Below are 70,917 nucleotides of genomic sequence, written 5' to 3'. Positions count from 1 at the left end.
TGGATACATGAACAGAAAGGGTTTAGAGGGATATGGCCCAAATGCTGGAAAATGGGACTAGATTAATTTCAGATATCTGGTCGGCATGGATAAGTTGGACCAAAGGATCTGCTTCTGTGCTGTACATCTCTATGATTCTACATCAAGTGTTGGATTCTGACACTCCTGTGAATTGCATCTAGGACTGGGGACATGAATAGGAAGAGTTTAGAGGGATAGGGGCCAAATGCTGGCAAATAGGACTAGATTAGGTTAGGGTATCTGGTTGGACCAAAGGGGCTGTTTCTGGGCTGTCCATCTCAAGCTGTTGATCAACCTGGGCGCTAGGACCCGCCCACGCCCCTGACGTCATCGCGCCAGCCACGCCTGCGCGCTGCTCCCTGCGATCCAAGATGGCGGCGGCTGGCCAGAGCCGTCTCCCGGGTGACGGCCGCCGGGCCGCAAAAATCGGTGCCCGCAGGTCGTCGACCGAGGTTTGAAGCGTCTCATGAGTGATTGCGAACCTTCGCGGTCCACTCCCGCTCCCGACCCCGGCCCCGGCGCTCCCCCTTCGGCCCCACGGCCTCGCCGCCCGCAGACTGAGACCAGCGTCCCTGCCACCACCCGTCGCTGCGCATGCTCCAGAGCCTTGGGGGGGAGGGGGGCCGCGCCGCGCCTGCGCACTGCATTCTCGAGACCTGAATGGGGGGCGTGCCACCAGCGCCGCATGGGGTGATGGGTAAAGAGCCAACCAATTGCACATTGGTCCCTTTGTGGAACATGGCAGTGTGGGGCAAGCAATAATTTAGGAGAAAAATTAGAGTGTGAGCGTAAAGGACAGAACTGAGTGCATTCTGGCTAAGTTTGCAGACGACACAAAGATGGGTAGAGGGAAAGGTAGCTTTCAGGAGGCTGCAAAGGATTTGGACAAGTCAGGAGAGTGGGCAAATGGGTGGCAGATGGAGTACAACACGGGACAGTGTGTGGTCATGCACCTTGGTAGGAAGAATAGAGTCTAAATGGGGAGAAAATTCAGAAGTTCAAAATGCTGAGAGACTCGGGAGTTCTAGTCCAGGATTCGCTCGAGGTTGAGTCGTTAATCAGGGATGCAAATGCACTGATGGAACTTATTTTGAGAGGACTTGCATATAAAAGCATGGATGTACTTCTGAGGCTATATAAGCCTCTGGTCAGACCACATTTGGAGTATTGTGTGCAGTTTTGAGCCCTGTCTGTCAGGAAGGATGTACTGGCCCTGGAGTATGTTCAGGCGGAGGTTCACAAGAATAGTCCCAGGACTGAAAAGCTATGAGGAAGGTTTGAGGACTCTGGGTCTATACTCAATGGAGTTTAGAGGGATGAGGGAGGATATAATTGAAACATACAGAATACCGAATGGCCTGGACAGAGTAGATTTTGGGAACATGTTTCCATTGGTAGAAGAGACTCGGACCCGAGGGCATAGCCTCAGAGTAAAGGGAGGACCTTTTAGAGTGTAGATAAAGGAGAGACCCTTTAAGCCAGAGAGTGGTGAACCTATGGAATTCATTGCCACAGAAGGCTGTGGGGACCAGGTCATTGAATATATTTAAGACTGAGTTAGATGGGTTCTTTAGTATCAAGGAGATCAAGGGTTCCAGGGAGAGTGGGGTTGAGAAACTTATCAGCCATGATTGAATGGCAGAGCAGACTCAATGGGCTGAATGGCCTAATTTCTGCTCCTATGTCTTATAGACAATGAAGTGCAAGAGTTCAAAAGGGGCCTGATGGTGTTATTCCTGGACTGTTAATCCAGAGACCCTGGCTATGATCTGGGGAATGGGTTCGAAGGCAGATGTTGGAATTTGAATTCGATAAATGTCTGGAATTGAGAGTTAAATGGTGACCATTAATCCATTGTGGATTGTCCCGAAAAACCTATCTGGTTCACTAATGTCCTTCAGGGAAGGAAACTGCTATCTTTATCTAGTCTGGCCCCATACGTGACTCCACACCCACAGCAATATGATTGACTCTTAACCGCCCCCTGGACAATTAGGGATGGGCAATAAAAGCTGGACTAGCCAGTGACACCTTCATGCTGTGAATTAATTTTTCAAAAAAATTTAAAATGAGATTGAAAATTGTCGAGGCACCAACCATAAGCTTTCAGGAAATACTGAGGTGGTGCTAGAGGTTGAGACAATGGCAGACGCTATAAGCTTGTTCAAAAAAGTGTGTAAAGCTAAGCGCAGTGACTATAGATTATCTTTAGTTTTCAGTTTAACTTCAATAGGGGGAAAACTTTTGGAAACACTAATTCAGGGCTAAATTAATAGACAGAAGTATAAATACAGATGAATCACTGAAAGCCATCTTAGATCTCTCAAAGGGAAATCGTGGGTCATAATTTATTGGAAGTTACCAGAGAGCATTGATGTGAGGAATTCTGTTGAGGTAGTGCAGGTGGATTTCCAATAGGCAGGTCATACAGTTTCGCACAACTGACTTGTGAGAAAACTTAACAGCTCATGAACTTAAAGGGTTTGGAGCAACTTGAATTCTGAGTTGCCTGAGTGACAGGACACAAAAAGTGTTGTGTTAACTAGTCGGTCCAAAGATAGTGGATGTTATAGAGTTATAGACATATACAGCATGGAAACAGACCCTTCGGTCCAACCCGTCCATGCCGACCAGATATCCCAACCCAATCTAGTCCCAGCTGGCCCTTATCCCTCCAAACCCTTCCTATTCATATACCCATCCAAATGCCTCTTAAATATTGCAATTGTACCAGCCTCCACCACTTCCTCTGGCAGCTCATTCCATGCCCGTACCACCCTCTGTGTGAAAAGGTTGCCCCTTCGGTCCCTTTTATATCTTTCCCCTCTCACCCTAAACCTATGCCCTCTAGTTCTGGACTCCTTGACCCCAGGGAAAAGACTTTGCCTATTTACCCTATCCATGACCCTCATGATTTTGCAAACCTCTATAAGGTCACCCCTCAGATTCCGACGTTCCAGGGAAAACAGCCCCAGCCTGTTCAACCTCTCCCTATAGCTCAAATCCTCTAACCCTGGCAACATCCTTGCAAATCTTTTCTGAACCCTTTCAAGTTTCACAACATCTTTTCGATAGAAAGGAGACCAGAATTGCACGCGATATTCCAACAGTAGCCTAACCAATGTCCTGTACAGACGCAACATGACCTCCCAACTCCTGTACTCAGTGCTCTGACCAATAAAAGAAAGCATACCAAACACCGCCTTCACTATCCTATCTACCTGTGAATCCACTTTCAAGGAGCTATGAACCTGCACCCCAAGGTCTCTTTGTTCAGCAACACTCCCCAGGAACTTACCATAAAGTGTAAAAGTCCTGATAAGATTTACTTTCCCAAAATGCAGCACCTCACATTTATCTGAATTAAACTCCATCTGCCACTTCTCAGCCCATTGGCCTATCTGGTCAAGGTCCTGTTGTAATCTGAGGTAACCCTCTTCGCTCTCCACTACACCTCCAATTTTGGTGTCATCTGCAAACTTAATATCTGTACCTCTTATGCTCGCATCCAAATCATTTATGTAAATGACAAAAATTAGTGGACCCAGTGCCGATCCTTGTGGCACTCCACTGGTCACAGGCTTCCAGTCTGAAAAACAACCCTCCACCACCATCCTCTGTCTTTTACCTTTGAACCAGTTCTGTATCCAAATGGCTAGTTCTCCCTGTATTCCATGAGATCTAACCTTGCTAATCAGTCTCCAATGGGGAACCTTGTCGAATACCTTACTAAAGTCCATTTGGATCACATCTACCACTCTGCCCTCATCAGTCGTCTTTGTTACTTCTTCAAAAAACTCAATCAAGTTTGTGAGACATAATTTCCCAACCACAAAGTCATGTTGACTACCCCTAATCAGTCCTTGTCTTTCCAAACACTTGTACATCCTGTCCCTCAGGATTCCCTCCAACAACTTGCCCACCACTGAGGTCAGGCTCACTGGTGTATAGTTCCCTGGCTTGTCGTTACCACCCTTCTTAAACTGTGGCACCACATTTGCCAACCTCCAGTCTTCCAGCACCTCACCTGTGACTATCGATGATACAAATATCTCAGCAAGAGGCCCAGCAATCACTTCTCTAGCTTCCCACAGAGTTCTTGGGTACACCTGATCAGGTCCTGGGGATTTATCCACCTTTACCCATTTCAAGACATCCAGCTCTTCCTCCTCTGTAATCTGGACATTTTGCAAGATGTCACCATCTATTTCCCTACAGTCTATATCTTCCATATCCTTTTCCACAGTAAATACTGATGCAAAATACTCAATTATCTCCCCCATTTTCTGCGGCTCCACACAAAGGTTGCCTTGCTGATCTTTGAGGGGCCCTATTCTCTCCCTAGTTACCCTTTTGTCCTTATGTAATTGTAAAAACCCTTTGGATTCTCCTTAATTCTGTTTGCCAAAGCTATCTCATGTCCCCTTTTTGCCCTCCTGATTTCCCTCTTAAGTATACTCATACTTCCTTTATACTCTTCTAAGGATTCACTCGATCTATCCTGTCTATACTTGACATATGCTTCGTTCTTTTTCTTAACCAAACACTCAATTTCTTTAGTCATCCAGCATTCCCTATACCTACCAGCCTTTCCTTTCATCCTGACAGGAATATACTTTCTCTGGATTCTCGTTATCTCATTTCTGAAGGCATCCCATTTTCCAGCCGTCCCTTTACCTGTGAACATCTGCCCCCGATCAGCTTTCAAAAGTTCTTGCCTAATACTATCAAAACTGGCCTTTCTCCAATTTAGAGCTTCAACTTTTAGATCTGGTCTATTCTTTTCCATCAGTATTTTAAATCTAATAGAATTATGGTCACTGGCCCCAACTTGCTCCCCCACTGACACCTCAGTCACCTGCCCTGCCTTATTTCCCAAGAGTAGGTCAAGTTTTGCACCGTCTCTAGTAGGTAAATTCACACATACTGAATCAGAAAATGGTCTTGTACTCACTTAACAAATTCCTCTCCATCTAAACCTTTAACATTATGGCAGACCCAGTCTATGTTTGGAAAGTTAAAATCCACGACCATAACCACCCTATTATTCTTACAGATCGCTGAGATCGCCTTACAAGTTTGTTTCTCAGTTTCCCTCTGACTATTAGAGGGTCTATAATACAATCCCAATACGGTGATCATCCCTTTCTTATTTCTCAGTTCCAACCAAATAACTTCCCTGGATGTATTTCCGGGAATATCCTCCCTGAGCACAGCTGTAATACTGTCCCTTTCTTCAGGCTGGAGGAAGACTTATAGTGGAGATACCCAGGGGTCAGTGTGTAGATGCTTGTATTTCCTGATATAAGTTGATGGCTGAGACCTTAGTTGTTGGGGTCACCATTTCAAAGCTTGTAGACAAAACAAATCAGGGTGAGCTGGCAAGATGGATACAGAACTGGCTTAGTCATTGGAGACAGAGGGGAGCGGTGGAAGGATGCTTTTCAGAATGGAGGGCCGTGATTAATGGTGGTTGCATAGGGATCAGTGCTGGGACCTCCGCTGTTCGTGAGCTGCATCAGTGATTTGGAGGAAAATGTAGCCGGTCGAATTTGTAAGTTTGCGGAAGACTCAAAGGTTCGTGGAGTTGCAGGTAGTGAGGAGGATTGTCAGCAGGTACAGCAGGATGGGCACCTTGGGCGGCACGGTGGCACAGTGGTTAGCATTGCTGCCTCACAGCGCCAGAGATCCGGGTTCATTTCCCGCCTCAGGCGACTGACTGTGTGGAGTTTGCACGTTCTCCCCGTGTCTGCGTGTTTCTCCCCGTGTTTCCTCCGGGTGCTCCGGTTTCCTCCCACAGTCCAAAGATGTGCAGGTCAGGTGAATTGGCCGTGCTAAATTGCCCCTAGTGTTAGGTAAGGGGTAAATGTAGGGGTATGGGTGGGTTGCGCTTCGGCGGGTCGGTGTAGACTTGTTGGGCTGAAAGGGCCTGTTTCCACACTGTAAGTAATCTAATCAGGATATGGATTACTTGGAGGCATGGGCAGAACAATGGCAGGTGGAGTTTAATCTGGACAAATGTGAGGTGATGGATTTTGGAAAGCCAAGTCCAGGTGGAGATTATACAGTGAATGGCAGAACCTTTCATTGATATGCGGAGGGATCTGGGTGTGCCGCTCCACAGATCACTGAAGGTGGTGGCACAAGCAGTAAGGTTGTAAAAAAGGCCTGTGGCATACTTATCTTCATTGGAAGGGGTATCGAGTAGAAGGATAGAGAAGTTACGCTGCAGCTTGATGGAACTTTAGCTCGGCCACACTTGGAATATCGCAGACAGTTCTGGCCTCATTACCAGAAGGATGTGGATGCTTTTGAAGAGGTATAAGAAAAGGTTTACCAGGACGTTGCCTGGTATGGGGGAGTTTAGCTATGAAGAAGGGTTGGCTGGACTGGGTTGGTTTTCACAGGAATGCAGAAGGTTGAGGGGTGTATGAAGTTTATAAGATTTTGAATGGCATTGATTGAGTGGAAGGGATGAGGCTTTTCTCCCCAGGGTGGAAGGGTCACTTACTAGCGGACAAGGATGCAAGGTGCGAGGGGAAGTTTAAAAGGGATGTGCGAGGCACGTGTTTCACACAAAGGGTGGTGAGTGCTTGGAACGCGTTGCCAGAGGAGGTGGAGGAAGCAGACGCGATTGCAATATTCAAGAAGCGTTCCGACGAATAAATGAAGAGGAAAGGAATGGAGGGACACGCATCCTGGAAGTGAGGTATGGGAGGGCAAAGTGTGTCAGCATGGGTTTGGAGGTCCGAAGGGCCTGTTCCTATGCTGTACTCTTTGTTCATTGATCTAAATCCTGGATGCTTCGTAAATTGTAAGGAAGATAGTGTTTAACTTCAAAAAGATGTAGACAAGGGTCGGAGTGAGTGGGTTCAAGGCAGATGATGTTCAGTGCAGAGAACTGTGAAGTATTTCATTTGGTAGGAAGAACATGCACTTAGCACGCTTGCCTTCCTTGCTCAGACCTTTGAGTATCGGCGTTGGAACGTTATTTTGAGGTTTTATAGGACATTGGTGAGGCCTCTTCTGAAGTACTGTGTCCAGTTCTGTTGCAGGAAGGATATTATTAATTTGGAGGGGGTACAGAAGAGATTTACCAGGATGTTGCCGGGAAGTTGAGTTACAGGGAGAGGCTGGAGTGGCTGGGACTTTCTTCACTGGAGTGTAGGAGGTTGAGAGGTCACCTTATGGAGGTTTATAAAATCACGAGGGGTATAAGTAAGGTGAATGGCAGGTATCTTTGGTCTGGGGTGGGGGGGGGTTTCAAGACTAGGAGGCATATTTCTAACAGTGAGAGGAGAAAGATTTAAAAAAGACATGAGGGGCATTTTCTTTTTACACAGTGAGTGGTGCGTGTGTGGAATGAACTTTCCGAGGAAGTGGTGGATGTGGGCACAGCTACAACGTTTAAAAGGCATTTGGATAAGCACATCAATAAGAGGTATTTGGACAGATATGAGCCAAGTGCAGGCAAGTGGGACCAGTTTAGTTTGGGATTATGGATTGGTGGACTGAACAGACTGTTTCTGTGCTTATGACTCGAAGACTAAGAAAATATAAGGTAAAGGGTCCAACTCTAAAGAGGGTGAAGGAGTGCGGCCTGGATTTTTGTGTGTGTAACTCATTGAAGGTGGCAGAAGTTATGGAAGGAGCAGTTATTAAAGGAACATATAGTGTCCTGGGCTTTATTAATGGGGGTGTAAAATAGGAGAGCTGAGAGGATATGTTGAAGTAATTCATGTTAGTAGTTAGGTCTCACCTGGAGTATTGTGTACAGTTCTTTAAGATAGATGTGAAGGCATTGATAAGGTAAATACCAAAGGTCTTTTTCCGAGGATGGGAGTGTTCAAATTTCATATTTTTGAGATAAGAGAAACAAGATTTAAAAGGGACCTGAGAGGTAACCTTTTCACACAGAGAGTGGTTCATGTGTTGAATGAACTGCCAGAGGAAGTGGTAGATGCAGGTACAGTTGCAACATTTCAAAGATGTTGGGATATGGGCCCAATGCAGGCATGTGGGACCAGTTCAGTTTGGTATTACGGACGAGTTGGACCGAAAGGTCTGTTTCCATGCTGTAAGACTCTCTGGTCTTTGTGAAGAGGTTAATGTGAATGGTTCCGGAGACGAGGACCTTCATTTGGAGAAGATCCTGCTGTTTCTCAAGGGGGAGTGCAGGCTGAGAGGCGACGTGATCACGGTGTTCGCAGTCATGAGGGGTCCTGACAAAGAAACTGTTCCCGCTTGTAAATGAATCAAGAAACGAGAAGACAGAGATTGAAAATAATCGGCAGGACAAGCAATATGAGACAAAACCTTTTCACGCAGCCAGGAGTGAATGTCCGAAAATGCATTGACCCAAGTGTGTGATGGGGCCAGGTAGAATTGAAGCATTCAGTAGGGAATTGAATGGTTATTTGAACAGGAGGAATGTTGAGCGTTAAGCAGAGGAGGTAGGAGAAAGGTTGTCGGGGAGATCGTCATCTAGAGGGCTGATGCAGACCCAGTGGCTGAAACTACCCCCTCCTATGTCGTAACAATTCTGAGATTCCGTGTACATTTGACACCCGAACCACACAAGGAGACGTCAAGAGTGGCGACTGATGGTCAAAGAGGCTGGTTTGTAGGAGTATCTTAAAGGCGGAAAGTGAGCGACAGAGTTGGGAGGAAATTCCAGCGCTTATTGTTTCACATGGCCAGCAACACCGGAGCAGTTCAAAACGGGGTGTTCCAGAGGGCAGGATTAGAGGAGCATGGAGACCTTGGAGGCTCATGGGACCAGAGGTTATTGTCGAGAGAGGGCGGGGCGTGGCCAAGGAGAGAGTTACAAAACAGGGTTGAAAACAAGGTGGTTGAGCGGTTAGTACTGCTGCCTCACGACGCCAGGGATCTGGGTTTGATCTCACCCTCAGGCAACTGTGAGCAAAAAGGGAACATGAATCGGCTTTGGCAAATAGGGCTAAGGAGAATCCAAAGGGATTTTATAAATACATTAAGGACAAAAGGGTAACGAGGGAGAGAATAGGACCCCTCAAAGATCAGCAAGGCAGCCGATGTGTGGAGCCACAGGAGATGGGGGAGATACTAAATGAGTATTTTGCATCTGTGTTTACTGTGGAGAAGGACATGGAAGATACAGAATGAGGGGAACTAGATGGTGACATCTTGAAAAATGTCCATATTACAGGGGAGTAGGTGTTGGATGTCTTAAAATGCATAAAGATGGATAAGTACCCACAACCTGATCAGGTGTAAACTAGAACTCTGTGGGAAGCTAGGCAAGTGATTGCTGGGCTTCTTACTGAGATACTTGGATCATCAATAGTCACAGGTGAGGTGCTGCAAGACTGGAGGTTGACCAACGTGGTACCACTGTTTAAGAAAGGTGGCTAGGAAAAGCCAGAGAACTATAGACCGGTGAGCCTGACATTGGTGGTGGGCAAGTTGTTGGAGGGAATCCTGAGGGACAGGATATACATACATTTGGAAAGGCAAGGCCCAATTAGGGGTGGTGAACATGGCTTTGTGCGTGGGAAATCATGTCTCACTAATTTGGTTGAGTGTTTTGAAGAAGTAACAAAGAGGTTTGATGAGGGCAGAGCAGTGGACGCGATCTATATGGACTTCAATAAGGCGTTCGCCCAAGGTTCCTCATGGTTGACTGCTTAGCAAGGTTAGATCTCATGGAATACAGGGAGAACTAGCCATTTGGATACAGAACTGGTCGAAGTTAGAAGACAGACAGTGGTGGTGGAGGATTGCTTTTCAGACTGGAGGCCTGTGACCAGTGGTGCTGGGTCCACTGCTTTTCGTAATTTATATAAATGATTTGGATATGAACATAGAAGGTATAGTTAGTAAGTTTGCAGATGATACCAAAATTGGAGGTGTAGTGGACAGCGAGGAAGGTTACCTCAGAGTACAATGGGATCTTGATCAGATGGGCCAATGGGCTGAGGAGTGGCAGATGGGGTTCAATTTACATAAATGTGAAGTGCTACATTTTGGAAAGGCAAATCAGGGCAGGACTTATACATTTAATGGTAAGGTCCTGGGGACTGATGCTGAACAAAGAGACCTTGGAGTGCAGGTTCATAGCTCCTTGAAAGTGGAGTCGCAGGTAGATAGGATAGCGAAGAAGGCGTTTGGTATGCTTTCCTTTATTGGTCAGAGCATTGAGTATAAGAGTTGGGAGGTCATGTTGTGGCTGTACAGGACATTGGTTAGGCCACTTTTGGAATATTCTATGTAATTCGGGTCTTCCTGCTATAGGAAGGATAGTCTGAAACTTGAAAGGGTTCAGAAAAGATTTGCAAGAATGTTGCCAGGGTTGGAGGGTTTGAGCTACAGGGAGAGGCTGAATAGGCTGGGGCTGTTTTCCCTGGAGCTTCAGAGGCTGAGGGGTATCACAAAGGTTTATAAAGTCATGAGGGGGCGTGGATATGGTAAATCGACAAAGTCTTTTACCTGGGGTGGGTGAGTCCAGAACTAGAGGTTTAGGGTGAGAGGAGAAAAATGTAAAAGGAACCCAAAGGGCAACTCTTTCATACAAAGGGTGGTGTGTGTGTGGAATGAGCTGCCAGAGGAAGTGGTGGAGGTGGGTACAATTACATTTACAAGGCATACGGGTGTGTTCATGAATAGGAAGGGTTTAGAGGGACATGGTGCAAACGCTGGCAAATGGGACTAGATTAATTTCGGATATCTAGTTGGCATGAAGTGTCTGTTTTCATGCCGTACATCTCTATGACTGTCTGTGTGTGGAGTTTGCATGTTTTCTGCTGTGTCTGCGTGGTTTTCCTTGAAGTGTTCTGGTTTCTTCCCACAGTCCGAAGATGTGTTAAATTGCCAATAGTGTCCAGGGATTTGCCGGCTGGGGTAGATTAGCCATGCAAATGCAGAGTTACTGCGATAGGATGGGATGGTCCTCGGAGGGTCGCTGTGGACTTGATGGACTGAATGGCCTGCTTCCCACGCTGCAGGGATTCTGTATTTTAAAATGGAGAATTGGACACAGGAGCAAGGGCTGAATGAGACTCTGTGAGAGTAAGGAGGCAGGCTTTCAGATGCGCTCAGATTTACAGGGTTGAGGGGAGGGGAGGGGTGGTTTGAATGTGGGAGTCTACACAGAAGGGCATCAGAACACCCAGATTTCGAGGTGACAAAGTTGAGCCTGAGCAAAAGCAGGCGGCGTCACTGAGGTGGAACTGACATGGGGTCAGAAGCTCAGCTGGAGGTGAAATACGACACTTGAGATCGTGACCAGTCTTCTGTGGCCTCAAAGACAAGCGGATGGAGTCCGAAACGAAGGAGCAGAGTTTCAGGCAAGGCCTGAAGACAATGGCTTTGGTCTTCTCTGTTTAAATAGAGGAGGTTTCTGCTTCTCCGGTCGGGGCTGGGCCGTCAGGCAGGCAAAGGGAATCGGTGCGGGAACGGGCCTTTAATCCCCCCCAAAGCCTGGTCCACGACTCAACCAGATTGCCCCAGGTCTCACCTTCTCCTTGTGTCAGCTGTTCCCAGTCCAAAGCTTCCCAGTATTTCAAAGATCCATCCACCTCTCCCTTGATCCCGCGCCTCTAAGATTCCCTGGGGGAGAGAGTTCTAGACATTCCTGAAATCTCTGAGAGAAGAAAGTCCCAGCATTAAATGAGTGTGCCTTCGTCTGTAAGGGTGTCTGTGAGTTTGAGTCACGGAGTCATACAGCAAGGAAACAGATTCTTCGATCCAACTAGCCCAAGCTGACCTGGTTCCCACTTGCCTGCTTTTGGCCCGTATCCCTCCAAGCCTTTCCTCTCAATGTACCAATCCAAATGTCTTTCAAGTGTTGTAACTGTATCCGTATCCACCACTTCCTTTGGATGTTCATACACTGTGTGTGTAAAAAAAAGTCGCCCCTCGTGTCCTTTTTAAAACTTGTGGAGGCATGGCATTGGGAGTGATATAACGGTTTGGGTCAGAAAATGGCTAGCTGTAAGAAGACACGGGTGGTGGTCGATAGGAATGTTCATCCCGGAGTTCAGTTCCCAATGGTGTACCGCAAGGGTCTGTTTCGGGGCCACTGCTGTTTGTCATTTATATAAATGACCTGGATGAGGGCGTAGAAGGCTGGGTTAGTACACTTGCGGATGACACTAAAGCCAGTAAGAGTTGTGGACACTTCGGAAGGATGTTGCAGGTTACAGAGGGACATAGATAAGCTGCAGAGCTGGGCTGAGAGGTGGCAAATGGAGTTTCATGCCGGAAAGTGTGAAGTAGTTTACTTTGGAAGGAGTAACAGGAATGCAGAGTACTGGGCTAATGGTAAGATTCGTGGTGGTGTGGGTGAGCAGAGAGGTCTTGGTGTTCAAGTGCATAGATCCCTGAAAGTTGCCACCCAGGTTGATGGGGTTGCGAAGAAGGCAATATGGTGTGTTAGCTTTTATTAGTCGACAGATTGAGTTTAGGAACCATGAGGTCACGTTGCAGCTGTACAAAACTCTGGTGCGGCCCACACTTGGAGTATTGTGTACAGTTCTGGTCACCGCATTACAGGAAGGGTGTGGAAACTTTGGAAAGGGTTCAGAGGAGATTTACCAGGAAGTTGCCTGGTAGAGAGGGAAGGTTTTAGGAGGAAAGGCTGAGGGACTTGAGGCTCTTTTTGTTGGAGAGGAGAAGGTTGAGGGGTGACTTAACAGAGACATACTAGATAGTCAGAGGGTTAGTTAGTTTACCAATGAGAGCCTTTTTCCTTGGATGGTGATGGCTGTACGAGGGGACATAACTTTAAATTGAGGGGTGATAGATATCGGACAATGTCAGAGGTTGTTTCTTTACTCAGAGTAGTAGTAAAGGCATGAAACAGCCTGCCTGCAACAATAGTGGACTCGCCAACGTTAAGGGGATTCAAATGGTCATTGGATAAACATATGGATGATAATGGAATAATGTAGGTTAAATGGGCTTCAGATTGGTTTCACAGGTCAGCACAACACTGAGGGCCGAAGGGCCTGTACTGTGCTGTTATGTTCTATGTTCTCCTCTCAGCTTAAGACAATACACCTGCTGAAAATGTGTTGCTGGAAAAGCGCAGCAGGTCAGGCAGCATCCAAGGAGCAGGAGAATCAATGTTTCGGGCATGCCCCCTTCTTCAGGAATGAGGAGAGTGTGCCAAGCAGGCTAAGATAAAAGGTAGGGAGGAGGGACTTGGGGGAGGGGCATTGGAAATGCGATAGGTGGAAGGAGGTTAAGGTGAGGGTGATAGGTTGGAGAGGGGGTGGGGGCGGAGAGGTCAGGAAGAAGATTGCAGATTAGGAAGGTGGTGCTGAGTTCGACGGTTGGGACTGAGACAAGGTGGGGGGAGGGGAAATGAGGAAACTGGAGAAATCTGAGTTCATCCCTTGTGGTTGGAGGGGCGCTCTTCCTCCAGCCGTCGTGTTGCCATGGTCTGGCGATGGAGGAGTCCAAGGACCTGCCTGTCCTTGGTGGAGTGTGAGGCGAAGTTGAAGTGTTGAGCCACGGGGTGGTTGGGTTGGTTGGTCTGGGTGTCCCAGAGGTGTTCTCTGAAACGTTTCGCAAGTAGGCGGCCTGTCTCCCCAATATAGAGGAGGCCACATCGGATGACGACGGATGATACGATGTATTTGGAGGTTGGTGGGGTGGTAGGTGAGGACCAGTGGGGTTCTGTCCTGGTGGCGATTGGAGAGGTGGGACTCAAGGGCAGAGGAGTGGGAAGTGGAGGAGATGCGGTGGAGAGCATCGTCGATCACGTCTGGGGGGAAATTACGGTCTTTGAAGAAGGAGGCCATCTGGGTTGTTCGGTATTGGAACTGGTCCTCCTGGGAGCAGATGCAGCGGACACTAAGGAATTGGGAATATGGGATGGCGTTTTTACAGGGGGCAGGGTGGGAGGAGGTGTAGTCTAGGTAGCTGTGGGAGTCGGTCGGTTTATAGTAAATGTCCGTATTGATTCGGTCGTCCGAGATAGAAATGGAGAGGTCTAGGAAGGGGAGGGAGGAGTCTGAGACAGTCCAGGTAAATTTGAGGTCGGGGTGGAAGGTGTTGGTAAAGTGGATGAACTGTTCAACCTCCTCGTGGGAGCACGAGGCAGCGCCGATACAGTCATCGTTGTAGCGGAGGAAAAGGTGGGGGGTGGTGCCAGTGTAGCTGCGGAAGATGGACTGTTCCACATATCCTACGAAGAGGCAGGCATAGCTGGGGCCCATGCAGGTGCCCATGGCTACTCCTTTGGTTTGGAGGAAGTGGGAGGATTGGAAAGAGAAGTTGTTCAGCGTGAGGACCAGTTCAGTCAGTCGAAGGAGGGTGTCAGTGGAAGGGTACTGGTTGGTTCGGCGGGAAAGGAAGAAGCGGAGGGCTTGGAGGGCTTCGTGATGGGGGATGGAGGTGTACAGGGACTGGATGCCCATGGTGAAGATAAGGCATTGGGGGCCGGGGAAGCGAAAATCACGGAGGAGGTGGAGGGCGTGGGTGGTGTCCCGAACGTAGGTGGGGAGTTCTTGGACTAAGGGGGACAGGACCGTGTCGAGGTATGCAGAGATGAGTTTGGTGGGGCAGGAGCAGGCTGAGACAATGGGTCGGCCGGGGCAGTCAGGTTTGTGGATTTTGGGCAGGAGGTAGAAACGGGCGGTGCGGGGTTGTGGGACTGTGAGGTTGGAGGCGGTGGATGGGAGATCCCCTGAGGTGATGAGGTTATGAATGGTCTGGGAGATGATGGTTTGGTGGGGTCATGGTCAAGGGGGCAGTAGGAGGAGATGTCCGCGAGCTGGCGTTTAGCCTCAGCGTTGTAAAGGTCGGTGCGCCAAAGTACTACCGCGCCTCCCTTGTCTGCCGGTTTGATAGTGAGGTTGGGGTCGGAACGAAGGGAGTGGAGGGCTGCACGTACCGAGGGGGAGAGGTTGGAGTGGGTGAGAGGGGTGGAGAGGTTGAGGCGGTTAATGTCGCGGCGGCAGTTGGCTATGAAGAGATCGAGGGCGGGTAAGAGGCCAGCACGGGGTGTCCAGGTGGATGGGGTGTGTTGGAGGCGGGAGAAGGGGTCGTCAGAGGGTGGGCGAGAATCGTGGCTGAAGAAGTAGGCGCGGAGGCGAAGGCGGCGGAAGAATTGTTCGATGTCTTACCACGTGTTGAACTCGTTAATCCGAGAGTGTAGTGGGATGAAGGTGAGGCCTCTGCCGGGACTTATCTTTCATCCTCAGAGAGGGGTAGGTCTGGAGGGATGGTGAAAACACGGCAGGGCTGGGAGCTAGGACCTGGCACCTGGTGTGGGGCTGGAGATGGGAGTGGGGGTGGGGTTAGGCGTGGGGACGGAGATCGGTGTGGGGATGGAGATCGGGGCGGGGGTGGGGTTCGGCGTGGGGGGCGGGGTTAGGCGTGCGAACGGAGATCGGCGTGGGGGCGGAGATGCATGCGGCGTGGTCGTTGTGCTGCGCTTTTCCAGCCACACATTTTCAGCTCTGATCTCCAGCGTCTGCAGTCCGCACTTTCTCCTTAAAACAATACACCCCCTAGTTCGAACTTCCCTACTCTTGAGGAACAGATACCTGCTATTCACCTTATCTACGCCCTTCGTGATTATATAAACCTCAACAGGTCATCCCTCAACCTCCATTGGAAAAGGTCTCAGCCTGTCATTACAACTCAAACCCTCCACTCCCAGCAACACCCTGGTAAATCTTTTCTGAACCCTCACTGATTTCAACGGTATCCTTCCGGTAACAGGGCACCCAGAACTGCACACAGTACTCACCAACATCCTGCCCAACCTCAACATGATGTCCCCACTCTTGATACTCGAAGGTCTGGTCATTGAAGGCAAGCGTGCCTTCTTAACCACTCTGTTGACATGTGATGCAAATTTCAAAGAATAGGTCTCTCTGTTCCACGAGACTCCTCAAGCGCCGACCATTATTTGTATAAGTCCTATTCTTGTTTATTTTACCAGAATGCAATACCTCGCATTTATCCAGATTAAACTCCACCTGCCACTCCCCAGCCCATTGACCAAGATCTCTTCTTAGTCTTAGATAGCTATCTTCACTGTCCACTGCACCACCGACTTTAGTGTCATCCGCAAACTTCCTATATTGTCCTAATATGGGGGGGGGGGGGGGGGGGGTGAGGGTTTGGGCGATTCGGGGCCAGGAGTCAGGGTCTGAATTGTGGCTGTCTCAAATCCCTTTCCCTTCAGCACCCTCTGCCACCCTTTATCATGTCTTGCGGAATGACAGTACGGGTGGACCGACAGGTTCACGATCCCCCGATGAGCTGAGTCTTTCTTTTTTGGGGGGGGGGGGGGGGGGGTTTAAAAAAATCACACAACACCAGGTTATAGTCCAACAGGTTTAGTTGGAAGCGCACTAGCCTTCGGAGAGAGGCTCCTTCACCGGGTGAGAGCGTCGCTGCGAAAGCTAGTGCGCTTCCAATGCAGGAGGTAAAACCAATGACTGCAGGTTCTGGAAGCCAGACTCTGGGGGGTGAGTGGTGCTGGAAGAGCACAGCAGTTCCAGGCAGCATCCCGAGGAGCAGCTTCCAATTAAACCTGTCGGACTATAACCTGGTGTTGTGCGATCTTTTAACTTTGTGCACACCCCCAGTCCAACACCGGCATCTCCAAATCATTTTTTTTGGGGGGGGGGGGGGGGGGGGGGGTTGCGTGTGTGTGTAACAATTCAGCATCTTCCCGTGGTCACTTTCGATCGTGCCGTCCCCCCCGTCCCCCCCCCCAAGGCAGATGAGCAGGTGTGTGTACAAAGTTAAAAATCACACAACACCAGGTTATAGTCCCAACAGGTTTAATTGGAAGGACACTAGCTTTCGGAGCGACGCTCCTTCTTCAGGTGATAGAGGAGAATAAGATTGTAAGACACAGAATTTATAGCAAAAGTTGACAGTGTGATAGAACTGAAATGATATGTTGAAAGAGACTGGATTGTTAGTGAACTTTCAATATATCATTTCAGTTCTATCACACTGTCAACTTTTGCTATAAATTCTGTGTCTTACAGTCTTATTCTCCTCTATCACCTGATGAAGGAGCGTCGCTCCGAAAGCTAGTGTCCTTCCAATTAAACCTGTTGGGACTATAACCTGGTGTTGTGTGATTTTTAACTTTGTGCACACACCCAGTCCAACACGGGCATCTCCAAATCCTGTTTTTATGTGTGTGTGTGTGTGTTTTTGACACGGGGCTTCCTTCCTTCCTGTTTTAATTCAGCTTTCGCAGGGTGTTTGAGGAGGAGGAGGAGGACTTGCAGCCTGGAAACGCCGAACGTGACCGGGAGCATGGAGGGGGGGCCGCGCCGCGGACAGCCCGGAGAAGCCGTGGAAGTGCGGGGACTGCGGGCGCGGGTTCAGCTACCCGGTGGAGCTGGAGTCGCACCGGCGCCGCCACACCGGGGAGCGGCCGTTCACCTGCGCCGAGTGCGGCCGGGGCTTCTCCCTGCCGTGCAACCTGCTGGCCCACCGGCGGGTGCACACCGACGAGCGGCCGTTCCGCTGCCCGGGCTGCGGCAAGCGCTTCAAGAGCGCCGGGGAGCTGATGCGCCACGAGCGGGTGCACACCGACGAGCGGCCGTTCCGCTGCCCGGACTGCGGCGCCGGCTTCAAGCAGCTGTCCGACCTCACCGTGCACCGGCGGGTGCACACCGGCGAGCGGCCGTTCCGCTGCCCCGAGTGCGGCCGGGGGTTCACCCAGCTGGCCAACCTGCTGACCCACCGGCGGGTGCACACCGGCGAGCGGCCGTTCCGCTGCCCGGTGTGCGGCCGGGGCCACACCACCCTGTCCAACCAGCTGGAGCACCAGCGGGTGCACACCGGCGAGCGGCCGTTCCGCTGCTCGGTGTGCGGCCGGGGGTTCGCTCACTCGTCCACCCTCCTGCGGCACCAGCGGGTTCACCCGTGAGCCGCCGGGATCACCGCCGTTTTATTTCGGCTGTCGTTAGTTCCGAGAGCGGAGCTGGGAGTTTCCGAGTCTTCTGGATAAAAGTCAAAATAAATCGTTTCAAAGAGATGCATGTCAAGTCTTTTTTTAATTGCTGTCGTCTTTGAAGTTGTGCCTCTCTCTTCCGTGTCTCCTCTGCCCTTGCTTCCAACGTGTGCTCCTGCGGGAGGGTCTTGTGGGCTCCAGAGTCCCTCAGCATCCCTCCGATCAGCTGTCTCTCCGACCTCCCTTCCTTCCCCCAAACCACTGGGCCAAACCCCCCTCCAAATCTCCCGTTTCACCAGGCCCTGAAATCTGCGTGCTCCTGTCTTCTCTTCCCTCCCATTGCCTCAGCAACTCTGTTGGCCCTGGGCGCCACGTGACCGCTCAATCCCATTCCCACTCGACCCCCCCCCCCCCCCCCCCCCCCCCATGAGTGCACAGCAGGAGGAGGGATGGGAAGAAGGGGAGAAATCCCCCCCCCCCCCAACTCTGCACCGGGGAGCTCCCAGTCCCGAATCCCGTGTCCGAGACTCCACAAGGTGTTGCAAAACCTCCCCTGGGCCGGTGACTGGCTCCATCCCACCCTCCTGGCTGGGGACATGACAAACATATGTGGCTGTGGAAGGGATGGCTGGCACTGCGGGTGGTCCACGTGTACACACGCCAAAGACAGGACAGCACTGCACACATCCACTGGTCTGTCGACTGCTGGCTGTGCTCTGACCATGCTCAGCACTGAGGGCGAACACTGAATGTGGAGGAAAGTGATGGAGAGGTGTGTTGAGATTTCAGCCCAGGGAGGAGGGATGGCGTGTTGTGTAGAACAGGGATTTACAGCTTTGGGGAAACAAGACATTGTTGGGGGGAGGGGGGTGAAGAAAATGTTCCGTAGAAACTGAAATTGTCTGAATTTCTATCCTGGACTGACTGTGTTGACTTTTGTCCTTTTGCAGGTCAGTAAAGGACTCAGACCAAACATGGCAACAGAGTCAGTCAGTTCATCAGAACCTGAATATCGTCTGCCTCGGACAGCGGAAGGTGAAGAGCTTCTCAGCGGAAAAAAAAGGTTTTGAGTATTGGGCGAGACTGGAAAAGCGTGCATGCACCCAAGTGAAAGTGCTCCAGTGAACCCACTGTAGAGAGAGCAACAACGACCTGAGAAACATCAAAAACATTCACATTGTTGGTTGGTGGGTGGGGGGGGGGGGGGGATGGAGCTGTCGGTGTGTTTTGTGTTATGGATGGGGCCCAACTGGTTACTACTCCTGGGAACCGGGAGGACACCCACACCGTGGAGAAACCGTGGACTGCGGGAAAGGATTTAATCACCCGTCCCAGTTGGAAAACCACCGACGCGCTCACACCGGGGCGAAGCCGTGTTCCTTGTTCCGTGTGCGCTAAAGGATTTACTCAAGGCATCCTCCCCCCATGTTCCACCAGCGGATTCACACGCGGGGAGAAACCGTTCGCCTGCCCCGTGTGCGGGACAAGATTCTCTCTTTCCTCCACTCCCAAGTCTCACCGACTCATTCACACTGAGGAGAACCTGCTCTTACTGTGGTGAGAGTTTCAAGTGTTCGTCCACTCTCCTTGTTCACCAGCGAGTTGGCACCAGAGAGAGAGAGACCGTTCACCTGCACCGCGTGTGGGAAAGCATTCCCCAGGTCCTTCAACCTGTTGGCACGTATGCGTGTTCATAAGTGACTGCTGGAGACAGGCTCTGCTGTTCTTGATGCTGTGACTCTCATCCAGGATTTAGAGTCTGACAATACTGGGTTTGCTTCTTCTGATGGTGTAAAAAAAAACAATGACTGCAGATGCTGAAAACCAAATACTGGATTAGTGGTGCTGGAAGAGCACAGCAGTTCAGGCAGCATCCAAGGAGCGGCGAAATCGACGTTTCGGGCAAAAGCCCTTCATCAGGAATAAAGGCAGTGAGCCTGAAGCGTGGAGAGATAAGCTAGAGGAAGGTAGGGGGTGGGGAGAAAGTAGCATAGAGTTAACAACCCCGTAAGAAGCTGGAATTTAATTTCTGGACATCCCACTGGTTTACACGGTTCCCAATATCCACCCTCCCCCCCCTTTTTACGAACACTGCCACATACAATCCTTTCTCTTAGTTCAAGAAACCTCGTCCAGAGTAAACCTTCGAACTTTTACTTCGATCTTAAATCGACCTTTGCTGCAAAATCTGGAACTCGGTGTCTGAAAGGTTCGACTGACGAATGTCTCCAGTGAGTTGATTATCCCTTCCCGCCCGTTCTTGCACATTCCGTCACCGTGGCACCTCGATCACAAGGTGCCAAGGAACATGAAACAGAACGGCGAAATATTTTACTGGCACATCCATTGATCTTGAAGAAGCGTAGAACTTGATGAGCTCAATCAGTCCAGCCAAACTGTACAAGCCCAGAAATTGCCAGCGACTGCTGCAGCTTCATGACCTCCTGCTCGTCAAGATGAGTGTTGGGTGTCCCTCAGTTTGAAAGGTGATGTCTGAATTTCAAACTGCACATCTTTCAGCGAGCAGCGCAGGATCTTAATGACCTCTCCTGTACCCAAGGCTCATGGCTTGTGTTTCCCTCTCGTTCGCTGTCAGTGCCAGGAAAATAGGCCACGGGACAGGGTGGCACACCCTTCACCACTGAATAACACCCCACCGGAAGTGGTCAGCAAATTGTGCAGAGCGAGCTGCGACCATGTTTTTGGCTGACCCTCAAATTGTGGGTCCTTGTCAGCCAGTGCCGACTGCTCTAGCTCAAGCATTGAGCCCATTTGCAGGACGGAATGTGGTCACGTTCCCAGGATTTTCTGTGCGGGAGGCTGTAGGATCAGCAACTGAAACCCCTGCGCCAAGGATGCTGGATGTGAAGGCCCAAAGTATCGACTTTCACACCTTGGAGACACTGACTGACAACAGAGGAAAGTGGCAACATCACCTGTGAGGGGATGCGTGTGTCTCCATGTCAGTCAGTGGCCTTAGCAAACATGTGCCGACACCAAAAACAACATCTTCCTACAATGACATCTGAAAACGATTTCACATGTGGCAGAACCTGCCTCTTGCAGATCCGCCTCTTTCGACATGAATAAAAGCATTGCAGGTGTCTTATCTTATGGGAATGAAAATATGTTCGGCAGAATATCGCCATCATGTGGTATAGACACGTTGCTGTGATCTGTCTGCTGACACCCTCCACTATTTTATTCTGTCTAATCATTTTCAGCCCTGTAAAATATCCGTAGCTTTCAAACAGAAATTTCTTAATTCTGAGCTCAAATTTTGGTCAGGCCACATTTAGAGTCTTGCATTCAATTCTGTTCACAGGAGGATGTGGAAGCTTTGGAGAGGGCGCAGAAGAGGTTTAGCAGGATGCTGCCTGGGTGAGAGGGTATGAACAATATGCAGAGGCGAGAAAAACCTGGGTTGTTTTCTCTGGAGCTGCAGAGGCTGGATAAGCGTCTGTAAAATTATGAGATGCAGAGATAGGGTTGACAGTCAGAGCCTTTCTTCCGGGGTTGAAATGTCTAATCTTAGGGGGCATGTATTTAAGGTGGGGGGGGGGGGGGGGGAGTGTTTTTACACAGAGTGATAGGAGTCTGGAACGCACTGTCGAGGTGATGGTACAGGCAGATACAATAGGAGCATGTAAGGAACCTTTAGATAAGCACATGAATATGCAAGGTATGGAGGGATGTCAACCAAGGGTAGGCAAAAGGGATTAGTTTCATTTGGCATTACATTTAGCACAGCATCATGGGCCTTTCTTGTGCTGTACTGTTCTATGTATTCTAAATCAATTCTGTCCTTGCATTTTCACTAACATCCTTTCTATTGAACAAGACAATATCTCTTTTAACCAGCACTGCCACACTGTCTGAACACTCGACATCCTGGAAAAGTCATTACTCGGTCGTCCTATTTTGTCTTTTCCCTTTTGATAATGCGGCAGGCAGCCATATTCCCACATAGCTATTTATGCTTGTAGCTTCTAACCCTACTTTATGTACTTATGTTCGGGTATTTTGAGGGGTGAGACCTGGCAAAGGCATAATGGACTGATTGACTTCCTTTGTGTTGGAATATCTTGACCCACTCACTGAGCCTTTTCTCAACCATCCCTTTGACTCTGACATCCTTCCTGGTATAAGATACCATATTCTTACCACAGCCAAACCAACGGTTTACCAGTTTGCTTCACAAGTGTAGGGTAATGGGTCCAAACACTATTTTAAACTTATAACCAACCCCACAGATCCGTGAATGCTGGAGATCTGAAACAAGATCAGAAATTGCTGGAAAAACTCAGCAGCATCTGTTAAAGGGCAAGTGGAGTTAACGTTTTGGGTGAATTTCTGATTTTAAATATTTTAATACCTGCCGAAATAACATAGTTCTGAAGAAGGGTCACTGGACCCGAAGTGTTCACCCTGCTTTCTCTCCACAGATGCTGTCAGACTTGCTGAGTTTCTCGAGCAATTTCTGATTGGCTCCAACATTTTAAACTTGTCCTGCCAGCTGAAGTCTTTGCGTGCGTAAAAACCCTTGTAACGTGGCTAAAATAAATCGAGATAAAGCGTCTGACACGTTGTGTATGATGCTCATTGCACACACATTCCACGTATAAATCTGCACGCCGCAGCCTCTCATTTTGTTCCTCGGACTGTGCTGCTGGTGTAATCTCCTCCTCCAAACTTTTGCTGTCCCCACAGCGGAAAGCAAAGCTTCCCAGACACCGACTGCGGGTGTGAGACCGCGGACAGGGGAGCCGCGTTTACCCTCGTTGACAGCACAGAGAGAGAGAGAGAGAGACACACACACACACACAAACATACACGAAAGGATGATCAAAAATGGAGGCGGAGGCGTGAAATGGCGGGTCTATTACCCGTCGTGCCCCGCGGCGGGGAAAGCCCTGTAGGCTCGGCAGGGGGGTGCCCGCACGCATGCGCGACGTCGGGAACCTCCCGGGGGGGAAGGGAAGAAGAAGAGGGAGGTGCCGGGCATGCGCAGACCGGGCGATGGCGATGGCGAATCGTTTGTTCGTGTCTGTGCGGCTGGTGAGTGGCAGCGGAAGCGGAGCGGTGCCGACGAACAGGCCGGTCCGGAGGTGGGCGGGAAGGGTCCGTTAACACCCGGCGCAGGCTTCAAGCGCCGAATGTTAGATCCGCGGTGCTCGCCTTTGCCTTTCCGAGGATTTGTTTTTCCCCCTCCCCCTCTCTCTCTCTCTCTCCCCCGTCCCTATCTCCATTCCCGGTGACCGGATCCGGCGGTTACCGGCGCCATTTTGTTGCAGCGCGCGGTTGGGGTTGGGGGGGTGAGTGCGCATGCGCCAAGGTCTGGGGTGTGACGTCAAGCAAGGAGAGGAGACCATTCAGCCCCTCGAGCCTGCTCTCCCATTCAATCCTGGTCAGATTTGTTTTGTGCTCATATCCTCCTGCTTTCTTTATATAATATATATATAAAATGTTTTCCCCAGCGCCCACGTTGTGTGCGTGCAGTTAAAGACAACAGGGTCTGCTAATCTTTATTCGATTCCCACCACCACCAGCAAGAAAGCACACGCCCAAGTGGGCAGTGTTCAGATCAGAGTCGGTGCGGGAAAAGCACGGCAGGTCAGGCAGCATCCCAGGAGCAGGAGAACCGATGTTCCGGGCAAAAGCCCTTCATCAGGTGGCCGGTGACAAGCGGTGCCCTTCCCGTCAAAGGGAAATGTTGTGTGTGATCAAAACAAAAAAAGTGAAGGGAAGGGCAGGGATTAAATCAGAGTAGAGGTGGAGGGGGGAAGTAAAGGACTCCGCTCCCTGTGGTGCCCCCCCCCCACCATTCAATACAGTCGTGGCTCAACTCATCTCACCCTCAACGCCCACTTTCCATAAACCCGCCAACCTATTGCTGATTAAAAGTGTCTCCACCTCCTCGTAGAATTCCCATCGTGTGGATGGAGGCAAGCCATTCGGCCCATCGAGCCCACCCCAACGCTCCGAACAGCATCCTACTGCCCACACTCCACCTAATGCCCGCCGGGCCTGCACATCCCTGGGGAGTACCAGGCAATTCAGCAATGGCCAATGCATCCATACCTGCGTGCCTTTGGATCTTGGGAGGAAACTGGAGCAACCCGGTCCAGTCCGTCCATGCCGGCCAGATATCCTAACCTAATCGTGTCCCATTTGCCAGCACTTGGCCCATATCCCCCTAAACTCTTCCTATTCATATACCCATCCAGCTGCCTTTTAAATGGTGCAATTGTACCAGCTTCCACCACTTCCTCTGGCAGCTCATTCCATACATGCAGCACCGTCTGCGTGAAAGAGTTGCCCCTTAGGTCCCTTTTATATCTTTCTCTTCTCCCTCTAAACCTATGTTGTGTCATTCTGGACGCCCCTACTCCAGTGAAAAGATTTTGTCGATTTACCCTATCCATGTCCCTCATGACTTTATAAACTACTATAATGTCATCCCTCAGTCTCCGATACTTCAGCAAAAACAGCCCCAGCTTATTCAGCCTCTCCCTATAGCTCAAACCCTCCAACCCTGGCAACATCCTTGGAAATCTTTTCTGAGCCTTTTCAAGTTTCACAACATCCTTCCAATCCGAAGGAGACCAGAATTGCAAGTGATTCGGTCCATGAGGCAACATGACCTCCCAACCCTTATACTCAATACTCTGACCAATAAAGGAAAACAAACCAAAAGCCTTCTTCACTATTGTATCGACCCGTGAGTCTACTTTCAAGGAGCTATGAACCCACACTCCAAAATCTCTTTGTTCAGCAACACTCCTCAAGACCTTATCATTAACTGTATAGGTCCTGTTCTGATATGCTTTTCCATAACACAGCACCTCACATTTGTCTAAATTAAACTCAGTCTCCCATTCCTCAACCCATTGGCCCATCTGATCAAGATCCCATTGTACACTGAGGTAACCTCCGATTTTGGTGTCATCTGCAAACTTATTAACTATACCTCCTCTGTTCACATCCAAATCATACATAAATGACAAAAAGTGGCGGACCCAGTACTGATCCTTGTGGCCACTGGTCACCGGCCTCCAGTCTGGAAAACAACCCTCCACCATCACCCTCTGTCTTCCATCTTCGAGCTAGTTCTGTCACCAAATGGCTCGTTCTCCCTGAGATCTAACCTCGCTAACCAGTCTCCCATGGGGAACCTGGTCGAACGCCTGACTGAAGTCCATATAGATCACATCCACCACGCTGCCCTCATCAATTCTCTTCACTACTGCTTCAAAAAACTCAATCAAGTTCGTAGGACACAATATTCCACGCACAAAGCCATGCTGACTATCCCTAATCAGTCCTTGCCTTTCCAAATACATGTAAATCCTGTCCCTCAGGATTCCCTCCAACAACTTGCTTACCACTGATGTCAGGCTCACCAGTCTATTGTTCCCTCACTTTTCCTTACTATCTTTCTTAAACAGTGGCATCACCTTAGCCAACCACCAGTCTTCCAGCACCTTACCTGTGACTATTGATGATCCAAGTATCTCAGCAAAGGGCCCAGTAACCACTTCCCTAACTTCCCACAGATTTCTGGATTCACCTGATCAGGTCCTGGGGGTTTATCACTATTGTGCGTTTGGAGATATCCAGCACCACCACCTCTGTAATATGGACATTTTTCAAGATGTCACCATCTATTTCCCTGCATTCTATATCTTCCATAGCCTTCTCCGCAGTAAACACTGCTCATTTAGTATCTCCATCATCTTCTGCAGCTTCACACGTCGGCTGCCTTGCTGATCTTTGGGGGGCCCTATTCTCTCCCTAGTTACCTTTTTTTATCCTTAATGTATTTATAAAATCCCTTTGGATTCTCCTTAACCCTATTTACCAAAGCTATCTCTTGTCCCCTATTTGCCCTCCTGATTTCCCTATTAAGTATACTCCAACTGCCTTTATACTCTTCTGAGGATTCATTTAATCTCTCCCGTCTATACCTTTTTCTTAACCAAACCCTCAAGTTCTCTTGTCATCCAGCATTCCCTACACATTCCAGCCTTCCCTTTCACTCTAACAGGAATATATTGTCTCTGGACTCTTGTCATCTCATTTCTGAAGGCTTCCCATTTTCCAGCCGTCCCTTTACCCACGAACATCTGCCCCCAATCAGCTTTTGAAAGCTCTTGCCTAATACTGTCAAAATTAGCCTTCCTCCAATTTAGAAGTTCAATATTTCGATCTGGTCTCTTGTTTTTCATCACTATCTTAAAACTAATAGAATTATGGTTGCTATCTCCACAGTGCTCCCCCACTGACACCTCAGTCACCTGCCCTGCCTTATTTGCCAAGAGTTTGCATCTTCTGTAGTAGGTACAGGGAACCTCGATTATCCAATCGAGATGGGCGGGCACTTTTTTGTTCGGAAACTCGATTATACGGTTAATTGATTAAATGCCTTTCCTCTGGGGTCGGTGTTTTTAATGTCTGCTCCCCATTCAGGAGACTGCAGCAGCACACCACGTGCGAGCCCTGGAGCCCCTCCCCCCACCACCCCCGGTTCAACGCTGCCGCCCCTCGCCTGGCCCTTCCACCCCCACCCGTCCCTGTTCAACACCGCCCCTGCCCACCCAACCCTGCAACACCTTCCCCGCCCACCCCCCCGAACTCCATCCAACATTTCCACCCCTCCCCATCTCGCTCGCCCACCCCCAGCTGCCAACAGCTGTCCCCTCGCCTAATCTCCAGCCCCGGCCCCCAACTGCTCCCCTACTCGCCCTTCCGCTCCTCCCTACTCTCGGCCCCTCTCCGGGGCAGCCGGACTGTACACCAACAACAAGACTGCTGCTGCTGCAGCTGCCTTTGTGAGGTATGTCTCCAAATAGTGCACACACGCACACACATACAGCTACACACACAACATTTTACTGCAACCTTTTGATGGGTTCCACCTCTGCCCTGTACGAGACAATTTTAGAAAGATTATCTGGAGACAGGGGGGTTTAGGTACACCCCTCTGTTGAACTCCAGGGAAAGTATAGGGAGAGAGCGAGGGCGTGAGGTTAGTCATTTGGAGACTTTGCCTGTTTAATCACTTTAAACAAAAGAAGCGATCACTGCTGGAAACACGTCTTTGATGTAATGTTTCTATCGGGATCTCGAGACCTCCTTCGGATAATCTGGTTTTCGGATAATTCGTATTCAGACAATTGAGGTTCCTCTGTACATCCACATACTGAATCAGAACATTTTCTTGTACATACTGAACAAATTCCTTTCCATCTAAACCCTTAACACTATGACAGTCCCAGTCTATGTTTGGGAACTTAAAATCCCCTACCCTAACCACCCTATTATTCTTACAGATAACTGAAATCTCCTTACAAATTTATTTCCCACTGACTATTAGGCTGTCTATAATGCAATCCCAATAAGTTAATCAACACTTTCTTATTTCTCAGTTCCACTCAAATAACGTCCCTGGATAGATTCCCAGGAATATCCTCCCGAATTACAGCAATAATGTTATCCCTTATCAAAACGCCACTCTCCCTCCTCAGTTGTCCCCCTTTCTATCCTTCCTATAGCATTTGTAAATGTAACATGAAGCTGCCAGTCCTGTCCGTTCCTGAGCCATACTTTTGTAATTGCTATGATATCCCAGTCCGATATTCCTAACCATGCCCTGAGTTCATCTGTCTTTCCTGTTAGGCCTCTTGCATTGAAGTATATGCAGTTTAATTTATTAGTCCTAGCTTGTTCACTGCTTTGTCCCTGCTTGCCCTGAGTGTTTGAGTGGCTCCTTTTCCCAACGATACCAGTTTCAGATTGATCTCTTTCCTCACTGTCTCCCTGGGTTCCCCCCCACCAACCCACCTTACCAGTTTAAATTCTCCTGAGCAGCTCTAGCAAATCTCCCTGTCAGTATATTAGTCGCTTCCAATTCAAGTGCAATCCATCCTTATACAGGTCACTTCTACCCCAGAAGCGATTCCAATGATCCAAAAATATGAACTCTTCTCCCATGCACCAGCTCCTCAGCCATGCATTCATTTGCTCTATCCTCCTATTCCTACCTTCACTAGCTCGTAGCACTGTGAGTAATTCAGATATTACTATCTTCAAGGACCTCCTTCTTAATTTCCTGCCTAACTTTCTATATTCTCCCTTAGGAATCTCATCCTTTTCCCTTCCTATGTTGTTGGTTCCAATGTGTACAATAACCTCCTGCTGGTCCCTCTCCCCTTTGAGAACATTCTGCACGCTCTCTGAGACATCCTTGATCCTGGCACCAGGGAGGCAACATACTATTCTGATTTTTTGCTGCTGGCCACAGAAGTGACTGTCTGTGCCTCTGACTAGACAGTCCCTGAACACAATTGATTGCTTGGAACCTGAGGTACCCCTCATTGCATTAGAGCCTGTCTCAATACCAGAAACTTGACTGTTCATGCTATATTCCCCTGAGAGTTCATCACCCCTAAATGTTTCAAAACAGCATACTTGTTTGAAATGGGGATAGCCACAGAAGACTCCTGCACTACCTACCTACCTCCCTCTCCTACCTTTCCTGGAGTTAACCCATCTATCGGACTGTATCTGCGACTTTTCTCCCTTCCTATAACTGCCATCCATCACATCCCCTGGCTCTTGTAAACTCCTCATTGCCTCAACTGTTGCTCCAACCGATCCATTTGATCCGATAGGATTCGCAACCAAAGACACTTCCTGCAGACATAATCCTCAGTAACATGTAAACTCTTCCTAAACTCCCACATCTGACAAAAAGAGCATATCACTCTACTAAAAGCCATCTTTGCCCCTTCACAATCTACAGACCCAGAAAATAGCACCATCTTATTGCTCCCAAAAAAAACAGTGCTCCAGGCTAACTTAGTTCTCATGGTTTATAATTTTAAAATTTAGTCAAGAGACAGATTTCAATAAAACATATAATCAGGATAGAACCCACTCTACTCACTGCTGGAGACTAATGGCAAGGTTAAGAGGCGGGAATCGAACCCTGCTTCCTGGCGCTGTGAGGTAGCAGTGCTAACCACTGAGCCACCGTGCCTGGAATTTACTCAATGTCCCAGCATCCACTGCACTCCGTGGGAGTCAGTTCCACAGATTCACTCACCTTTTGGTAGTACAAACAAGGACAGGACTTGTACAATTAAAAGTCGGGTCTTGGCTAGTGCTATACAATAGAGAGACCTAGGAGTTCGGATATATCATTCTTTGAGGTTTGCATCATCAGTGGACATGTTGGCTAAAAAGGCATTTAGCACGCTGACCTTCATTGCTCAGACCTTTTGAGAATAGGAGTTGGGACATTAGTGAGGCCTCTTCTGGAGTACTGTGTCCAGTTCTCATCACCCGCTGTAGGAAGGATGCTGTTAAATTGGAAAGGGTTCAGAAAGAAATTACCAGGATGTTGCAGGGAATGGAGGGTTTGAGCTCTCAGCAGAGGCTGAATAGCTTTGGCCTTTTTTCACCGGAGAGCAAGAGGTTGAGTGGCGACCTTTCAGAGGTTTTTCAAAACATGAGGCGTGTAGATGAGGCTGGTGTCTTATCCCACGGGTGAGGGATTTCAAGAAGAGGGGGGAATATTTTTAAGCTGAGAGGGGAAAGGTTTGAAAAGGACCTGAGGGGCAACTGATTTTACACAGTGTGTGTGGAAGTGGTGGGTGCAGGTACAGTTACAGTGTTTAAAAGACATTTGGATAAGAATAAGAAAATGTTTGGAGAGATATGGGCCTAGCGCACACAGGTAGGACTTGTTTGGTTTAGGGGCATGGCTGGCGTGGACTAGTTGGACAGAAAGGTCTGTTTCCGTGCTGTAAGACTCTGTTTTAAGAATGCCTCCCCTTCTGCTAAATCTGGGATATCTCATTCTAGATTGCCCCAGATAATGAAATGTCTGTGCTACGTTCGATTTGTCAATCCCTCTTAGCATCCCGTGTGCCTCAATTCGGTCTCCCCTCATTCTTCTAAACTCCAGAGTGTATCGGCCTAAACTCCTTAACATCTCTTCAGAAGACAAACCCCTCATGGCTGGAATCAACCTGGTGAACTGCCTCCAATACAACTACATCCCTCCTCAAGTAAGCAGACTAACATTGTATGCGATACTCCAGGTGCTGTCTCACTAATGCCTTGTATAGTTGCAGCAACACTTCCCTACTTTTATATTCGATTTCTTTACCAGTAGATGCCAAAATTTCGTTTGCCTTTGACGTCCCATTTTCCTATCCCCGTATCAGTCGAAGCAAGCACTCAGACAGTCTGGCTAAAGCCTTCGTCTATATTCTGGGCCTTGGAGAGACAGAACGATTGCCCATGTACACAGAGACATGAGTTCTTGGTCTTCTCTTGAACAGCAGATTTGTAATGAATTATATTGTCACTTACAGGGAGCTCCATCCAAATAACGCAACATCTATATTAACCGTTACAATCAGATGAGCATCAACAGTAAAGATTAAGCCATCTGGCATTATACAATGGATGTTCTTCACCTTGTTAATTGGCAATACATAATGGATGCTTTTCACCTTGTTAACCCACTACCCTTGCCTCATTGTTAATTGCAAGTTCTTAACTAGTCCAACTCATGCCAACTGAGTCTTTTGTCAAGTAACCCTAAACTATGGGCAGCATGGTGGTTCTGTGGTTAGCACTGCAGCCTCACAGCACCGGGCTACTGTCTGGGTGGAGTTTGCACGTTCTCCCTGTGTCTGCGTGGGTTTCCTCCCACAGTCCAAACATGTGCAGGTTAGGTGAATTGTCCATGCTGCATGGTGGCTCAGTGGTTAGCACTGCTGCCTCACAGCACCAGGGTCCCAGGTTTGATTAACTGTCTGTGTTGCACATTCTCCCCGTGTCTGCGTGGGTTTCCTCCCACAGTTCAAAGATGTGCAGGTCAGGTGAATTGGCCATGCTAAATTGCCCGTAGTGTTAGGTGCATTAGTCAGAGGGAAATGGGTCAGGGTGGGTTACTCTTTGGAGGCTCGGTGTGAACTGGTTGGGCTGAAGGGCCTGTTTCCACACTGTAGGGAATCTAAAATAATCTAAATTGCCCATAGTGTTAGGCGCATTAGTCAGAGGGAAATGGACCTTGGTGGGTTACTCTTTGAAGGGTTGGTGTGGGCCTGTTTCCACACTGTAGGGATTCTAATCTAATCATGTTAACTCTTTCGCTACCTACTGATAACTGTATACACTTTCTCAGCCTCCTTCTTACCCACTCTACCTGCAGCACTGCAGTGACACAGTAGAGAGGCTCCAGGCCCCTATGAGCAGGAGAGAAAATGATTGACTTATTGACGTTGAGGTGCTGGGTGAAGTGAACATAGCAGAGAGAGGGGACCAAAACTGGGACTGAAGGAAGAGATGGTGCACTGAATTTGGATTTCAGCCCGAGAGAAGAGGAGAGTTTGTGGGACAGGGAATGACAGATTTAGGAAGCAGGAGAGAAAGGAATGTTCCTTAGAAGCGAGCACTGTCTATCCTGAATTTCTCTCCTCCTGTTGCAGTCTCCAATTCCAGGAAAATACAAGGGGAGGATTTGCAGAAGGGTAACTTAAAGTAAGCATCACGTTAAGATCTGGCAGTGATTCAAATCGTTAGCACGGAATATCACCCGCCCTTTGAATATGGAGGAAAATATGTTTGTCTGTTCTGTCTGTAGGAAACGTCAGTGTTACTGGGGAAGCACCGAGTCACACGCACAGCAAAGTGATCGTGTTTCAGTGCACTGACAGTGGAAAGAGACTTAACCAGTTACACAGCCTGAATAAAAATTCCACTGTTCACAGAGGGGGAAGCTGCACTTGTGTCCTGTCTGTGGATGAGGCTCCAACAACCTGAAACAAGAAAAGATACTCTTACCATGGAGAAACCGTGGAAATGCGGAGACTGTGAGAAGACATTCCCATGCCCGTCGAAGCTGGAAATTCATCGACGTACTCACACCGGAGAGAGACCCTTCACCTGCTCCGTGTGTGGGAAGGGATTCACTCAGTCCTCCAACCTGGAATTACACCAGCGCGCTCACACAGGGGAGAGGCCCTTCATCTGCTCCGTGTGCGGGAAGGGCTTCATTTATTCGTCCAACCTGTTGACGCACCAGCGGGTTCACACTGAGGAGAAGCCCTTCAGCTGCGTCTCCTGTGAGATGAGCTTCCGGTTCCCGTCCAGCCTGCTGATCCACCAGCGGATTCACACCGAGGAGAAGCCCTTCCGCTGCGCCGACTGTGGGAAGAGGTTCCGGCACTCCGACAGCCTCGTCGTGCACCAGCGCATCCACACCGGCGAGAGGCCGTTCACCTGCTCCGAGTGCGGGAAGGGCTTCATCGACTCGTGCCACCTGCTCCGGCACCAGCAGGTTCACACCGGGGAGAGGCCGTTCACCTGCTCCGAGTGCGGGAAGGGATTCACCCAGTCTTCCACCCTGCTCCGGCACCAGCGGATTCACACCGGGGAGAGGCCGTTCACCTGCACGGAATGTGGGAAGGGGTTCACCAGCTCATTCCACCTGCTGAGACACCGGCGGGTTCACACCGGGGAGAGGCCGTTCACCTGCTCCCAGTGTGGCAAGGGATTCACTACTTCATCGCACCTACTGAGACACCAGCGAGTTCACACGGGGGAGAGACCGTTCTGCTGCTCCCAGTGCGGAAAGGGATTCACTACTTCATCCCACCTATTGAGACACCGGCAAATACACACCGTGGAGAGACCAGTCAAAAGCCCAGACAGCGGGAAGTGCATTCAAAGCTCTGAGGAACTGGAGTCCCATCTGTTGTACAAGGAAGTTAGTGCCTAAGGTGCTAAACTAACACTGGATAGGCTGAACGTTCTAAACCCCGAACCGCTCAACCAACTGCATCCGCAAACCGAAACAAAATCCCACAACAGGCTTCAAGCAAATCATTGAAATCAGAGAAGCAACAGCAGTTAAACACGGGGACAATTGAGAAAGATTTTACAGTTCCAAGCAAATTTAAGATCATAAGTACCACAGAATCAGAATTGAACTGGATTGTGTGTGAGCGAAACGATGCATTCGGTATGAAATTGGTTCCACATTACAGAAGAAGCCCAGAGAAGAGCAAGTGAACACATTTCTTTACTGGGTAGATCCAATAGCAGATCGTATCTTAAAACAACAGAATTTAAAAGAAGAGACAGGTAGTTTTGAAACATTGTAAGAGCATTCGACAAATACTTTGCATAAAGTGTAATAAACAGCAAGATGTCATAGAAGAAAACAATCTGTTGGTTAATCATCCTTATCGGTTGTAAGAATTTTGTGATTATGGAGATATACCACCAGAATTAAACTGAAACAGAATTGTCATTGGAACTTCTGATCAATTTCTTTCAGAGATGTTGCAATCAGTAGATCTCACATTTGAAAGAGCTGACCAGGTAATGGTGGAATCCGCATACAGCACGAGAGAACAGAGAGCCAATCCAGTTGAAGAAGTTTGTCAGACTCGGATAACTTTCTAGGGTGCAAAGATACCAAGATCGTCACAAAGACCAACTCAAAACATTTTCAAGCCCTTTGATGCTAGAACTCACTGTTACAGATATGGAATTAATGAAACTGTATAAACTGAAGCAGGGCCCAGCTTTATCGAGTCAGTGCAACTATTGTATGTGAGTGGGGCATTCACAGAGCATGTAAAAAGTCAAATACTACCTTTTGCCCACAGGACTAGTAAAGCACAAAGTGCTGAACACCTTACTGCAAGCCCCTGTAGGGAGTTAAAAAAGACAGAAGACCAGGAGTTCCCCTCATTGGAGCATATATCTCCACAGGATGAGATGCCATCTTTGGAAGTGACAACTAAACCCTTCCTGGGGGTGATTGATGACTCATCTGAACCAGATATGACATGGATAATGCAGACCATCCAATCCCCAGGGCCCGATAATCGTCGTCCAGGTTCTGAAGGGAAGTGGCTCGAAATATAGCGGAAGCATCTTCCAAAACACTTTCAACTTTGGAACACTTCCTTCAGCTTTGAGAGTATCCAATGTAACCCTAGTATTTAAAAAGGCAGGTGGAGAGAAAACAGGGAATTTTGGGCTAGTGAGTCTGACACCGGTAGTGGGGAAGATTCTAGAGTCTGTTATCAAGGATTTTAGAGCACTCAGAAAACAGTGGTAGAATCAGACACAGCATGGATTTACAAAAGGGAAATCCTGCTCGACAAATCTACTGGAATTCTTCGAGGATGTAATTAGCAGAGTTTATGGGGGGGGGGGGGTGCAGTGGATGTGGTGTATTTGGACATGGAGAAGGCACTCAACGAAGTTCCACATGGAGGGTAGTGCATTGAAATTGATAGAAAGTTAGTTAGCAGACAGGAAACAAAGAGTAGGGATAAATGGGCCCTTTTCTGAATGGCAGGCAGTGACTTGTAAGAGTACCACAGGGGATCAGTCCAAGGACTCTCAGCTATTCACAGTACTGTATTTGTTCATGATTTCGACTAAAATGTAATATCTCAAAATGTGCAAATGTCACGAAGCTGGGTGGATGGGTGAGCAGGATGCAGAGATGTTACTTGTGATTGTGGGCAAATATGTGGCAAATTCAGGATTATGTGGATAAATACGAGGTTATCCACTTTGGTAGCAAGAAATAGGAAGGTGGATTATGACTTGAATGGCTGTGATTTGCGATGGGGATTTTCAACAAGACTTGGGTGTCCTTGTGCACCAGTCATTGAAAGTAAGCATGCAAGTGTGGCAGGCAGTGAAGAAGATGAACTGTATGTTGGTACTCACAGCGAGAAGATTCGAGCGCAGGAACCAGGATGTCTTGCTATAGTTACAGAGGGCTTTAATGAGGCCACACCTGGAATTTTGTGTGTAGTTTTTGGTTTCCTTATCTGAGGAAGGATGTTCTTGTTGTAGGGGGAGTGCGGGTGAAATTGATGCCTGCGATGGCAGGATGGACTTATGAGGACAAATTGTGTCGGTTAGGATTGTATTCCCTGAAGTTTAGATGAGTGAGGTGGCGGGGGGGAATCCCATAGCAATGCATAAAATTCTAACAAGGCCAGACAGGATAGATGCAGGAAGGGTGTTCCTGATGGTGGAGTAGTCCAGAACCTGGGGTCATAGTTCAAAGATTAAGGGTAAATAGGAAGGGTTCAGATGGATATGGTCCAAATGCTGGCAAATGGGGCTAGATCAGTTTAGGAAGTCTGGTCATGTGGATAAGTTAGACCAAAGGGTCTATTTCCATGCTATATAACTATGACTTTATAAGGAGAAATTGCTTCACCCACAGAGTGATGAGCCTATGGAATTCACTATCACAGAAAGTAGTTGAGGCCAAAACATTGTGCTTTCAAGAAGAAATGAGATCTAGCACTTTCGACTGAAGGGAACAAGGGATATTGGGGGGAGGCTTGAGGGTTTGCAGGCCCATTCCTGCTTCAGTGTTTGTAAACTTGACGTGGTGGGGGTGGCAAGTCTTACTGTTTTCCTTGAAATTAAAACTTGGCTAAAGAGAGTGCAATTATAACCATCGGACAAAGAACCCTATGGCAGAGCTCGACTCAAAGCTGAAGGAATACTGAGCGCAGTCTTAAAATACACGGACCAAAACTATGTGGAAGAGATGCACATGACCAGAAACCAAACCTTCTCACTTCTGAGCATGCCTCACTCTTGTAAGTCAGAGAAGCTCAAACAGCTCAGGGGAGATGACGGCCTGGTGGTATTGTCACTGAACCGTTAAGCCAGAGACCGAGGTGATGTTCTGGGGACTCGGGTTCGAATCCTAGAACGGCAGATGGTAGAACTTGAATTCGATAAATATCTGGAATTAACTATGAATCCATTGCTAATTATCATAGAAACCCACCTAGTTCAGTCATGCCCTTTAGGGAAGGAAACTGCCATCCTTATCTAGTCTGTCCTACACGTGACTCCAGACTGGCAGCAACGTGCTTGACTCTTATCTGCCCTCTGGGCAAATAAAGAAAAATAACAAATAATGATCAACATAATATTACTCAACAAAGGAAGACTTCATAGGTGTCGGAAGAATGTCCACTCGAATGAAGAGGAAATATGCATTCTTGAAGATTAACTATGTTGGTGTCCATCACGCCTTATGACCGAGAGGTCAGCTGATGCCACAGACTTCATGGGTTTTGTGCAATGATTCAACTTTCTTCCAACTGCACATACATCTTCAAAATCTGTTCAGCAGACATCCTTGACACCATAAGGACCAGGAACTTGTGGTGGCCTCAATTCAGCTGTTTGGAAGGGGTCTAAAATGGCAGACACTCTCATTGAAGCCGACGAAATGACTATTTTAATCAAAAGAGTGGATGGATCCCATATATCTTGCTGCAACAGAGCAAAGATCATTTCTTTCCGAAACGTAGCTCTGGTCTCTGATATAACTTGAGGATCCTCCAACGGTAACAAAGATCCAATGGCAACATCAACGTCAGGCTATGTTCCTTGGAAAAAAACATCCAGGAATTCAAAGATCCGCCAACTTTCCAGTCCACCAGTGAACCTTCACCTGAATGTTTGATCCTCAAGTAGCAATCATCGGAGCAGAAGAAGGCCGTTCAGCCCATCGCGACTGCTTCGCCATTCAACGCGATTGTGGCTGATCTGATGACCCTTAACTCCGACTTTCCTGCCTTTGCCCCCTAGCCGTTGAAGCCCTCACTGGTTAAAAGTAGCTCGGCCTTAATGTCCTAGCCTCTACTACCCTCTGCAGTAAAGAACGCCAGAAATTCACTACCCTCTGTAAACAATTCCTCCTCATCTGTCTTAAATGGGCAACCTACCTAGTCACTGACCAGTTGGAAAGTGGGGGTGGGGGGACGTAGGCAGTGATAAAGCAATTTTACTTACTTGTAATAGTCATATAAATAATGTAATAAACCAGAGATGTTGTAAAATGCAGTTGGTGCCAGAAAATGTTATCTGACAGCGTTTAGTAAGCTCCACGTACCAGCTCTTCCTGGGAGGAGTTCACCAGTAAGTTGTTTGGCTTGTTAATTGTTTCTAAGCAGAATATTTCATTCGCAGTAATGTGTACTTGCTTTTGCATCCATCCTGAAGTCTCATAAATGATTGTCATGTATCTCACTTGTCATGTAACTAGCCATTAAGTACTATGTAATAAACCTACTCTCCTCATAAAGACTGAGTGTATCTTCTACTGAAGACTTTGTGTGGGCATCCTTCCCCAACTGCTATCAGAAACTCAGTCCAATGTCAAGAAGGATTGGAGGCAACGTATCTACCCATGGTATCACAGGTGGTTCTGGTGGGCACAACCAGAACATACCATTGGGAAGACATACATAACCTGGTAGAGGTCAACAAGACCAAGAGAGGCATAAATGGGGTGGATAGTCAGAGGCTTTTTCCTCGGGTGGACAGGTCAGCTTGGGCACAGGTTCAAGGTGGGTGGGGGAAACGTTTTCTCACAGAGGCTGGGTGCCAGGAACACACTGCCAGTGGAGGAGGTGGTCAAAGTTGAAAAAAAAATCTCACAGCACCAAATTATAGTCCAACAGGTTTTATTTGAAACGACAAGCTTTTGGAGCACCGCACCTTCATTAGGTCGCTCGTGGAGATGGTGGAAGCAGGCACATCAGTGAGGTTTAAGGCGTATCTTCGCATGAAAGGAAGGTGAACAGCGGGACAGAAGCTGCGCAACAGGTAGCGAGTTGAAGTAAGGATGAGGATTTGGTGCAGACCTGTTGGGCGGAAGGGCCTGTTTCTGTGATGTGTCGTGAATCGTGCTGCATTGCATATAGCACCATTTACACGTTCGTATTGAGATAAGACTGTCCAGGTTCTCTCACAGCAGGACTGGGTCCGAGCCGTGAGGAGGCTCGTTTTACACCAGTGAATCCACACTGGGGAGAGGCTGGTCAGCGTCTGTTTGTGGGGGAAAGGATTCACTAGCTCATTTAACGTAATGTCAAGGCTTAACAGTAGCACGAGATGGCAGTGGTTTGGTTTCATTGTTTTTGTCATTGTTAACTCCGATATGGGAATAATCCAAGTTCATTCTAGCAGTTCCTCATTCCTGCCTGGATGTTAATAATTCCTGTAACTGGTCCAGAGTTTAATATCCACAGAGGAGATGGTAATATCAGTGGACTAGAAATTCAGGGACTAGGCTCAACTCTGTGGACACTAGCTCAAATTCAATTCATTAAAATAACAAAACTGGAATTGAAGGCTAATCTCAGCCGTGAAATCCCAACAGGTTGTTGTAGAAATTAATTTTTCGGGAAGGAAATCTGCGATTCTCAGATATTCTGGTGCAGATGTGGCTCTGGACCATCAGCGATGCGGTTGACTTTTAAGCTGATCTCTGAAATGGCTGACGAATCTGGTCAGTGGGGATACCCATGTCCTGTGAAAAGATTGTGAGCTGGGGGTCGCAGTGTGCCTTTTGCAGCTCCTGTCTGTGATCGTAGACCACAATTCAGGAGGTCTCGTCCGAGTTTACAACAAGATTGCGAGCACTGACTTCACTCCTGAATTGATCTCTGTCAGCAGCTCTGCAATTCATTGTCTGAAAGGTTCCGTTGATTAACATCTCCAATTACAAAGCGCTGATTAATCTTTGACAATTGCATTTTTTAATATTGTGGACTGGGGTGTCACTGGCGATGTTTGACTTGCTGGGCCATTTCAGAGTGCAATTAAGGGAGAGTCACATGTCCCACATTCTGGCACCCAATGAGGGAAGGAGCAGACAAGTCTGTGGGCCGCCTTGTGGCTTTGCTCCTGGACCTGGCCAAGATGGCCATTTACAGGTCTGTGCACTGGTTTAAAGAAGGCCTTGTTGCTCCTGATGGTCTGCCTCTCTTTCGCGGCTACGTCCGTGCCCGGCTGTCCCAGGAGAGGAAGCACATAGTGGTCACCAGGACTTTCGAGGCGTTTTGAGACCGCTGGTAGCTGAGAGGGCTGAGGTGCTTTATCCGCCTGGATGATGATATTTTGATATGGTTAACTCTTTCTGCAGTATAGGTTTCCGTTTTGGCTTTTGAGCTTGTGTTTGTTTTCAGTTTTGATGCTCTGGGAAGAGGGCTGTTTTATTTTCCCTTTGTTCTGATTTTGAACCCCTCAAAGAGATAAAGGGTTTTTTTTTATTTTAGACCCATACTGTCCCTGTCCCAGATTGGGGTGGGGGGTCAGTGCTTGATGGGGACCGGTGTGAGAGGAGTCTTATTTTTATTTGAAATGAACAGAGAAATTTCCTCTGGATTTTAAACTATTGTTGTCCCTGTCCTGCGAGCGTTCGATGGAGACAAAGCAGAGATGATTTATTATTTACTTGTTTGTTTCCATTGATTTTGTGTTTATTTTTATTTTGGGCCTGTGTGCTCCTTGCCCAAAAGTGGTGGGTGGGAATAACGTCAAGGGAGAACCATTTATTGTTTGTTTATTTATTTTTGTTTCTTCCCAGTGTAAAAGGGTCTTAATTTTCATTTTAACAATGTCAAGGAAGCTTTAGTTTCTGTTTTGAAAGAGGAGAGTGGACTTTGCACTGTATTTTACAGTGCTGTCCCGAGAGTGTCTGTTGGAGACAGGGCTGGAGGGGGAGTTCTTGGCTTTTTCTGTTTACATCTTTCATTTGAAAGAGTAGAGTCATATATCGGCCAAATTTGGAAAAGGGCCTTAGTGAATCCAGATGGGCTCCAGGTTTATTAACTGAATTTAAAGTCCAGGATTCGAACCTGCGTCCCCAAAGCATTAGTCTGGGCCGTTGGATTACTACCCCACAGCTAGTACCACTATGGCACCGTCTCAACCCACAGCGACACTCCCCCTGTTACCTATCCAAGCACAGAACGTAAGAAGTAGCAGCAGAAACAGCACATTCAGTCCCTCAAATTTGCACTACCATTCAACAAGACCATGATGGCTCTTCTACCTTGACACACGTTTTCCTGCACTGTCCCCCTATCCCTTGGATCTTTAATGTCTGGAAACTAATTGATCTGTTGTTAGGTAGAGAATACCAAATATTCGCCAGCCTCTGGGTGAAGAAGTTCTCTTCGTCTCAGTCCTAAATGCTTTGCCCAGCACTCCCGCTTTATTCTGAGACTCAGTCCCTTGGTTCCAGATCTGCCAACCAAGGGAAACATCCTACACCTACCCGATTGAGCTCTTTAAGGATTTTGTAAGCAACAAAGCGCTCACTTTTCATTCTTTTCATACTCCAGAGAATGCAGCTCCAATCTGTCCAATTTCTGTGCAGTTAATGTGTCAGGATTAACCAGTGGATCTTTAAGTTTACTGTGTGAACAACTTTCAATTGTATGTGTCTTTAAAAGAAGTTAATGTACTTTCATAATCAACCCATTCAGAGATGTTATTACACACATTCTGGAGCAAGTGGGACTTGAACCCAAGTATCCGGGGTAGAGATGTTACCAGTGCACCACAAGAAGATACAATGAGAGGTTTTAAGAAAAATGTCATGTTATATTCAGAGCATCCCCTGCTCTAGGGAACCCTGTTTAGATACAACAATCGATCAATAGTTGTTAGAATGGACTCAAAACTGAATGGCCCCAGGAAGGGGGTCTGACCACCAGAATTGTCATACAACCCAGTAACAGGTGCCCCATTGGTCAAGAGTCGTAAATATTAAAGAGGTGATGATTCTGTTAGCAAGATGCACAATATTGTTTAAAATGCTGCAAAGTTACATTGAGAGAGCTTACAAGAAAAAAAGCATATTAGTGAGTGTGGCAATATCTTGTCCTGTTTTTTTTTGGTCAGAGGTTGCAAAACAGAGGCACTGAGCCGTGTACCAAAACCAGTTGAGAAAACAGCTTGGGAGGCCTTGGGCTTTTGTTCAACGGCCTGAACGGGTGTGGCCAATCTCACAATTCAGGATTTCTGGATTTTGATTTTCCAGTAACACCCGAAGCTGTTGGGATCTCAACAGAGTTGGACGCTTTAGTAAATGTCTCCTGGACGCTACGCGCTCTGAATTTGCTCTTGATGATTTCCCCTTCTGGATTGGAGAACTGCATGTGAGAATCTGTGTGTCTGAAGATTCCTTTTTGCCAAAGGGGTGTGTTTAGGGGATGCTACTACATTAGAATAGTTATTTAGTAATAGTTACTGTATCTATTATTCTGTTAAGTTTTCCAATAGAGTTAAGTTGTTCTAAGTTTTTTTTATGTTTGTATTTTAACTATAATGTTTAAATAAATTGTGTTTTGCTTAACGTTTGACCAGTCAAATCGCATCCGAAACACAGCAGTTCATATATTTGCCTTTGAAGTAAGAGAAAGTTAGAGCAGAGGCTACCTTTTTCAAGTATTTTGAGCGGGTCTGGTCTGGTCCAAAACACTGAGATCTTTCAATTAGCCAAGGGCGAGAAGTTCTGGAGAACTGAAATTGGGATTTAAAGGAGATAGAAAATTAGAAGTCAAGAGGTTGCTAAAGATTTGATTTGATTTAGGTTTATTGTCACGTGTACTCAAGTACAGGGTACAAGAGTACAATGAAAAGTGGACAAAGTCGCCATTCTCAGTGCCATCTTAGTTACAAAGGAGTGCAAAGTCTATGATACAGATATAGAATGCCAAAGAAATAAGTTGTAAAACGTCCACCGCAGTTTCTTCTTAATATAAAAGTAGAAAATAAAGACATAAATTGAAAAGTCAAACGTTACATATGTTAGGCAGCATTCGTGGAGAGAAATCAGAGTTAATGTTTTGGGTTGAGCGACCCTTCCTGAGCCGAAGCGTTCGCTCTGATACCTCTCCACAGATGCTGAAGGACATGCTGAGCTTTACCGGTAATTTCTGATTTACAGCATCCGGAATTCTTTCGGTTCTTATGACAGGTGTTGGCCCTGGTTAGATTCTCTTCCGCAGTTTCCCTCGCCCTGTTCCCTCCCCCACAGTTTGTGAAATTCACTTGCTGTCAGTAATGCAGCCTCTCTCTCTCTCTCACTCACTCACTCACTCACTCACATGCCGGTGTGTGCATGTGGAACGGAGCTGCCAGGGGAAGTTGCGGAGGCTGGGGCAATCGCAGCATCGAAAAGGCATCTGGGTGGAAACATGAAGCGGAAGGGTTGAGGGGGATGCGGGCCAAGGGCTGGCAAATGGGACGAGACGAGGTTAGGATGGGCATGGACTGAAGGGTCTGTTTCTGTGCTGTACGTCTCTACGACCCTGGTCAGCGTTGGCCCGTGCTGTGTGACTCGTCGTGCAGAGCCTATGTATCTATAAAGGCACACTGTCTCCCCCCCCCTCTTGTTGTCACTGAAACAAGACAGAGAGGTCATGAGAGAGAGAGAGAGATTGATTGCGGGAGCGTAGTGGCAGGAACTCTGAATCTCACCGGCCCTTTGATTGACTGCATGAATGATCAAGACGAACTTGTCTTTCTTTTCCCCAGGGAGAGGACTCACAGACGGGAAACCCAGACTCGACCTCGCAGCAGGCCGAGAGAGACCCGATCCAGCGGGACCTGATCGTCGGCGGCGTCGGCGGCGGCGTGGAAGGGCGAGGCGGCCTCCCCGGTGCGGGCAAGCCGTTCACCTGCCCCGGGTGCGGCCGGGGCTTCAGCCGCTCCTGCGACCTGGGGAGGCACAAGTGCCACCGGGCCCGGGCGCGGCCGTGCGAGTGCGGGGACTGCGGGAAGGGCTTCAGTTACCCCTCGGAGCTGGAGGCCCACCGGCGGGTGCACACCGGCGAGCGGCCGTTCGTCTGCCCCGCCTGCGGGAAGGGCTTCACCCGGTCGTGCAACCTGCTGACCCACCAGCGGGTCCACAGCGGCAGCCGGCCGTTCACCTGCTCCGAGTGCGGCCACGGCTTCCTCCGGGTCTCCCACCTGCTGCAGCACCGGCGGGTGCACACCGGCGAGCGGCCGTACCCCTGCACCGAGTGCGGCAAGGGCTTCAGCCAGTCCTCCGACCTGCTGAAGCACCGGCGGGTGCACACCGGCGAGCGGCCGTTCGCCTGCCCCGAGTGCGGGGAGCGCTTCACGCAGGTCTCACACCTGCTGCGGCACCGGCGGGCGCACACCGGCGAGCGGCCGTTCGAGTGCCCGGCCTGCGGGAAGCGGTTCACCCAGGCGTCCAGCCTGCTGAGGCACCGGCGGGCGCACGCCGGGGAGAGGCCCTTCGTCTGCTCGCTGTGCGAGAAGGGATTCGCCGAGTCCTCGATGCTCCTGAGACACCAGCGGGTGCACACCGGGAAGTGGTCGTTCACCTGCTCGGTGTGCGGGCGGGTGCACACGTCGCTGCAGTGCTCCGACTCTGCGGTCATCGCCTCTGCTCGTCAGATTCACGACTGATCCCCTGCTCGGCTTGACCCTGCGGTGCTTCCTGGAATTTTGCAGTCGCTTTGCAAAGTCTCTGGACCTCTCCCGTGGGCTGTGAGCCTCCACGATCAACGATGTGGAATTTTGCATTCGCTTTGCAAAGTCTCTGGACCTCTCCCGTGGGCTGTGAGCCTCCACGATCAACGATGTGGAATTTTGCATTCGCTTTGCAAAGTCTCTGGACCTCTCCCGTGGGCTGTGAGCCTCCACGATCAACGATGTGGAATTTTGCATTCGCTTTGCAAAGTCTCTGGACCTCTCCCGTGGGCTGTGAGCCTCCACGATCAACGATGTGGAATTTTGCATTCGCTTTGCAAAGTCTCTGGACCTCTCCCGTGGGCTGTGAGCCTCCACGATCAACGATGTGGAATTTTGCATTCGCTTTGCAAAGTCTCTGGACCTCTCCCGTGGGCTGTGAGCCTCCACGATCAACGATGTGGAATTTTGCATTCGCTTTGCAAGTCTCTTGGACCTCTTCTGTGGGCTGTGAGCCTCGACGATGTGGTAATGACCCACTGGGTTGTGTTTCTCGTGAGGTTGTGCAGAAGGTGAAATATTTCGCGGCAAGAAGAGCTGGGAGAGCTCTCTCCTGTTGGCCTTCCAAATCTCCTGATGAAGGGCTTTTTTGCCCGAAACGTCGATTTCGCTGCTCGTTGGATGCTGCCTGAACTGCTGTGCTCTTCCAGCACCACTAATCCAGTATTTGGTTTTCAGGATCTGCAGTCATTGTTTTTACCTTCTAAATCTCAGGCAGGTCTTCCCCCATGGCTTCAGTGGGTAGGAATGGATTCTTGGTGTAGCATCCTCAGTAACCCTGTGTGAGACTCCTGCAAAGGACCTTGAGGGGTTTTTTTTTGTATTGCATGGCAGTAACTTGATGAATATAACGTAGTTATCGATAGACTGGAGCTTCAATGTACAGATGCTTGTACGCATTTTTCCTAAGAAATTCAAGCCCCAGCTGACTGTTCCTCTGAAGCGCGAGAGACAGTGGGCCTTCCATCTCTCGTCCGGAAAAACAAAAGAGAGTTAGAGTTAGGTTTTAAGGTCTTTTTTCCAGCCCATTCCCACAGCAAAACCCCACCTTCCCAGTCGATGAACAGCAGGACCCTGGGAAAACGTGGACCATATCTCGTACCTTGGGAGCCACCGCTCCACAAAGGCAACCGTACAGATGATGAAAGTTCGTCACCGACCCCCAAAACTGCGGCCAAGCAATTGGGCATTTGCAGGCCAGGATCTCTGACCCGAGACTAAGGTCATGGTTTGCTGGGCAGCAGTGCTGCCATGGACTGTGTAACTCGGACCACCAACAGCCCGTCACGTCAAAGCACCCAGAGAAACAGGGGGCTTTTGCATGAGAGTGGTAGGAAGATGCTGTTGGATAAAGAGGGGAGTGATCAGGTCTGGAGGGTGAGAGTGATTAAAGTGTCGATTGTGTTTTGGAATTAAAAGCAAAGGCTAACAACTTTGGTCCAAAGTGTTAATGTCAGAGAGTGAAGGTCAAAAGCCTGCACGGTCCATCTCTTCTTGAGTTTCAGTGAACCTTTGAAGCCTGCTTGTATACTGGTTGGTTCATTTTACTGCTGGTGTTCAGCACGACCGAGAAAAGAACTGGGAAACCTTTTCCATTGACCTCTTTCAGGTAGAATGCCCTTCTTGTATTGAATTGTATCAGTTTTATTGTCACAAACTCACGTGAGTGCAGTGAAAAGTTGATAAGTCGCCGCTTCCAGTGCCATCTTCCATTCCAAGATTAGTTACGGTGTAATAATGTCACCAACACACAGCACCACCTTCGGTACAGAGGACCTCGGTACAACCCTTAGTTACAGAATAGAGAAATCATTGCAGCTGTACGCAGCACCATCATAGGTCAGAGGAAACAACAAGTTACAAAGACAAACATCACTGTCAATAGACAATAGACAATAGACAATAGATGCAGGAGTAGGCCATTCTGCCCTTCGAGCCTGCACCACCATTCAATATGATCATGGCTGATCATTCCTAATCAGTATCCTGTTCCAGCCTTATCTCCATACCCCTTGACTCCACTATCTTTAAGAGCTCTATCCAATTCTTTCTTAAAAGAATCCAGAGACTGGGCCTCCACTGCCCTCTGGGGCAGAGCATTCCACACAGCCACCACTCTCTGGGTGAAATAGTTTCTCCTCATCTCTGTCCTAAATGGTCTACCCCGTATTTTTAAGTTGTGTCCTCTGGTTCGGCACTCCCCCATCAACGGAAATATGTTCCCTCCTGCCAGAGTGTCCAGTCCTTTCATAATCCTATATGTTTCAATCAGATCCCCTCTCAGTCTTCTAAACTCAAGGGTATACAAGCCCAGTCGCTTCAGTCTTTCCGTGTAAGGCAATCCTGCCATTCCAGGAATTGACCTCGTGAACCTACGCTGCACTCCCTCAATAGCCCTCCCTCAATAGTCTCTCTTCAAGAGCTCTGCACAGGGGGTCCAACTGCTGGCTGTTACTCATGCTCCGCACTGGGCCGCTGCCTGTCCTTTGGAGGTTGGGCGTGAAAGGCCAGGGCTGAGTCCTCGAGGCTGAGGGGAGGGCGAGCAGGGCAGACAAGGGGGAGCGATGGAGGAAATGAACAGGCAGAGTGGGTGAGCTCTGGATGGAGCGTCCTACTTTACTGCCATTACTGAAGCGTAAAATTCTTACTTCTACCTTCAATTTCCATTGTAACAAAAGATAGCATTCCATTAGCCTTCTCGATTGCATGTTGTGCCTGCACATTAACGTTTTGTGACTCATCCTAGAACACCTAAGTCCCTCTGCACCTTAGACTTCCAGTTATCCTCTGTCCTCTGCTTTTTCAACTTCACGTTACATTTAATCTGCCAGAATAAATCTCCTGACAGGGGGAGGCAATGGCCTAGTGGTGTTATCACTAGATTGTTAATCCAGAGACCCCTGGTAATGTTCTGAGGCCCTGGGTTCAAATACCCCCACGGCAAATGGTGGAAGTTGAATTCAATAAGAATTTGGAATTAAGTGTCTGATGATCGTCACAAAACCATTGTTAGGGATACCCATTTTGTTGACTCATGCCCTTTTGGGAAGGAAACTGCCATCCTTACCTGGTTTGGCCGACATGTGGCTCCCAACCCACAGCCAATGTGGTTGACTCTTAACTGCCCTCTGGGCACCTAGGGATGAGCAATGAACACATGCCCAGTTAGTGACACTCAGGTCCCATGAATGAATTTTTAAAAAAATTAATTTTGGGGACGTGGACTGGTTGCACAGAAGGGTCTGTTTCCATGCTTATGACTATGTACATTCCTCTGACAGTGCTCGCGGGGCTGTGGAATTAATTGGATAGACTTCCAAAGAGCGAGCCCAGGCATGACGGCCTGAAGGTTTTCTGATCTGTGCTGTACGACAATGGATAGTCCTTACTTGGGGATGCAGAATGTACGAGAGAAGGAACGGCTAATGTGCAACTGAACACAATCAGAGTCAGCGCTTACAGGGGTGGAGAGAGGGAGAGAGAAGCACCAGTGGGAAATCTTTAAACACTCAGCATATTTCCACGGAAGACTGGTGGTTGCAATCACTTTTAAGACATGAATCATCGTGGAGCACTCCTTCATTAGGATTCAAGTGCACTTTTAACATTCATAGTATCACTAGTGTGGAAGCAAGGCACACAGCCCGCCCAGTCCACACCACCCCTCCGAAGAACATCCAACCCAAACCCACCCCCCTACCCTCACCCTGTCACCCTGCATTTCCCCTGACTCATCCCCCAGGCCTGGCCTGCATATCCCTGGCCACTACGGGGCAATTTAGCATAGCCAATCCACCTAACCTGCACATCTTTAGACTGTGGGAGGAAACCGTAGGGAACCCATGCAGATAGGGGGAGAGCATGCTAACTCCACACAAACAGTCGCCCGAGATGGGAATCGATGGGGGTAAATTTAGGGGAATGTGTCTGGGTGGGTTGCTCTTCAGAGGGTCGGTGTGGACTTGTTGGGCCGAAGAGCCTGTTTCCACACTGTAGGGAATCTAATTATAGATACATCCTTCAAAACTCTGTCAAAATTCCGAACACAGCAGTTCCGGCACCACTTTAATCTAGACTCTGGTTTCCAGCATCTGCAGTCATTGTTTTTACAAAATTCTGAACACACCAATGAGGTCATCTTTTCATCTCTGCTGCAATTTCTGTTTCTCTAATCCTGCCCTGTATCTGAAATTCCCCCGTTCCCACTATCACTGCTAGTCAATCTCCTGTGCAGATCTGTGAGATGCTGATTTTGTGTGTGTGTGTGTGTGTGTTTTTAACCCCTGAAGGGTCAGGGGACCTGAAAAGTTGACTTGTGTCTTCTCCGCCAGACCTGGGCGCTGCATCTGCAGCCAATTCCTGCTTCTGTTGCTCATTCCTGTTCCCAAGGTCTGCTCCACAGGCGGGAGCAGAGCCCAGCGCGCAGGAGACGTGCCGAGGGCACCAGCCGAACATGCTCAGGGCCGCCTTGCCTCAGAACCGAGCGAGAAGAGGAGCCGCTTCTGGATCCCAGTCAGTGAGCAAGTGAGAGACGGAGGGAGGGAGGGAAGGAAGGAAAGGGGCAGAGACGGAGAGAAGGGAGGAGAAAGGGTGGGGGATTGAGAAGGAGGGAGGAAGGACAGAGGGAGGGATGGAGAGGGAGGGAGGAGAGCGGGGAAGGAAGGAAGGGGCTAGAGAGAGGGAGAGAGTGGGGGATTGAGAAGGAGGGAGAGCGAGGGAGGAAAGCGAGATAGAGGGAGGAAAGCAGGAAAGAGGGGGAGGGAACGAAGGAGGGTGGAGAGAGAGGGTGGGGTTGAGAAGGAGGGAAGGGGAGGGAGAGAGGAAAGCAGGGGAGAGGGAGGAAAGCGGGGGAGAGAGGGAGGAAAGTGGGGGGGGAGAAGGAGGAAAGTGGGGAGAGAGGGAGGAAAGCTGGTGGGAGAGCGAGGAAAGTGGGAGGAGATGGAGGAAAGTGGGGGAGAGGGAGGAAAGTGGGGGGAGAGGGAGGAAAGTGGGGGGAGAGGCAGGAAAGTGGGGGAGAGGGAGGGAGGAAAGTGGGGAGGGAGGGAGGGAGGAAAGCTGGTGGGAGAGTGAGGAAAGTGGGGGTAGAGGGAGGAAAGTGGGGGGGAGAGAGAGAGGAAAGGGGGGAGAGGGATGGAGGGAGGAAAGTGGGGGGAGGGAGGGAGGAAAGTGGGAGGGAGAGGGAGGGAGGAAAGTGGGGGGAGAGAGAGGGTGGAAAGTGGGGGGGAGAGGAAGGAAAGTGGGGGGGAGAGGGAGGGAGGAGGAGGGAGGAAAGTGGGGGGAGAGGGAGGGAGGAAAGTGGGGGGGAGAGGGAGGAAAGTGGGGGGGAGAGAGAGGGAGGAAAGTGGGGGGAGGGAGGAAAGCGAGGGTAAGAGGGAGGAAAGTGGGGGGAGAGGGAAGGAGGAAAGTGGGGGGAGAGGGAGGAAAGTGGGGGAGAGGGAGGGAGGAAAGTGGGGGAGAGGGAGGAAAGCGGGGGGAGAGGGAGGGAGGTAAGTGGGGGGGAGAGGGAGGGAGGAAATTGGGGGGCAGGGAAGGAGGAGAGAGAGGATGGGGTGAAAAGGAGGGAAAGAGAGGGAGGGGAGAGAGTGGGGTAGGAAGTGAGAAGGAGGGAAGGAAGGAGAGACGGGGAGGGAAGGAAGGAGAGAGGGGAAGGGAAGGAGAGAGTGAGGGAAGGGAGAAGGTGAGGGTGGGGAGAGTTTGGAAGCAATGGAGGAGGTAGAGAAAGGGAGGGAAGGGGAGAGGGTGGGGGAAGAGAGACAGGGAGGTGTGGAGAGAGAAAGGAGGGTGGGGGAGGGGTGAGACAGAGGGAGAAATAGGAACTGGAGAGGAGAGAGGAATAGAGGGTGAGGGAAAAAGGGGAGGGAGGGAGAGAGAAGGAGGGAGCGAGGTGGGGAGAGAAGGAGAAATGGGAAGGGGGAGGGTAAGGGAGACGGGGAGGTCAGTAGGGAGGGGGGGGTTGACAGAGAAGGAGGGCGAGGGAGAGAGGAGAATTGAGGCAGTTTTAGATGTGAGGCTGTTTCCCAGAAAGTCGCCATGTACGTACTGCCTCACAGGGGCTGTGAGGGAGCTCTGAGGAGTTCTCAGGTCACCGTCTGTCCCTGACGGCCCTTGAGTCAGCCTTGAATCTCAAGGTGCAGGATGTGTGAGAGAGAAAGAGAAGGTGTGGGACGGGGGAGAGTCTGGAAGGGATGGAGGTAGAGTGAAGGGGGGAAGGGGAGAGGGTGGGGGAAAGAGAGACAGGGAGTTCCATCCTCACGTGTACCGATCCACCTCACCCCCCCCTCCTCCAACTCTACCCTAGCCAATCATTCAGCTCAACTCATTCTGTTTGTGGGTGTTCACTCCCTCCCTCTTTCCTTCTTTGTTTCCCAATCTCTTTGATAAGGTAATCGCGGACATTGGCGGTGGGAGGGGGGGATGTGATGTTAACGAGGGCGGCTGGATATTTGGGCATGGAAGGAGCAAGCGTGGCTGACACCGGGCAGAGACCGTTCACCTGCGCCGAGTGTGGCAAGGGCTTCACTCAGTCGTCCAGCCTGCTGAGGCACTGGCTGACCCACACCGAGGACATGCCTTTCGGCTGCTTGGACTGCGGCAAGGGTTTCAAGAGCTCCGGGGAGCTGATACGCCACCAGCGCGTCCCCACCGAGGAGAGGCCGTTCTGGTTCCCCCCCACCCTCCCCCGCTGCGGGACAGGGTTCAAGTGGTCCTCGCCGCTTGCCGAGCACCGGCCCACCCACACGGGCGAGAGGCCCTGCTCCTGTGCCAAGTGCGGGCACACGTTCACTCGCCTGTCCACCCTGCTCAACCACCAGAGCGTTCACAGCCAGGACAGGCCCTTCAAAGCGCCCGGTCTGCGGCGAGCCCTTCAAAAGCCCCGCGGAGGTGATGTCCCACCGCAGGGTCCACGCTTGATGGGTGACTCTTCGGGTCCTCCGGCTGCGGGACTGAGTCCGGGCAACTGTCTCAATTCGCCAGGCACCAGCACACCCACTCCGTTGGTGGGGGCAAGCTGCTGTGAGCCTGGAAAGGAGTTCACTGAGGTAAAAACAAGGACGGCAGATGCTGGAAACCAGAGTCGAGATTAGAGTGTGGTGCTGGAAAAGCCCAGCAGGTCAGGCAGCATCCGAGGAACAGGAAAATCGACGTTTCGGGTAAAAGCCCTTCATCAGGAATAGAGACAGGGTCCCTGCAGAGTGGAGAGATAAATGAGAGGGGGGTGGGGAGAAAGTAGCGAGGAGTTTGCTGAGTCAGCTGCCCGTTGAGAGTCTGAAGCCTGAATGCAGGTTGAGTTAGAGCAACTGCACAGGGAACCATTTTGTCTCTCGCTGCAATAGTCACACTGGCATGGGTCTTGAGTCTCCATGTTCTAACTCAGCCTGCGTTCAGGTTTCAGACTCTCACCCGACACGTCACACCAATGAGTTCACGTTGAGGAGAGGCCTTTGGCAACCCAAAGTAAGGGGAGTGATGTAGAAACCTCAGTGATTTCTGATTTCAGTTCGATGTGTACCCACTGGGGAGAGACTGTTCAGGTGCTCTCTCTGTCTCTCTCTCTGTTCAGACTGAGTTCAAACAACCATCTGCCCTCACTGTAACTACCAGTGAGTTCATACCATGGAGAGGCTGTCTTCACCTGCAAGATGTCCCACTTTCTGAGACACCAATGAGTTCATGAGAGACTGCGAGAGTGGGATTTGCTGTTAATCACATCGTAGGCACATCCACGTTTCATTGGGCCTTCTGACTGATGTCAATAAATTTCAGACCAGCTTCGTGTGTGAACATTCAGAATAAAATTCCTGTAAATGAACTTCGTGTTACAGCCAGTGTGTTGAGTCTGCTTAATATCTCTCACACAAGTAAGTCCTTTTGAAGGAGAACATAGAACATAGAACATGACAGCACAGTACAGGTCCTTCGGCCCTCAGTGTTGCACCGACCTGTGAAACCAATCTGAAGCCCATCTAACCCACATTATTCCATTATTATCCATATGTTTATCCAATGACCATTTAAATCTCCTTAATGTTGGCGAGTCCACTATTGTTGCAGGCAGGGCGTTCCATGCCTTTACTACTACTCTGAGTAAAGAAACAACCTCTGACATTGTCCTATATCTATCACCCCTCAATTTAAGGTTATGTCCCCTCGTACAGCCATCACCATCCAAGGAAAAAGGCTCTCACTGTCCACACTAACTAACCCTCTGACTATCTTGTATGTCTCTGTTAAGTCACCTCTCAACCTTCTTCTCTCCAACGAAAACAGCCTCAAGTCCCTCAGCCTTTCCTCCTAAAACCTTCCCTCTCTACCGGGCAACTTCCTGGTAAATCTCCTCTGAGTCCTTTCCAAAGCTTCCACATCCTTCCTGGCTCTCCCCTTGATTCCCTGACAACAGGTGTGAGGAGCTCTTTTACCCCAGGGTGGGGGAGCCCAAAACATGAGGGTGAAGGTTCAAGGCAAGAGGGGAAAGATTTAAAAGGGACCTGAGGGTGGTGCATTCGTGGAATGAGCTGCCTGAGGAAGTGGCAGAGGCCGGTACAATTGCAGCACTTGAAAGGCATCTGGATGGGTGCATGAATCGGAAGGGTTTCGAGGGATTATGGGCCAAGTGCTGGCACACGGGACTAGATTAATTTAGACTATCTGGACAAGTTGGACCGAAGAGTCTGCTTCTGTGTTGCATGAGTCTAGGCGCATCATCACCACCAAGATTGAGACAATATGATCAGCGTCTCTGCTGCCCCCCCTCCCTTCCACTAGCTCACTGGGTCAAACTTCCTGTGAAGCTTTCTCCAGTTCATCCCCTGTCAGAGTTAACCGTTCACTTTTCTGATACTGTCCATTAACCCTTCATATTCACTGATCCTTTTAAAAAAGAAAACTGTGACTCCATGGTGTCTAAAGACCTTTTAATAGGTATCCCTCCAATGAGCTATCCTTAGTCCCTCCTATTTCTCATCGGCATACTGCCACTAGTGGATGTCAACCAGAGAGCAGTCTGTTAGTTTTCACGTTTTCCCTGTAAATACCTCCAGGGCACTCCTACACTTCTCCTTGCCTCTGTCACTACCTCCAGTTTGTACATCCCTCCCTATCCCTGTAATCTGTTCCGGTCCTGACATGTCTCCCTATCTCAGTATCGTCCTCCTGCAGCTACAACCCTCCCTATACGTGAAAACACTGCCACAATCTCCATCGCTTAATATCTCTGTAATGTCTTGCATCCCCAACACCACTCCCTATCTCTGTCACCCCCTCCAGCCCATACAGCCTTCTCTATCTCTGTAACCTGCTCCAGCTCTAACACCCCCTTAATCTACATAATTTTTTCCAGCCCTTCCCTATCTTTGTAATGTCCTCCAGCAACTACAAACCTCCCTTCTTTTGGTACGCTCTTCCTTGTCTCTGTAAACTCCTCTAGTCCCTACATTCCTCCCCATCTGTGTCATCTCCTCCAGCCCCATCAGCCATCTGTAACCTCTTCCCACGCTGCACCACAGAACAGTGGCTTAACAGTTAGCACTGCTGCCTCTCAGCCCGAGGGACCTGGCTTTGATTCCTTGGGTGTCTGTGTGGAGTTTGCACATTTGTGTGCCTGATTGGGTACCCTCTGGGTGCTCCAGTCTCCTCCATAGTCCAAAAGATGTATTGGTTGGGTAGGTTGGCCTAGCTAAATTGCCCGGTGTCCGGGCATGTGCAGGCTAGATGTGTTAGCCATGGGAAATGCAGGAATAAGATAGGAGTTGTGGATCTGTTTGGGATGATCTTTGGATCAGTGTGGACTCAATGGGCCGAATGGCCTGATTCCAAACTGTGGGCATTCTTCGTTCACTGACAAGTGCCAGTTCCACCTCACTACCTTCCCTCCCCACTCCTTTACAATCACTAAATCCAGAAGACCTTTGACAAGGTGCAGAACAGGAGGCTGCTAAATAAGAGCTCATGGCATTAGGAATAAGGGAGTAGCATGGATAGAGGATTGGCCGAATGGCAGGAAGCAGAGACTGGGGAAAAAAAAGGGTCTTTTTCAGGACGGCACCCAGTATCTACTGGAGTTCCACAGGAATCAGTATTGGGACCACAATGATTCACGTTTTCCCTTAACGAACTGGATGAATGAACTGAGGGCATCGTTGCTCAGTTTGTAGATGACACAAAGGTAGGCGGAGGGACAGGGAGTGTGGAGGAGGCAGGGAGGTTGCAGAAGGACTAGAAGAGTAGGCAAAATGGGCAGATGGAATTCAATGAGGGACATTGTGAGGTGAGGCACTCTGCTAGACAGAATAGAAGTATGGGCTATTTTCTGAAGGGGGGGAATGCTTCAGAACTCTGAAGCACAAAGGGACTTGGGAGACCTAGTTCAGGATTCTCTTCAAGGTCAGCGGTCACACGATACCAGGTTACAGTTCAAAGGTTTGATTTCAAATAAACCTGTTGGACAAAAAAAAAACGGGGTTCTTAGATTAGAATCCCTATAGTATGGAAACAGGCCCTTTGGCCCAACAAGTCCACACTGACCTTGTGAAGAGTAACTCACCCAAACCCATTCCCCCACCCTACATTTACTCTTCGCTAATGCACCTAGCACTATGGGCAATTTAGAAAGGTCAATTCACCCTAACCTTTATATCTTTGGATTGTGGGAGGAAACCGGAGCAGCCGGAGGACACCCAAGCAGACACAGAGAGAATGTGCAAACTCTACACAGACAGTCACCCGATGCTGGAATCGAACCCGGGACCCTGGTGCTGTGAGGCAGTAGGGCTAACCACTGAGTCACCATGCTGCCCTTGTCGAGTGACTTCTGACCTTGTCCATCCCAGTCTAACACTGGCACCTCCGCATCAAGGATTGTCTTCAGGTTAAGATGCAGGTTTAGTTGATAAGTTAGGAATCTAAATGCAATTTTTCGTATTCATTTCAAGAGGGTTAGAATACAACAGCAGAGACATACTGCTGAGGCTGTATAAGACTCTGGTCAGACCACATTTGAAACATCGTGAGCAGTTTTGGACTTTGTATCTCAGGATATACTGGCATTGGAGGGCGCCCGGAGGGGGTTCACAAAAATAATCCCAGGGATGAAGGGCTGGTCACATGCGAGGTGAATGAGGACTCTGGTCTGTACTTGATCAAATTTAGAAGGATGGTGGGGGTGGTGGTGGGGGAGGAGGGTACCACTGAAACGTGCAGGATACTGAGAGGCCTGGATTAAGTGGCTTTACAGAAGGTGATTCCACCAGTAGGAGACACTAAGACCCGAGGGCACAGCCTCAAAGTGATGGGAGTGAGGGGAGAAGGACTTTCTTCAGCCAGAGGGTGGTGAATCTGTGGTGAGCTCATCGCCGCAGAGGAGGGCCAAGTCATTGAGTATATTTAAGGCAGAGATCGATAAGCTCTTGATTTGTCAGGGGATCAAGGGTAACGGGGAGAAGCCAGGGAGAATGGGGTTGAGAAACGTGTCAGCCATGATTGAATAGTGGAACAGACTCGGTGGGCCCAATGGCCTAATTCTGCTCCTATATCTTCCCCCTGTGAGGCTGAACCATGCTGTTCGTAATTTCACTCACAGATCTAACCTCAAGATAAATTTCCAGCCACAAAACCACACTACCTCTGACACTGGATGTTTCAGTCTCGATGATGTCAGCCATCTCAACCCCAGCTCATTTGTTGATGAAACTCCCGTCGTTGAACCTGACAATCCCAGTTTGCATTCCTGATGAGTTTCCACATTCACCCAGGCCCCATCCAGAAATGTGAAATCCCCCAAACCTCTGTTGTCCGTTTCCTTTTTAATATTCCCTTTGAGCTGTGTGTGTGTGTGTGTGCAGTACTTGGAGGTCTGCACAGCCAGAATTAAAAGTAGAGGGGATAGTGGTCCTGTTCACCCATCACCTTCTTTGTTCCCTGACAGCAATCCTGCTCATTTCCTTTTGGGGCAATACTACAGCTTTATGAGTTCCCTCTTGTCTTGGTTTTCAAAAGAAAAGTTTTAAGACAGAGGTGTCAACATGTCTATTAAAAACCCATAACTTGTGAGGCCTTTTGGAACAATAGATGCAGCCTGGGTGGGTGTGGGTGTGGGTCCAGCTCTCACAGATCCAGAGATTTTCAATTTCTTAGTTTTTCAGTAGCAGTTCTTGTTGCAGTACATCTCTCCCAGTTTCACTCTCTCTGAGTTCTCTTGATGCTTTTTTCTCCTGGGCTGCTGGAAGATGCCAGTCCATGGTTTCTGAATTTGACTTTTACTTGGGGTGTGTTTATTAGATTTTACTATTTTGGAAGTTGATTAGTAACAGCTACTGTATTTATTATTCTCTTAAGTTTTCCAATAGAGTTGTTATTTTAGCTATGGTGGACGAATAAAGCATGTTTTGCTTTGAATCCAGTGGTCTGACCAATTGAATGGAACTGGAATGCAACATTTACCTTTAAAATAAGAAAAAGAAAAGGCTACCTTCTTAAAATAACTTTGAGGTGGTTTGATCTGGCCCATAACACTTTCCCGTGCAGAACTCTGATGTCTGTTTGCGGGAGTCATTGATGATCACAGAAACTTGGGAGTTTCATTGGGTTATTTTCACCTCTCCTTCCACTGAATCTGCAAATCTTAGCCCCACACATCCCTAGTTCTTCCCTCAGCAGAAATGCGAGTGCTTAGTGCATTTAATCAATTGCGTTCCTCCACTCCCAAAGTCTTTCCACCCTCTATCCTGTCTGGGTTCAATTCTCCACACCTTGTGTGCAGACTGAGGCCAAAGTCAATGAGGTCAGAAGTGCCTCTCTTGTTCATGGGAATCTTGCAAAATGAGGAAGAATAGGTGAATGATTGCTCATGCGCAGAACGTTTGGACACCCTTTCTCCAGCTGAATGTGCTGATCATGCAAGTAATCCTTTGAACTTTCAAAGTTTGCAGGTTTGGAAGAAGGAAAATTGAATAATTCGTTTTGCAGTCTCAACTATCAGAATGGCCTGTCTCCTCTTTGTACTGTTCTGTCGGGAAGTGGGGATGACCAAGCGAATCCCTCTCCACAATTAGCTAGTGAGTATTCTCTCCCAGTTGTGATTACACCCACGATAAGCAATAACTGTTGTTAAACTCGAAAGTATTCGGAAAAAAATCTACAAGGATGTTGCCAGGGTTGGAGGGTTTGAGCTATAGGGAGAGGTAACATTATAAAATCATGAGGGGCAGGGATAGGGTGAATAGATAAGGTCTCTTTTATTGTAGGTGAGGGGAATCCAACAGTAGGAAACATAGGTTTAAGGTGAGGGAAAAATATGAAAGGGACTTAAGGACCATCTTTTTCACACAGAGAGTGATGTGGATATGGAATCAGCTGCCAGGGGAAGTGGTGGAGGCTGATATAATTACAGCATTTAAAGGCATCTGGTTCGATACATGAATAGAAAGGGGCTAGAGCAACATGGGCCAAATGTGGGCAAATGGGACTAGATTAATTTAGGATAGCGATTTTTGAGAAGATTTGTAGCTCAGATTGATGATACATCTCTTAAGTTAGTTCGCTGAGCTTGAAGGTTTGCTTTCAGATGTTTCATCACCGTACATCATCAGTGAGAGTCTCTGGTGAAGTGCTGGTGGTATGTCCTGCCTCTCTATTTATAGGTTTTGGTTTCTTAAGTTGGGTGACGTCATTTCCGCTTCTTTTACTCAAGGGAAAGTAGATAGGATCTAAGTCCATGTGCTTATTGACTGAGTTCTGGTTGGAGTGCCTGTCTGAGGATGTGTGTGTTACCCCAGTCAAAGTGGTGTCCTTCTTTGTCTGTATGTATGGAAACTAGTGAGTGTGGGTCACGTCTTTTGGTGGCCAGTTGGTGTTTCATGTATCCAGTTTCCTGCTAGTTTGTCCGATGCAGTGTGTTTAACTTATGGTTTTACATAAAAAAGTGGAAACTTAGGTGATCCCAGATAACCAAGGGACTGTTGCCAGAAGAATCTCACCTCAGAATGACTGAGCTGGAAGCTGAAATACATCGGGGGAGAAAGTTAGCTGCATGGTTAGTTGACAGTCACACCTCTTCTTATTTGGTCCAGGGACGTGACAATATGACTCCAAGTGAAGACGGTTTGGGGACATGTTTATGTTTCGAAGAATGGCATTTTAAAATCTAAATATAAATACGTATGAAGGCAGAGCTGGATAAGGCAAACTGGGAAACGAGGTATAAAGTTTGACAGTCGTGGTACGATGGCAGAGCTTCAAGGGTACATTTAATAATTCGTGGCAATGGTTTATCCTGGGAAGGAAAAAAAAAGACTGATAGATACATTAATGTGGCAAAACAATTAAGGACAGCATCAAGTTGAACAGAACAAGAGTGGCTCGGTGGTTAGCACTGCTGCCTCACAGTGCCAGGGAGCCAGGTTTGATTCCACTCTCGGGTGACTGCCTGTGTGGAGTTTGTGCGTTCCCCCCCCCCCCCAACCAAGTCTGTGTGGGTTTCCTCCCACTGTCCAAAAGTGCGCAGATTAAGTGAACTGGCCATGCTAAATTGCCCAGAGTGTGCCGGCTGGATGGATTTAGCCCTGGGAAATGGAGGGCTGGAAGGATTGGGTGGGATGTTGTTCAGACGGTCGGTGTGGAATCCATGGGCTGAGTGGCTGCTTTCCACACTTGAGGGATTCTGTGAACACTTGACTATATTGGAAGGTTAGCTACGGGTCAGAAGGTTGGACAGACTTTCGGGGACCAGCAAAGAATGACAATACAAAAGACGTTAGAGGGCATGAAAGCTTACTAGACAATAATAAGAAAACAGCAGGACCATTTATGAGTATTGGTGTAACTTGAGGAAATGCACTGATTCTCAAGCTTCACTACTCCCTGGGTCACCACAAACATAAATGATCTAATCAAAGTCCATAAAATCCCTGCTTGTTTTGCTTTTATTCACTCTTGGGACATGGGTGTTGCTGGCTGGCCAGCATTTATTGCTTGTCCCGAGTTGCTCTTGAGAAGGCAGTGGTGACCTGACTTCTTGAACCGCTGCAGTCCATGTGCTGTCGGTAGACTCACAAAGCCCACAACGGAGGGAATTCAATGTCGCTGTCTACTGGAATCAAGCGAACAGAGAAACAAAAAACCCAGGTCTGCACCACATAAGAACTCCTGTTTATTACAAATAAATACTTTATAATCACCAGTAAACAGCTATGAATTATCAACATGTGACTTCACTGTTTTAACCCCCCCTTCAAAACCCCTAAACACACACAAACAAAACATTGCTTTTTTTTGGATGGAGAGGGAAAAAAATACTGAAAAACACAATTCACCAGTTCATATGGTTCACTGAGATAAACCTTCTGGCTTGCCAAGAGTTTCTGTTAGTCATTTTGATTTTCTCCAGGTTCTTTTGCTTCTTCACAGGAGGCACACGGTAGTTGGTATCCTAACCGCCAAGTCTCTTAGGCATTGCTTAAAGGTAACAGCTTACAGCAATTGTGGGTGAAAATAATTGGTTTTCTTCAGGCTTCGGGTATTTTTGGGTGCAGAGAGAGATGCACACACACACAACACCTATCCTTCCAGATGTTCGAAGGCTTCCCAACATATCGTCCACGCCCACAAGCTGTTCAGCCACCCAGGAACCATTCAGAGAGTGGTCGTCATGATGACTTTGGCCATCCACAACTAGTCACATTTTCACCAACCAGTCAGCGACTTGTCGCCGGACGAATCTCGCCCTGCATTTGCTCCCTGGTGTCAGGGCACTGACAAAATAGCTTCTCCTCTCTGTTTGAACAAAGCAGCTGTGCAAACACCATACAGAATGAGCTTCAGTGACCTGTTTTTGAAAGCACAATTCCTTCCACAATAAAAATATGGAGTTAAGTCTATTAATGACATGAATCCATTGTTGATTGTCAGTTAAAGAAAAACCCACCTTCATTAACATCCTTTAGGGAAGGAAACTGCCATCCTTACTTAGTCTGGCCTGCAAGTAACTCCTGACCCACAGAATTTTGGTTAACTCTTGTCATGGGGGCAGCATGGGAGATCAGTGGTAAGCACTGCTGCCTCACAGCGTCAGTGACCTGGATTCCATTCCAGCTTCTGGCGATTGTCTATGTGGAGTTTGCACATTCTCCCCATGTCTGAGTGGGGTTTCCTCCAGGTGTTCCGGCTTCTTCCCACAGTCCAAACATGCGCAGGCTAGAAAGATTGGCCATGGGAAATGCAGGGTTACAGGGGTAGGGGAGTGGCTCTGCTTGGGATGCTCTTCGGAGGGGGTGGTTTGGACTCAATGGGCTGTGTGGCCTGTTTCGACTCTGTAGGGATTCTGAGTATAAGAGGGAAACATTCACAGGGATAAAGGATTCGATTTTATCAAGAAAGCAGAAGTAAATGGATCTTTTTGGGATGAAAAGCTATAACGAGTGGATTGTCATAAGGTTCAGCAGTGGGCCTTCAACTAGTTAAAATCTATATCAATGACTTGGATGTTGGGGACCAAATACATGACAGTGGCACAGTTGAGGTCTAGAGTAGTTGGTGAGCACAAGTGGGACTCTGGGGGTGGGTGGTGAGAGGGCATCACAGATGACACTGAACCCAGCATGGCAGTGAGATCGAGCCCTCGTGGGGAAATCTCAGTAGAGATCATCTGCAGGCCCATGGCTAGAGAAGGAACGCGACGCTGAATTCTTAACTTTCTTTCCTTATTTTTCTGCTTTATACCTAAGATTTTGCACCCGGGTACCTTTGTACCCAAAGGTGGCGCCGGGAATGCACACTTTTCACTATACTCCTGCACTTGAGTACATGTCACGGTCAAACCTAATTCGAAACAAAACATTTGCTGATGACACCAAGACAAGTCGGAAAGTAAATTGTCAAGAGAAGGCAAGAGAGTCTGCCAAGGAGAGAGGTTAAATGAAGTGCATGGCAAACATTAGGCAATAGGAAAACGTTGGTGGAAAAAAACTCAAGAGGTACAGAAGAACTGAGTGCCCGAGAACATAGAACCCTTACAGTATGGAAGCAGGCCATTGAGTCAAACACGGACCCGCTGAAGAGCATCCCAACCAGACCCACTCCCTCACCCCATATTTCCCCATTGGCTAATCCACCTAGCCTGCACTACCCTGGGCACTGTGGGTAATTTAGCACGGCCAATCCCACCCTAACCAGCACATCCCTGGGCACGATGGGTAATTTAGCACAGCCAATGCACCCTAACCTGCACATCTTGGGACACTGGGAGGAAACTGGAGTGCCTGGAGGCAACTTACACAGGCACGGGGGGGGGGGCGGGGGGGGGGAACAGGGGTGAAAGTGCAAACTCCACACAGTCACTTGAGAGCAGAATTGAACTCGGGTCCCTTGTGCTTTGAGGCAGCAGTGCTAACCACTGAGCCACCGTGCTGTCCCTAATACAAGCATTGTAAGCCTATTTTGTTCAATCTTGTTGTTTGTGGAAAGAATGCGATTTTTTTTTTCCTTGGGAAAATGACACTGGGGCAGGTGAAAAGCCAAACAAAAATAAAATACAAGAATCATATCAAGTTAGTCTGCAGGTACAGCGGCTGATAGGTGGACAAATGTTGTCATTTATCGGAAGGGGATTGCAAGATAAATGCAGGGATGTTTCACTAAGTTGCACCCAGCACTTGTGCGGCCACATCTTGTGTGCTGCGTACGGTTTTGGGTTTGGGTGAACGCAAGGGGATTCATTGAACACGATTTTGTTCTTGTGCAACCACAGTTTATAGAAAGCGATGTTTCCGAAACAGAGCGTAAAGTGTTGGCGATGTAATCGCTTTCGGTATTTTGTTTTTAAAGTTTGCGCTTTAGAATCGATGTTGCCAATTCATTTACCGTGTCACAGCGAGTTCGCGTTGATGTGTTACAATGGAACGACCTGTCTAAGATTTTAAAGGGGAAAGGTTTTCAGACAGAGGTGGGGGAGGGATCTCGTGGAGATTTTAAAGGGGAAAGGTTTTCAGACAGAGGTGGGGGAGGGATCTCGTGGAGATTTTAAAGGGGAAAGGTTTTCAGACAGAGGTGGGGGGGGGATCTCGTGGAGATTTTAAAGGGGAAAGGTTTTCAGACAGAGGTGGGGGAGGGATCTCGTGGAGATTTTAAAGGGGAAAGGTTTTCAGACAGAGGTGGGGAGGGATCTCGTGGAGATTTTAAAGGGGAAAGGTTTTCAGACAGAGGTGGGGAGGGATCTCGTGGAGATTTTAAAGGGGAAAGGTTTTCAGACAGAGGTGGGGGGAATCTCATGGAGATTTTAAAGGGGAAAGGTTTTCAGACAGAGGTGGGGAGGGATCTCGTGGAGATTTTAAAGGGGAAAGGTTTTCAGACAGAGGTGGGGGAGGGATCTCGTGGAGATTTTAAAGGGGAAAGGTTTTCAGACAGAGGTGGGGGGGGATCTCGTGGAGATTTTAAAGGGGAAAGGTTTTCAGACAGAGGTGGGGGGGGATCTCGTGGAGATTTTAAAGGGGAAAGGTTTTCAGACAGAGGTGGGGGGAATCTCACGGAGTCGTGGAGGGGCAGAATGGTCCTCCCCCTCCTGGAATTATTTGTGGACCTGCTGGTGCCTCAGCAGAGTGGATGACTGAGCGAAGCCCTTCCCGCACTCCGAGCAGGTGAACGGCCGCTCCCCGGTGTGCACCCGCCGGTGCTGCACCAGGTCAGACGATCTCCGGAAGGCGGAGCCGCAGTGGGAGCAGCGGAAGGGCCGCTCCTCGGTGTGGACCCGCTGGTGCAGCATGAGCTCCCCGGAGCTCTTGAAGCGCCCGCCGGCCGCCCGGGCGAAGCCCTTCCCGCCCCCGGGGCGGGTGGGCTGCCTCTCCCCGCTGTGGAAGCTCTCCCCTTCCATGTTCGATCGGCGAGGTTGACTTTCGGCTCCCCGACCCCGAGGTCATCCCTCGCGAGTCACCTGGAAAGTTCATCGAGAGAAAAGAAAGGGCACTGAGAGCGAACCCAGAAAGGGTGTGAAATTGAGTGGATTGAAGACACCCGATCTCCACTCCCTTCCCCCGCCCCGCTTCATCCCCCCACTCCCTTTCCCCCCCCCACTCCCCTTTCCCCCCCCACTCCCCCTTCCCCCCCCACACTGCCCTTTCCCCCCCCACACTCCCCTTTCCCCCCACTCCCCTTTCCCCCCTCCCTTTCCTCCCCCCTCCTTTTCCTCCACTCCCTCCCTTTCCTCCCCTTCCCGCCCCCCCTCCCCCCCCCATCCCCCCTTCCCCCCCCCCATCCCCCCCTTCCCCCCATCCCCCCTTCCCTCCCCATCTCCCCTCCCCCTCTCCCTTCCCCTTTCCTTTCCTCCCCTTCCCCCCTCCTCCCTTTCCACCCCGTCCCCCCTCCCTTTCCTCCTACCCCTCCCCCCTCCCTTTCCTCCCTCTCCCTCCTCCCTTTCCCCCTCCCCTTCCCCCTCTCCCTCCTCCCTTTCCCCCTCCCCTTCCCCCTCTCCCTCCTCCCTTTCCTCCCCCCTCTCTCCCCCCTCTCCCCCCTCCCTTCCCCCCCCTCTCCCCCCTCCCTTTCCTCCCCCTCTCCCCCCTCCCTTTCCTCCCCCTCTCCCTTTCCACCCCTTCCCCCCCCTTTCCCCCCTCCCTTTCCTCCCCTTCCCCCCCTCCCTTTCCTCCCCTCTCCCCTTCCCCCCTCCCTTTCCTCCCCCCTCTCTTTCCTCCCCTGCCCCCCTCCTCTCTCCCTTCCTCCCTCCCTTCCCTCCCCTTCCCCCCTCCCTACCCTCCCCTTCCCCCCTCCCTTTCCTCCCCTTCCCCCCTCTCCCTCCTCCCTTTCCTCCCCTTCCCCCCCCTCCCTCCCCTTCCCCCCTCTCCCTCCCCTTCCCCCCTCTCCCTCCCCTTCCCCCCCTCTCCGTCCCCTTCCCCCCTCTCCCTCCTCCCTTTCCTCCCCTTCCCCCCTCCCTCCCCCCCTCCCCCCTCCCTTCCCCCCTCTCCCCCCTCCCTTTCCTCCCCCTCTCCCCCCTCCCTTTCCACCCCCTCTCCCCCCTCCCTTTCCACCCCTTCCCCCTCCCTTTCCTCCCCTTCCCCCTTTCCCCCCCTCCCTTTCCTCCCCTCTCCCCTTCCCCCCTCCCTTTCCTCCCCCTCTCCCCCCCTCCCTTTCCTCCCCTGCCCCCCCTCCCCTCTCCCTTCCTCCCTCCCTTCCCTCCCCTTCCCCCCTCCCTACCCTCCCCTTCCCCCCTCCCATTCCTCCCCTTCCCCCTCCCATTCCTCCCCTTTCCCCCCTCCCATTCTACTCCCCTTCCCCCTTTCCTCCTGTTCCGCCCCTCTCCCCCCTTTCGTCCCCTTCCCCCTACCTCTCCGTCCTCCCCACCTCCCCTCCTCCCCTTCCCCCCACTCCCTCTCCGCCCTCCCCCCTCCCTCTCCCTCCTCCCCCTTCCCCCCCTCCCTTTCCTCCCCTTCCTCCCCCCCCCTCTCTCCCCCCTCCCTTTGCTCCACTTCCCCCCTCCCTTTCCTCCCCTTCCCCCCCTCCCTTTCCTCCCCTTCCCCCCTCCCCTCCCTTTCCTCCCCTTCCCCCCCTCTCCCCTCCCTTTCTTCCCCTTCCCCCCATCTCCCCCCTCCCTTTCCTCCCCTTCCCCCCTCCCCTTCCCCCCGTCTACCCCCCCCTTCCCCTCCCTCCCTCCCTTTCCTCCCCTTCCCCTCCCTCTCCCCCCTCCCTTTCCTCCCCTTCCCCCTCCCTTCCCCCCCTCTACCCCCCCTCCCCTCCCTCCCTCCCTTTCCTCCCCTTCCCCTCCCTCTCCCCCCTCCCTTACCTCCCCTACCCCCCCCTACCTCCCTCCTCCCCTACCTCCCCTTCCCCTCTCCCCCCTCCCTATCCTCCCCTTCCACGCCTCCCCCTCTCCCTCCTCCCTTTCCTCCCCTTCCCACCCCCTCTCCCTCCTCCCTTTCCTCCCCTTCCCCCCTCCCTTTCCTCCCCTTCCCCCCTCCCTTTCCTCCCCTTCCCCCCCCTCCCTTCCTCCCCTTCCCCCCCTCCCTTTCCTCCCCTTCCCCCCTCCCTTTCCTCCCCTTCCCCCCCTCCCTTTCCTCCCATTCCCCCCCTTTCCCCCCTCCTTTCCCTCCCCCTCTCCCCTCTCCTTTCCTCCCCTTCCCCCCGTCCCCCTCTCCTCCCCTTCCCCCCCGTCCCCCTCTCCTCCCCTTCCGCCCCTCCCCCTCCCTTTCCTCCCCTTCCCCCCTCCCTTTCCTCCCCTTCCCCCCCTCCCTTTCCTCCCCTTCCCCCCCTCCCTTTCCTCCCCTTCCCCCCTCCTTTCCTCCCATTCCCCCCTCCCTTTCCTCCCCCTCCCCCTCCCCCCTCCCTTTCCTCCGCTTCCCCCCGTCCCCCTCTCCTCCCCTTCCCCCTCCCCCTCCCTTTCTTCCCCTTCCCCCCTCCCCCTCACTTTCCTCCCTTTCCCCACTCCCTCTCAACCCCCTCCCTCTCCCCCCCTCCCTCTCCTTCCCTTCTGCCCCTCCCTCTCATCCCCCTCCCTCTCCTCCCATTCCCCCCCTCCCTCTCCCCCTCTCCCCCCGTTCCCCCCTCCCTTTCCTAACATTCCCCCCTCTCTTTCCTCCCCTTCCCCCCTCCCCCTCCCTTTCCTCCGCTTCCCCCCCACCCCCCTCCCTTTCCTCCCCTTCCCCCTCCTCCCCCCTCACTTTCCTCCCCCTTCCCCCCCCCTCCCTTTCCTCCCCTTCCTCCCCTTCCCCCCTCCCTTTCCTCCCATTCCCCTCTCCCTTTCCTCCCCCTCTCCCCCTCCCTCTCCTCCCCTTCCCCCCTCCCCCCTCTCCCCCTCACTTTCCTCCCCTTCCCCCCTTTCCTCCCCTCCCTTTACTCCCCCCTCCCCCTCCCTTTCCCCCCCCTCCCCCCTCCCTTTCCTCCCCTTCCCCACCTCTCCCCCCCCCTCCCTTTCCTCCCCTTCTCCCCCCATCCCTTTCCTCCCCTTCCTTTCCTCCCCTTCCCCCCCTCCTTTCCTCCCCTTCCCCCCCTCCCTTTCCTCCCATTCCCCCCTACCTTTCCTCCCCTTCCCTCCCCCTCTCCCCCCTTCCCCCTCCCTTTCCTCCCCTTCCCCCGTCCCCCTCTCCTCCCCTTCCCCCCGTCCCCCTCTCCTCCCCTTCTCTCCCCTCACTTTCCTCCCCTTCCCCCCCCTCACTTTCCTCCCCTTCCCCCCCCTCTTCCCCCCTTCCCCCCCTCACTTTCCTCCCCTTCCCCCTCTCCCTTTCCTCCCCTTCCCCCCTCCCTTTCCTCCCCTTCCCCCCCCCCTTCCCCCCCTTACCCCCCCCTCACTTTCCTCCCCCCTTCCCCCTCTCCCTTTCCTCCCCTTCCCCCCCTCCCTTTCCTCCCCTTCCCCCTCTCCCTTTCCTCCCCTTCCCCCTCTCCCTTTCCTCCCCTTCCCCCTCTCCCTTTCCTCCCTTCCCCCCCTCCCTTTCCTCCCCTTCCCCCCTCCCTTTCCTCCCCTTTCCCCCCCTCCCTCCTCTCCCTTTCCTCCCTTCCCCTCCCTTTCCTCCCCTTCCCCTCCCTTTCCTCCCCTTCCCCTCCCCCTCCCTTTCCTCCCCTTCCCCTCCCTTTCCTCCCCTTCCCCTCCCTCCCTTTCCTCCCCTTCCCCCCCTCCCTTTCCCCTCCCCCTCCCTTTCCTCCCCTTACCCTCCACCTCCCTTTCCTCCCCTTCCCCCCCTCCCTTTCCTCCCCTTCCCCCCCTCCCTTCTCCCCTTCCCCCCCTCCCTTTCCTCCCCTTCCCGCCCTCCCTTTCCTCCCCTTCCCCCCCCCTCCCTTTCCTCCCCTTCCCCCCCTCCCTTTCCTCCCCTTCCCCCCCTTCTCTTTCCTCCCCTTCCCCTTCCCCTCCCCCCCCCTTTCCTCCCTTTCCCCCCCTTCCTCCCCCCATGGTTTTACAAACCTCAACCTCCTCTGCTACAGTGGGAAACGTCCCCGCTGAACTTATAACTCAAACCCTCCATTTCCCCCTGGCTACATTCCTGGTAAATCTTTTCTGAACCCTCTCCGATTTAATAATATCCTTCCTATAACAGGGAACGGGGGGAGGGGATGGCCCCAGTGGTGGTTTTGCTGGAGTCTTAAGCCAGAGATGAAGGCACGGCGCTGACAAAAGCACAGCTGGCCAAGAAGCCCGTGTCCTGGTTAAAATGCTGAAGAGGAGAAAGTGAGGACTGCAGACGCTGGAGATCAGAGCTGAAAAATGCGTTGCTGGAAAAGCGCAGCAGGTCAGGCAGCATCCAAGGAGCAGGAGAATCGACGGTTCGGGCATCAGCCCTTCTTCAGGAATTGCTGAAGTCCATTTTGCAACAGTACCAGACCCGCCAACTTTAAGGGCATTTAAATGGTCATTGGCTAGGCATATGGACAAGAATGGAGTGGTAGAGGTTAAATGAGCTTCAGACTGGTTTCACGGGTCCTTGATGTTGTGCCAACCTAAGGGTCTGTACTGCGCTGTAACGTTCCATGTACATTGTAAAGGATTTAATTTTGATAACAAGAGCAGGAGAGGACAGAGACAGCAGGGGAAAGGAAATCATAGTTGACCATTCTGCTGCAATATCTTGGGGATGTAACTAGTCAAGTTGATAAAGGGGGAACCAATGGATGTGGTTTGCTTGCATTTTCAGAATAAGGTCACACATTAAGGGATCAGCACATGGGAAGTATACTGACCTGGACAGAGAACAGCAGACAAGAAACAAACAGTAGGAATAAACAGGTCATTTTTCGAGTGGCAACTAGTGACTCGTGAAGTATCACATTTATCAACTTGAACAATATATATTTTGACGATTAGATGAGTTACAGTGTGGGAACAGGCCCTTCGGCCCAACAAATCCACACCGACCCGCCAAAGCGCAAACCACCCAGACCCATTCCCCTACATTTACCCCTTCACCTAACACTACGGGCAATTTAGCAAGGCCAATCCACCCTGACCTGCACATTTTTGGACTGTGGGAGGAAACCGGAGCACCCGGAGGAAACTCACGCAGACACGGGGAGAATGTGCAAACTCCACACAGTCAGTCGCCTGAGGCGGGAATTGAACCTGGGTCTCTGGCGCTGTGAGACAGCAATGCCAACCACTGTGCCGCCTACGTGAGGAAACATATCTCCCAGTTTTCAAATGGCACTAAACTGGGCAGGAAGGTGAGCTTTGAGGAAGATGCTGAGATGCTTCAGAGTGATTTGTACAGGCTGAATGAGTGGGCAAATGCATGGCAGATGAAGCATAATGCGGTCAAATATGAGGGTATCCATTTTCGTAGCAAAAACAGGAAGGGAGATTAGCTGAACAGTGATAGATTGGGAAACGGGATAGTACAATGAGACCTGGGAGTCCTTGTACACCAGCCACTGAAAGTATGCATGTGAAGAAAGCAAAAGGCTTATTGGCTTTCATAGTGAAAGGATTCGAGTACAGAAACCGGGATGCCTTGCTGCAATTGTTCAGGAGCCTTGGGAAGACAACACCAGGAGTATCATGTGCAACTCTGGTCTCCTTCACTAAGGATGGGTGTCCTGGCTGTAGATAAGGTGAATGGCAGGTTTGTTTCCCCCTATGTTGGGGAATTTCAAAACTAGGGGGCACATTTTTAAGATGAGAGGAGAAAGATTTTAAAAAGACACAAAGGGGCAAATTTTGTTTTTACACGGGCAATGGTTTGTGTGTGGAATGAACTTCCAGAGGAAGTGGTGGATGTGGGTACAGTTGCAATGTTGAAAAGGCATTTAGAGGGGTACATAAATAAGAAAGGTTTGGAGGGATATGGGCCAAGCGCAGGTAGGTGGGACCAGTTTAGTTTGGGATTATGGCCAGCATGGACTACTTTTGCGGAAGGGTCTGTTTCTGTGTTGTGTGACTCTATGGCTATGGAGGGATTGCAAAAAAAAATTTACCGGACTTTACCAGATGCATGGGAGGAGTCATTTGGCTGGGTATATGAATAGGAAGGGTTTGGAGGGATATGGGCCGGGTGCTGGCAGGTGGGACTAGATTGGGTTGGGATATCTCGTTGGCATGGACGGGTAGGACCGAAGGGTCTGTTTCCACGCTGTACATCTCTATGGCTCGATAAGGAAACTCGTGAAATCGACGCTGATGTTGTGTGTTTGGAGGGTCCCAAGGCAGACCATGAGGTGTTCTTCCTCCAGGAGTCAGGTGGCTCGGATTTAATGGTGGACAAGGCCCAGGACTTGCATGTCCTATTATCAGGGTGGGAGGGGGGAGTTGACGTAGACACGAAAAACGAAGGAAGGACAATGAGATGGGGAGTCCAGAACCAGGGGCTTACAGTCGAACGATACTGGGTAGGATGGAGCTGAGGAGATTTCTTCACCCAGAGAGTGGGCGAAGCCAAAACATTAAATGATTTCAAAAAGGAGTTAGGTAGCGTTCTTCGGGTTACTGGGATCCAAGGGCACGGGGGTGTGGGAAGGTGAGGAACAGGGGGCTGACTTGGATGATCAGCCATGAATTGAAAGGTGGGACAGGCTCCTGCTTCTGATGTCCATGCACTTGCCAATCTGACTGAGGTCCCTCCCAGTCTCACTGGAGGTTCCCCTACAAAGATGGCGGCCGACCGCACTCCCTTACCAAGATGGCCGCGGCGCACGCGCGCGCTCTCACTTCCCGGTTCCCAACAAGATGGCGGCCGTGAGCCGCCCGCCGGGCGAAGGGAACGATCCCGTCAATTCTTCGCAAAGCCTGCCCTTTTACACCCGGTTATTTTCCGTAGACTTCCCCTTCCCCGTCCCCCGTCCCGCTCTCACGGCCTCAGTCTCACCGAGTTTTGGATCCGAGCGAGAGCCGTCCGCCATCGCCGGCTCCCATTCCCGCGCATGCGCCCTGCCCAACCCCCGCACCGCGCATGCGCCCTGCCCACCCCGCACCGCGCATGCGCACCGCCCTTGCCTTGCTCTCAATGGGCAATATGCCCCCATCCCATTGCAGGCAATGATTCAAGCCAGAGGGGGGAAATCCACCCTGAAACGTTCTGCACTTCAAGTCTAATCTGCTGTGGGGTTTATGCAACACGCAGAACAAAAACTGAAATTCAGCACAAGAGGCAGAGACTCTGTGAACAGACATGGTCTTTTCCCCCAGGGTAGGGGGGTGCAAGACAAGAGGGCACAGGTTGAAGGTGGGAGGGGAAGGATTTTAAAAGGGACCTGAGGGGCAACTATTTCACAAAGAGGGTGATGCATATATGGAACGAGCTGCTACAGGCGGGCAGAATTACAACATTTAAAAGATGTTTGGACTGGTGCTGGATTGGGAAGGTTGAGAGGGATATGGCAAAACCCGAAACATTGCTTTTCCTGCTCCTCGGATGCTGCCTGACCTGCTGTGCTTTTCCAGCACCACTCTAATCTCGACTTCGAGGGATATGGGGCAAAACGTTGGAAAACAGGACCAGTTCACTTGGAAAACCTGGTTGGTGCGGGCGAGTTGGGCTTTAGGTCTGGCAACACCTGTGGTGAGAAAGGGAGTCTGGTCAGTTTTCATCAGAACGGTTGGCAGTTCGGAAAGAAAAGCCATGCTTATGGCTAAATATGAGTCTGGGTGGTGGGGGAAGAGGTGAGCGGATAGGTGATGTTGGAGCTCGCCGGGGGGGGAGGGGGGGGGGGTATATGCAATAGGGTGGCAGACGGATTGTGATAACAAGAGCTAGGAATAGGCGTGAATGGGTGAGCTATACTAAAATCAACACATGTAATGTGATGATTGCAGAGAACCTAGTCTTGAAGAAGGGTTAATAGCTGAAATATTTACTTCTCCACCTCCTGATGCTGCCTGGCTTGCTGTGTTCTCCCTGCCTCCTGTGTGTCTACTAATGTGACATAGGCATAGGAGAAAATGGGTGCCTGTGCTATAAAAAACCCACTGTGGTTAGCACTGCTGACACACAGCGCCGTGGACCCGGGTTCAGTTCTAGCCTTGGGTGACTGTCTGTGTGGAGTTTGCACATTCTCCCCGTGTCTGCATGGGTTTCCTCCCACAGTCTAAAGATGTACTGGTTAGGGTGGATTGGCCATGCTAAATTGCCCATAGTGTTCAGGGATGTGTATGTTAGGTACATTAGGCAGGTGTAAATGTAGGAGAAATGGGTCTGGGTGGGTTACTGTTCAGAAGGTCGGTGTGGACTTGTTGGGGCGAAGGGCCTGTTTCCACATTGTAGGGATTCTAGAACAACCGATGTCATAATGAGACTGGTGTGGGTGGGTAAAAAGAACATGGAAAGATGTAATATGACAATATCTACAGTGACAGAGCTCCAACTGCAAATCAATCTTTGGTGTTCAGGCTCTGAAGTTATTGAACTATTTAGTCCTAGAGGCTGTGGGGACATGAAGCAGAAATTGAGATGTTTAGATTAGATTACCTACATTGTGGAATCAGGCCCTTCGGCCCAACAAGTCCACACCGACCCGCTGAAGCGCAACCCACCCATTCCCCTACTTTTACCTAACACTACGGGCAATTTAGCACGGCCAATTCACCTGACCTGCACATCTTTGGTGCTGTGGGAGGAAACCAGAGCACCCGGAGGAAACCCACACAGACACTGGGAGAATGTGCAAATTCCACACAGTTCGTCGCCTGAGTTGGGAATTGAACCCGGGTCTCT

At 50.1% G+C, this 70,917-nt stretch overlaps 2 protein-coding genes across 2 annotated transcripts; both read left to right on the top strand.

Moving 5' to 3' along the window:
• Positions 1-17,287: 17,287 nt before the first annotated feature.
• LOC140459979 (uncharacterized) lies at positions 17,288-37,106 on the top strand (the record flags this gene model as incomplete). Its single annotated transcript, XM_072554394.1, has 4 exons — positions 17,288-17,910; positions 18,889-18,973; positions 22,867-22,996; positions 31,726-37,106. Coding segments are annotated over 4 exons (1,848 nt in total), but the record flags the coding sequence as incomplete, so codon positions are not given.
• Positions 37,107-38,665: 1,559 nt separating this feature from the next.
• Positions 38,666-44,750, top strand: LOC140459978 (uncharacterized). The gene is made up of 3 exons (XM_072554393.1): positions 38,666-38,742; positions 42,022-42,074; positions 42,356-44,750. The coding sequence occupies exons 1-3, from the start codon at positions 38,666-38,668 to the stop codon at positions 43,270-43,272; spliced, it is 1,047 nt and encodes a 348-aa protein (XP_072410494.1). The 3' UTR covers positions 43,273-44,750.
• Positions 44,751-70,917: the final 26,167 nt, after the last annotated feature.

This window comes from Chiloscyllium punctatum, chromosome 36 (assembly GCF_047496795.1).
Source record: "Chiloscyllium punctatum isolate Juve2018m chromosome 36, sChiPun1.3, whole genome shotgun sequence".
NCBI classification, from domain to species: domain Eukaryota; kingdom Metazoa; phylum Chordata; class Chondrichthyes; order Orectolobiformes; family Hemiscylliidae; genus Chiloscyllium; species Chiloscyllium punctatum.
Note: the sequence above shows the minus strand (reverse complement) of the source record. Positions and strands in the feature narration are given on the sequence as shown.

Excerpts from the sequence above, each read along its gene's own strand:
- LOC140459978 (XM_072554393.1), top strand. The coding sequence starts at position 38,666 with ATGAGGGAAGGAGCAGACAAGTCTGTGGGCCGCCTTGTGGCTTTGCTC. Across the intron at positions 38,743-42,021 it reads GCCAAGATGGCCATTTACAG|CGGAAGGGTTGAGGGGGATG; the intron begins GTCTGTGCACTG and ends GGAAACATGAAG. Across the intron at positions 42,075-42,355 it reads GGCAAATGGGACGAGACGAG|GGAGAGGACTCACAGACGGG; the intron begins GTTAGGATGGGC and ends TCTTTTCCCCAG.